The following is a 72,089-nucleotide window of genomic DNA, read 5'->3' as shown; positions in this document are numbered from 1 at the left end:
GCTCTCCTCCTTTCTACGACTTTCTCGCTAATCTCTTAGCTGTTGTTTGCACGTTACTAGCCTTGGTAGCTACATTAGCTTTAAAGTTAGCGATGGCTTCTCCCTCTGCTCTTTCTTGCTCGGTGTGCCAAATGTTCAGTTATGCCTCTGCCTCCTTTAGCGACAGTGGTAATTGTAACAAGTGTAGCTTATTTGCTGCGTTGGAGGCGAGGCTTAGTGAATTAGAAGCGCGGCTCCGCACCATGGAAAACCATTCAGTAGCTGCGGTAGTTAGCCAGCCCCCTGTAGCCGGTGCGGAGCCACATAGCATAGCCTTAGCCTCTGCTAACTGTCCTCCGGTAACCCCCGTTCAGCCGGGAGGTTGGGTTACTGTTAGCCAGAAGCACAGCTCCAAGCCGAAGCCCACGGCTCACCACCAGCCTGTTCACATTTCCAACCGCATTTCCCCACTCAGCGACACACCCGCTGAGGATAAAACTCTGGTTATTGGCAGCTCTATTCTGAGAAACGTGAAGTTAGCAACACCAGCGACCATAGTCAAATGTATCCTTGGGGCCAGAGTGGGCGACATTGAATCTAATTTAAAACTGCTGGCTCAAGCTAAACGTAGATTCAGTAAGATTGTTATTCACGTCGGCGGCAATGACACCCGGTTATGCCAATCGGAGGTCACTAAAATTAATATTGCCTCGGTGTGTGAATATACAAAAACGATGTCGGACTCCGTAGTTTTCTCTGGACCCCTCCCAAATCTGACCAGTGATGACATGTTTAGCCGCATGTCATCATTTAATCGCTGGCTGTCCAGGTGGTGTCCAGCAAACGATGTGGGTTTCGTTAATAATTGGCAAACTTTCTGGGAAAACCTGGTCTTATTAGGAGAGACGGCATTCATCCCACTTTGGATGGAGCTGCTCTCATTTCTAGGAACCTGGCAAACTTTATTAGTAATTTAAATCCCTGACAACCCAGAGTTGAGACCAGGACTCAGAGTCGCAGTCCTATACGCCTCTCTGAGCTTCTAGTTCAGTTACCCAGCCATAGTTTTCATAGTTTTATACAAACGGTGTCTGTCCCCCGACCACCTAAATTATTTAAATCTAAAATTAAACAAGAGGTTGCATAACAACCTCATAAAAATTAAGAAACCTCTTCTGACAGAAAGACAAAACAGGAGAATTAAATGCGGACTGTTAAATATCAGGTCTCTATCGTCTAAAGCAGTGTTAGTAAATGAATTAATATCAGATAATCATATTGATTTACTCAGTCTCACTGAAACCTGGCTGTGTCCAGATGAATATGTTAGTCTAAATGAGTCCACTCCTCCCAGTCATAATAATACCCACATTCCTTGAGGCAGCGGCCGAGGAGGGGGAGTTGCAGCCATTTTTAAGTCTAGCCTGTTAATCAGCCCTAAACCTAAACTAGATTATAATTCATTTGAAAGCCTTGTTCTTAGTCTTTTACATCCGACCTGGAAAACCTCGCAGCCACTTTTATTTGTTATAGTGTACCGTGCTCCTGGCCCGTATTCTGAATTTGTATCTAAATTCTCAGAGTTTTTATCCAGTTTAGTTCTTAAATCAGATAAAGTTATTATTGTAGGCGATTTTAACATTCATGTTGACGTTGATAATGACTCCCTGGCTACCGCGTTTATCTCATTATTAGACTCCATTGGCTTCAGTCAGGGTGTACATGAACCCACTCACTGTTTTAACCATACCATCGATCTAGTTCTGACGTATGGAATTGAAATTGATAATCTAAAAGTCTTTCCACAGAATCCCTTGCTATCGGATCATTATCTGATTACTTTTGATTTCTTTTTACTCGATTACACGCAACAGTTACTATACTAGATGTTTATCAGATTAACCAAACTGGAAGAATCTCGTTTAATCTGGACAGACAGTCTCAAAACTTATAAGAGGGGCCTCCGCAATGCCAGAGCAAACTATTACTCAGCATTAATAGAAGACAATAAGAACAACCCCAGGTTTCTTTTCAGCACTGTAGCCAGGCTGACTGAGAGTCAAAGCTCTATTGAGCCTTGCATTCCTTTAGCCCTTAGCAGTAATGATTTTATGAGCTTTTTTAATGACAAAATTCTAACTATTAGAGGCAAAATTCATGACCTCCTGTCCTCAGATAGTACCTATCTAACCTCAAACACAGCTGTAAAACCTAATATATATTTAGATTGCTTCTCCCCAATTTCTCTTCAAGAATTGACCGCATTGATTTCTTCATCTAAATCATCAACGTGTCTCTTAGACCCCATCCCAACTAGGCTACTTAAGGAGGTCTTTCCTTTAGTTAACAATCATATATTAGATATGATCAATATATCCTTATTAACAGGCTATGTACCACAGTCTTTTAAGGTAGCTGTAATTAAACCTCTACTAAAAAAGCCCACCCTGGATCCAGAGGTGTTAGCCAACTATAGACCAATATCTAATCTTCCCTTTATGTCAAAGATCCTTGAGAAAGTAGTCGCAGACCAGCTGTGTGATTTTCTCCATGATAATAATCTATTTGAGGAATTTCAGTCAGGATTTAGAGTGCATCATAGCACTGAGACAGCACTAGTTAAAATTACAAATGACCTTCTGATTGCTTCAGACAAAGGACTTGTCTCTGTACTTGTTTTATTAGATCTTAGTGCGGCGTTTGACACAATTGACCATCAAATTCTACTGCAGAGACTGGATCACTTAATTGGCCTAAAATGTTCTGTACTGAGCGTTTTCAGTTTGTTCACGTTCATAATGAATCGTCCTTACGTACCAAAGTTTGTTTTGGAGTTCCGCAAGGTTCTGTGCTCCAATCCTATTTACTCTATATATGCTTCCTCTAGGTAACATCATTAGAAATCACTCTATAAATTTCCATTGTTATGCGGATGATACTCAGTTGTATTTATCGATGAAGCCAGAAGAAAGTAATCAATTAACTAAACTCCATAACTGCCTTAAAGACATAAAAACTTGGATGAGCACCAATTTCCTGATGTTAAATTCAGACAAAACTGAAGTTATTGTTCTTGGCCCCAAACAACTCAGAGACTCTTTATCTGATGACATAGTTTCTCTAGATGGCATTGCTCTGGCCTCCAGCACTACCGTAAGAAACCTCGGAGTAATATTTGATCAAGATTTGTCTTTTAATTCTCATTTAAAACAAACCTCACGGACTGCATTTTTTCATCTGCGTAATATTGCGAAAATTAGGCCTATCCTGACCCGAAAAGATGCAGAAAAATTGGTCCACGCTTTTGTTACCTCAAGGCTGGATTACTGTAACTCTCTATTATCAGGTAGCTCTAGTAAGTCCTTAAAAACTCTCCAGCTAATTCAGAATGCAGCAGCACGTGTACTAACAGGAACTAAGAAACGAGATCATATTTCTCCTGTTTTAGCTTCTCTGCACTGGCTCCCTGTAAAATCCAGAATTGAATTTAAAATCCTACTGTTAACTCATAAAGCTCTAAATGGTCAAGCTCCGTCATATCTTAGAGAGCTCATAGTGCCATATTATCCCACCAGAACACTGTGCTCTGAGAACGCAGGGTTACTCGTGGTCCCTAAAGTCTCCAAAAGGAGATCAGGAGCCATTATACATTATAAAATAATCTCAAAATGCTACAATACAATTCATAAAAACAACAATAAAATTCAACACAAGTAGGCTCTTTTAAAAAGGTGGATTTTCAAGCCATGTTTAAAAGTGTCCAAAGACTGCGGTGCCCTCAGGTGCTCTGGTAGGGCATTCCACTGATGGGGAGCTGCAGAGCTGAAAGCCCGATCCCCCATGGTGTGGAGCTTGGTCCTAGGGGTTTTTAGGTGGTAGGTGCAGGAGGAGCGGAGGGAGCGTGATGATGTCTGAGGAATGAGGAGGTCTTTACAGTAGGAGGGGGCAGTTCCATGGACACATTGGTGGGTGAGAAGGGAGACCTTGTATTCAATACGGAGTGAGACAGGGAGCCAGTGGAGTGTTTTGAGGATGGGAGTGATGTGATTGAATTTTCGCACCCTCATCAGGACCCAGCAGCACTGTTCTGGATGTGTTGGAGCTTTTGAATGCTCTTGCTAGGGATCCCGATGAGAAGTGCATTGCAATAGTCCAGCCTGGAGGAGACAAAGGCGTGGACCAGCTTTTCTGTATCTGTGAGTGAGTGATGGACGGGGTTTGGTGATGTTCCTGAGGTGGTAAAATGAAGTCTTACAGAGTTGTTGGATGTGGGAGTTGAAAGTGAGGTGAGAATCCATTTTTACACCAAGATTGGTGACGACTAGAGATAGTGGAATGTCTTGACCAGAGAAGGTGATGCTGGTGATGGTGGAAGTTAGGACCAGGTGGGAGTGCCGACTAGGATGGCCTCAGTCTTGGAGCTGTTTAGCTGAAGAAAGTTGAGCTTCATCCATGCCTTTATCTCCTCCAGGCAGGTGGCGAGGGTGGCAGACGGCAGGGGTGCAGAGTGGCTTGGGTCAGCTTTCAGATAGAGCTGCGTGTCATCTGCATAGCAGTGGTATGACAGTCCATGCCTGTTGATGATGTGACCAAGTGGAAGCAGATATAGGGCCCTATTTAGATGGTCTAAAACGCAAAGCGCCAGGCGTGCAGCGCATGGGCGTGTCCCAGTCACTTGCTAGTTAGACAGCGCGTTTTCAGACTGTGCGCCATGGCGGAGAGTCTAAAAGGGTTAGACTTACTCTGTGAATTAGTCATGAGTGTGTTTTGGGTGTATCATTCAATAAGCCAATCAGTGTGTCACCTCTCATTCCCTTTAAAAGAGGCACAATTGGATTGCACAGCGGAGAGCTAGTTAGATGGTGGACCTACCAACTGGAAAGAGTGAGCGTTTTACAGCTGAGGAGACGATAAATGTATCTCTATATCGACTGTCCCGTCACATCTGATGTCAGATCAAAGGGAATTGGCACCGTTTGGCACGCGTAATGGAAACCCAACCTGATTTGATTACAGTAACACAGCTGCAAACTAATAAGTTCACATCCCTCTCAGCCAACCACAAACAGCTACAGCATCAGATAGGGAGTATATATTCAGCGTCTGTCATCTTAGAAAAGTCAAAAGAAAAGAAACAGAGTGAGACTGCGAGAGAGAAAGAGAGAGCGCGCGCATGAGAGAGAAACACTGTCAACAAATTGTAAATTATTCAATTTATTTTATTTTAACCCGGGAGGTTAGAGAGCCCAGCTCCCTCTCCAGCATCCTGAAGCCCCCCGCCTGAAGGTGCAGGAAGGGCTGGTCCCGTGGCTGCACCCGGGCCATCTGGTCTGGCTGCGTGCTGGCTGCGGAGGTGGGGTCATCCTCCTCCTCCTCCTCCTGACAAGATGATCTTCAGTTTTACGTTCTAAAAGTTTTTTTACATATACATTTGTACTTGTAGGGCTATAAGTTTACGTTTTAAGTTCACAGAAGCTGGTTATTGTTGTGTGCGAAATAAAGTTTATCAAACGTTTTCACATCTTTGATTTTGTGATTTACATGCCAAAATGGTCACAATTCAATTGGGAAAGACAAGTTAATTTTACAGGCTATGCATCATCAGCCCGTGGAGGTCTGCTCGCAGTTCCGTATATTCGGACACTGCGAGCTTGGACCTCCTGGATTATGATGATCAATATTACTGCGATTAGATCATTCTGATTAATGACTGACCATTAAGATGTGTTTCTGATAAATATTTTAATGTGCACAATAATAACCTTTCACATTGTAATCATATTTTTATTTGTTAAGTTTTGCATATGCGTGGCTGCTCCGTGTGTGTCTGAGCAGAGTGCACGCGTGTTGTGCACCCACCTAGAGACGCATATTACTAACTTGTTTAACAGCAAAATACTGCGCTGTTGACTTTAGACCAGGTTTTTGTTGGTCACTGGCGCATTTGCTTTTTACGCCATCTAACTAGCAACGCGCCATGACTGCGCCTGACCACTCCTCATTTTTAGACCAACGCACCCAGAGAAGCGCAAGTTCATTTGCTAGTTAGACGACGAGGACGCAGGGTGTGAAAATGACAACTGTGCCTGCATCTAAATAGCAATGACACTTGCGACATGGATTATGCGGCCTCCACCGTCCGCTTTAGACCATCTAAATAGGGCCCATAGTGGGAAAAGGGTTGGTCCTAGCATTGAGTCCTGGGGAACACCGCAGGTGACGATGTGGGTCTCTGATTTAGCCTTTTCCAAGGCAATGTGCTCTGTCCTCCCAGTGAGATAGGAGGAGAACAAGTTGTGGACGGAATTGGAGAGGCCGATGGTATGACGGTGCAACAGGATGTTGTGGTCGACAGTGTCAAAAGCGGCGGACAAGTCCAGGAGAGTTGGAAGGGATGGGGAGCCGTCATCAGCAGGTCGTTGGTCACCCTAACCAGTGCTGAGTAGACTCCATATATAGTCATGTCTATGTGCCTATCACTTGAAAATACCACATTTCATAAAAACAGTTAGACATATCGCATTAGATACATGTCACAATAGATAGTTGTAAATAACACATTGTCTTTAAAATGACAATTAGGATAACAGATAACTCTATATCCCGATATTAAGGGGAAGGTGAGGGAAGGTAGTGATCAGACCTTACGGATAACAGGACCAGATTAAGGAAGAAGAGAGGCAGGACACTCCCTCTTCCTAACTTCTCTCAACTTCCCCTTGATGTAGGGAAATAGAGTAACCCGTTAAGGTGACCTGTGCAATGTGTTGTATAGCAAACCTGATGTAGCCATGGGCAAAATGTTTCAAATAAGTCAGCCTTGGAGCTGACTAACAAACTTAAGAAACTCTAATGCTTTGCTCTAAGACATGAAATACATACCTCACTCATTAATCTCAAGCTTTTATGTGTCTTAGGGCAGTAGCGAACAAGTGGCTAAATGAGACTACGGAGTTTCATCATGCGGCACATAGCTTTTACAGCCTTGTTGTAGTAGGAATGTTACTCATGGTGTAGTTTCTTTAAAGCCTAAGATTTTTCCTCCTAGTGATTGCATTTACACTTCAAAATTGACAGAAGAGGTGTTCAGGTGTAAAGATCATCTTGCTGAACAAAACGTGAAAGCATCATAAATGTTTGTTAGCCACCTAGCTTATTTTCTGTAACAACTGAAAAATCCAATGGAAAATAGCCCACAGGTTTTTTGACGAGGGAACCAGTGTGAGGCTTATATTCGTATCGGCCTACAGAAAAAACATCATCCCTGGAGCACTCTATTAAGCTATCCAAAGATATCATGAAAACTGAGCAAGAAAGTAGTGGACTTGTTAAATCAGCACTCCAACACTGAAGAGCGGAAGATTCTGAACAGTTAAGAATGTTGATGATAAATACTAAGCAAATGAAAGCAAGGGATTTTCTTTTTCACTCCATAATAAGTGAAAGCAGCATTGGAGAACTAGTTGATATAAAACTGCAACCAGCATCTGGCATGGCACATGCTGTTTTTTGGATATTGCCAAACTGGAAACAACATATTAACTACGCCTGTCATACAGATGCCAAAGAAATACCACCTATCAAAACCCAACCACTATTGGCCAGTTGCACTTACCTCAATAATTATGAAATGCCTGGAAAAACTGGTGAACACCACCCTGCCAGCTGTCAGTCTATAGCTGGATCTCCACCAGTTTGCCAACAAGGCCAGAAGGGAAACTGAGGATGCTGTAGCATGTTTCCTGTCCCTTGCTACAAAGCCTAGAATCAGTGGGCAACTTTGTCAGAATTGTCTTCATCAGCTTCAGCTAAATATAATCCAGGGTCAACCCATTTCTCATACACTGGATACACAACTTCCACAGTGCAAGACCACAGACTGTAAGGGTTGGCACAGCAGCATCTCCAACCACCACTACCAACACTGGAGTCCCACAAGACAGTGTCCTCAGTCCCTTCCTCTAAACCCTGTATGCTAATAACTACACAACCTCATCATTCAACACCACATACTTTAAGTACTCTGATCACACTGCCATACTTGCAAGTGGTTATCACTGGCACCTTCAACACATGCTGCACTTCCCCAAACTGCATTTCCATCAGTTGTGGAACAGTGAAGCAGGTTGAGAGTTTAAAAAAGAAAAAATTAAATAAAAACATTGGAATCGCACTGGACAATAACCTCAGTTTTGACTCACACACCACTTGACCTCCACAAACTCTGCCAGCAAAGACTCTCAGCCATTACCAAACTCAAAGCACTCTCTGTTGCCCCCACATTCTGTTACTGCAAAATAGTCTATTGCTCCTGCTGCTTTCTCAACATGCTGTCTCCAACAAGAACAAGTTGTCCTAGGTTACACAAACTGCTTCCAAATCCTTGGTCTACCAACCCCAAACCTCTCTGATGTCATTAACAGAGGCATCACTCGTATGGCAATCACCATAACACATGATGCTGGACACCCCCTAAACCCCTTTTTACTATACTCCTGTCTGTTCACAGATACAGGACACTCAGTTGGAAAAACCAACATTTTAGCTGAAGTTATGTTCCCTTTACCATGGCAGTGCTAAATTCCTTAGCTTGCTAATCATAATACATATGTTTTGTGGGTGAATGTATTTAGAATGTATGTTATTTTACAAATATAAACTTTCATGGCAATGTTTTTCAAGCAGACTTTTCCTAGATGATGATCTCTCATACAGGAATAAGTCATGAGGTTGCTTCAGGTAAATTAGATCTGTCAAAACTGAAGTAGAAGGTGGTCCCAGGTGGTCATGAAGGATCTCACAATGTCAAATCCTTGAGACTCCTACTGGTCCAATGTCACTCCCTCCCACTCCCTGTTGTTTTGAAATGCTGGTATGGATAAGCTAATTTTTTTCAGGTCATGAGATATTAGCCATAAAGATGTCTGCCTTGTCTTCAGTATAATGGAATTAGATGGCACCTTGGAACTTTTTAAATAGGAACCTTTTACTGAACTAGATCCACCAACCCTATTACCATGCAGAAGGAAGCGTTTCTCTACTGCTATCTCATGTAGAACCACAGGGCTAGCTAAGGTTATAGCTCCTTCTGCTTGGTGATACAGTTGGTGGGTGAATAGACAGAAAATAGTTCCTACATGAAACTGCTCACAACAAAGTCTGTGGATTATCTTGAGTAACCGGGTCATGATTTCTGGAAAGAGACATTGCTGCACCCCAAGCTGAGTGCCATGTAGTTCCATTATATTGGAGACAAGGCAGCCATCTCTATGGCTGACACCTCCAACACTGGGCAACTCGCACAAAAACTAAAATGATTAATAGATTAAATGATTAAAAAAGAAATGTTCTTTTGATTTAGGGGTAACCTGTGCCTTAAAAAGAACTAGTTGAGGTAGTTTAGACATCTGATCATCCCATCCGGCCTGCCTGGGATTGTCTTTGGATCCCCAAGAAGTTGAAATAGCTTTGGAAAGAAGCATCTGGGCTATTTTGCTTTGCCTGCTACCACAGCAGCCTGGATTCACTTTAGTGGCAGAAAAGGGACGGACAGTTATGATAAGTAATTTTGATAGATATTTCTTAGGGAACGGTAACTGAGGCTCCTATTTTTGAGATCATAGGAAAAGACAAGAATATTTATTGAAAAAAGAAAACAAGTAATTTTGATTGGCATTGCCTCAAAAAAATCATCTTTTAATCCTCTCTTACATTAGATAAATGCATTTTCTGGATGAACCAATGCAGACACATGTATTATTCAGTTGTATTATTATAATTATATCACTGTTAAAAAAAATGCTTCTGGAATTTTGAGCCAGTAAAAAATGTATATACATATGTATGTATATATATATATATATATATATATATAAGTATAGCGGACATGTCCCCTGCACTTTTTCAGCAGACAGTTTTGGTCCCCTGCACTTTTTACCGTCTAAAAACAATGTTACGCGCTAATAAACTGAGACATGTTGAGCACTAGGACCACATGGAAAACGACTGCTTAAACTGAAGCCTGTTTCCATCTAGAGGGCATGATGAGAACCCCAACAAGGCTCATGCTCATTTTAACCTTTTCACACTCTCACCCGCCACACCTGGTATTTCTCATGCACAAAAAAATTATTATTATAACACCCACCAAGTTGCACGCTAGTGGAACGTGTTGCAAGACACTGTGGGTACCGCAGAGCTCAACAAGAGCTTGCCATGCTCCAGCCAACAAAAATAAGACACAGCTACCCATCAGCCAATCAAAAAATAACATACGGCTACCTATCAGCCAATCAGAAAATAGCATTGCTGTACCCAGGTAAGATACAGGTGATCTGACTGCAGCAAGAAGAGGGTGTACACACACGACGGGGGTGCCTTATCACATGTGTACAGTAAGTCATCTCATCATTTGATTTTGTAGCCTACTGAATGAAAGTACTTGTTGCACAAAAGGAAAACAATGAGAGCTTATCTCAAGGAATATCAGCTTTTACCAGCTTTTAACAGTTTGACAAGACCACATGTCAACTTTAGCCAACAGCATTCATTGTAATGGGTTGTTGGTGGCTTAGTGCATAGAGCAGGCGCGCTATAGGGCTTTTGCCGCAGTGGCCCGGGTTTAAATCCGGCCTGTAGCACCTTGCGGCATGCTACTTCCTCTGTCGCTCTCCCCCTTTCATGCTTAACTGTCCTGTCAATTAAAGGCAAAATTCCCCCCAAAATTAAAAAAGAATCCTTGCATATTTCAGCAGCTATTTTAAACACATATAATTATTTGAACTTTGAATCCTTTATAAACTATCATACCCAAGGCCTGCCACATCGGTGCAGTCAACTTAACTAATCTGGTTAAAACAAACTCAATCCAGCTGCTTGCTAACGTTAATGTTGAGCACTTCACATCAGATAACGTTAGCTAGCTATTTGACTTGCCATGAAACGTAGCTAGCTTATTTAGCTAACAATTGCTAACTAGCTAACGCAGGGCACTAACATTAGTTAGTAATATTATTAGCTAATGTAGCCTACTGTCGTTGACTCCCATTCAGACTATTAATGTTTTTGATACATTTCATGAAAGTAGACATGATGGTAGGTAGTGATTGTAGGTTGTTGTTTATTATTATGATAATGTTAGGGTTCATCTTCCAGGCTAACAGCTATCAGTCAGCCAGTTGATTTTAGATAACTGCAAGGCAGTTAGTTAGAGGCACATGAACTTCGTTTTGCTTCGAGGTGGAGGGCAGATATTCATTAATTCAAACTTTATTTTAATTACACTGAGGGACACCCCTTATTTCCAGTATCGTCAAGTAATATCAAGGCACTGTTCAAGCAAAAGGTGACCCCCCCCCCCCGGACTCAAGCCAGTTGCGCCCCCCCCCCCACCTCTGAAATCAAAGTTTCGTCCCTGAATGGATAAAAATAAAAAGTTTTGTGTTTAAACGTTTACAGATATTACCTCGAAACACATTTGACACAAATTAATGCTGTCACTTTTGATTTGCAATCACTTTTCAAACTCACCTCTCATGTGCTCTTCATGACCGGATGAAGTCAGGAGAAGGAGGGTTAGGGCGCTCCTATTCTGTTTGCCTGATATCCCGGAGATCACACCCCTCTCACTGCTCCTTTTCAAGCTCATTATCGCGGTTAAATTATTTCCTCCCACAAGAACGTTAATTAACACACACGTCCAGACCACGTCTGGCACAAATTGATTACAACATCAGAGACAGTGTGTGTGTGTGGTTGGCCTCTACAGGAACAAAAGACGATTGGCCCTCAGTGGGGCCTGCAGGCCTCTAATGGCAGCAGAAACATATTACATATGCCACACAATGTATAGCACACTACCTGCAGTCTGTGTGTGTGTGTGTGTGTGTGTGAGAGAGAGAGAGAGAGAGAGTGTGTGTATGTGTGTGTGTATGTAAAAAAGAGTTCATGTCTTTTATGCACATGCTAATGAGAGAAGGGAGGCATACATGTAGCTTTAACAAAGGGATAGTGGTAATCAAGAGGTATCAAAAGACAAGATCCGTGTGGGGGCACAAACACACACACATACACAGACACACACTTCAAACCCAGGATGTGGATTTTGTCATTACGACAGAGCAGGATGGGTAATTTCAGGCTTGGCCTCAATCACCAGTGTTAAGCATAATTTCAGTCCTGAAGGGGTTAATTAGGGGCTGTGAGGAGAGGCCTGAATTAATTGGCTTGTGCCTGAAAAGACAGAGAAAATAATAGAGGGGGAGAGAGGATGTTTGTGACGTTTGCACACATCAGAAGCAGTTGGCAGTGTTGACTTGCCATGGTTAAAGCTATATGTACAATAATTTTAATAACAGACTTAAACAGCTTACAAATGTTAAAGAATAAAGCTGGTGATATTTTTTTTATTATTCCTCTCTGTCAACATATCCCATGGAAACACCAAAACCAACACTGAATTGATCCTGCTAACAAGTGTAGTTTATTGTTGTATATATGCCTGACATATCTTATTCCTCTGTGCCACAGCGCCATTGTTTTCCAAAAACTCTAAAAACAAATGAGTGAACCATACTGTTGCAATGGTTGACATGTTCCTTATTTACTATTAGCACACACACCATAGTTTATTTTGAGTCAGTCCCATATACTACATTGTCCTGCTACCCTTAAGACTTACTAGCACGAGGTTTCCATGGTTGGGAAAACATCCAAGCCAGTCAAAGGTTTTTCCCAACCCAAAAGACAATTTTTCTTTGATCATAAGTACAGATATTGACACATTTTACTAGTATAATACTTGTATTCATGAAAATTACATTATTAGAACCAGATACTCATTTAATCCGTGTATTTGTATCAACCCTAAAATCAACAAATTGTTTTTAAGGAAAATCCTGCACAATATACCTTTAATATTTTGGGAAGATAATGAAGCACATTGCTTCACTTCCACTCGAAAGCTGAACAACATTAGTGCACCCTGCAGTCTCGTGGTCTGAAAGGTTTGCGAGACTATAAAATGCTATACTACACAATATACTGCTAGAAAAAAGTACTGGATACATTTAAGCCCCTTTTCCACCAAACACTTTCGGTATGGTACCTTTGGAACCAAAAGTAACCCTTCAGACATGGTACCTAGACCCCAGGTCCAGTAAGCATTTCCACCATCAACGCTATTCTTAAATGTGGGCGGGGTTGTTGTCATTTACTGCTGTGTCCAGCACTCACTGAATTTCCTCATCACCATCGACACAAAAGGAAGTCTGCACCACATTTATCATCCACAGAAGGGGTTGTACACTGATATTTTCAGTACAAAATAGAACAGGCTGCAGTGAGAGTCTCCCTCCATGGGATTTCTATAAAATAGCATGTTTATGCATTTAGGCCTTCTGAGGCAAGCACAGAGGTTTAGTGTTGCCGTAGCCCACAGGAATGATGCTTTGCTGCACTTTTGTTTCTCCAAGTGAGGATTAGAATATATGCAGTTCACATAATCCAGTCGATATATATGTTTAAACGCTTTAGATCCACTCATTACTGAAGGTGCATGTCATCCAAGAGAGACAATAATAACTAATAAAATAGTCAAAGTTGTCATATCGAAATTTAAGGTGCACTGATAGATTCACATTGTCAACTCATGCACTGAGTAACCTTACAAGTAAATGCTCCACCTGAAAAGTTGAACAAGATGTGACCACAAGATGTGGAGCAAGAGTGACCGTCCATTATTGACCAATCAATGGACTGCAGTGTTTTTAGCTCCATGTTTTGGTACCGGATCTGTGTGCTAGGTACGCCATCCAAGGGGTGACCAAAAATGGGGACGGGAATAAACGGCACAATTGGAACCATCCACAACTATTCACAGTGGAAATGGAAAAAATGTGTACTGAACTCGGGCTTAAGTGGTCCAAACCCAGTATGCTAATGTAAGAAAAAACTTTATATTTGTGACATGTTCTTTTTATCTTATTCACTTTTTTTAATATTCTCATCTTCAGTAAGAATCTTTGCGGCAGAGAGGTAAGACAAAGACAGTAAGACAATGCCGGATGAAATGAGAGGCTCCAAAGAGTGAGACAGACTGAACACAAGAGTGTATCTGAGACAAACAAGGAAGCTCTTTGCACCATGGGTATTTTTCTTTTTATCTCTTCTTTTATTTAAGTGGAGGCGCATTGATGGCTGCCACACCTGAGTGTCAATGATACAGAGTTGGCACAGAGCTGATGGGAGGGGAAAAAAAAGAAAGTCCTCCATCCCCTCACTCTGTCTCTCAGTCTCTCTCCCTTCCTCTCTGCAGTACTGAAAGGCTCATCAGGACTTGTCATCGCTCTAATGAATATCATTTAAATTGCTTTGTGTATGGGAGTGAGTTTGGATGTTGATTTAATTTGCGCATGTGTTTGAGCTCTTGTGCTCGGCGGGGCGGACGGACGGAGAGCGGCAGCCCTAATGAAATAGGCCTCAGTGACAGGCTGACGAGGCCCGACCCGATCAGACGGCTTTGAAAGGAAATTCTGACAGGGCGACGGAGGTAGAGAACGCAACACACACACACACACACACACACACACACACACACACACACACACAAGCATGCAGACAGAATGGAAGATGCACAGCAGCAGAAATACACAGACACAGAAACACACACATTTACACACATACACTAAGATTAAGACACAAGATACACACTTGTGCAGGAATATTAATGTGTACCTATTTGCATACAAACTCAACTAAACACATGTACAGAGACAAATATCAACACACAATCAAATCTGCATTTCAGGAAATAAACTGACTTGAAGCCAAGTTTGTGTTATCACAGCATCCCAGTGTGTTGTGCTAGCAACACTAACTGAGCACCTGTCCTAATTTGCAGATCCTATCCCCTTTTAGCGCAGCCTTGCTAATGATGGCACCTCAGTGTCCCTGAGCTGGGGGAATATGTAAAATAACACCCGCTTCACTCTGCTCAAGATGAGCCACACCAGGCTATGAGCATGGCCTTATCAAAATGAAATTACAATATATGCTGATACCGTATTCCAGCAACCTAAACCCTCCCACACCCCCACTCCAAATCCTCACATGTGCACTCCCACCGCCGCACACCCGGTGAAATATTACAACCTTTCTCAAAGCAAAAGATATAAATCCGCATTGAGGAATTGCAAAAACAGCACAAAGCATTCCCAGGCCAGCCTCTATCTAGTGAGGCGCTTATGATTTAGCATTGCAGGTGTATCAAGAGCTCGCTCCTCCCCCCTTCTCTCTCTCTTTCTCTCTCTCTGCCTGTGGCACACCGGAGAGCGTGGTCGCACCACCATCCGCTCAGCCGCAGCGCCCTGTTTCATTACTATCACCCAGAGGTTTTTTAATTGAGTCAGATCCAATTATGAGCCAGCAATTAGCTATTAATGTAATCAATTACTCCTCCACGCTTGTCACATCAGAATATGATGCAGATGTGGAATGTGTGTATGGTGCATTCAGCGCATTACCAGGTTTATCACAGAGTGGGGAAAAGGAAAAACGGTCAGGTAAAAAAAAAATAAATAAAAGCATAAATAAGACTTAATTAAAGGAAATGGGAAGACAGCACTTTTTCTCAGCTGATACAAGAGATAGGAGTGTGACTTGTCTGAAGAAAATCCCTGCATATGATCACATCCTAACTGCCTCTTGTATGTCTCTCCACCAGTTAAAAGACAAGGCTGCTCTTAGTAGTGGTAGTTATTTGCTTTTTCTCTCACATGGGAGTGGATTTTTACTCCTGTCCCATCCCACCCTCTCAAAAACACACAACAGTAAACAAAAAAAAAAAATCCTGTCTTGTCCCAGTCCTAGAAGAATGACTTCTATCCCATCCCATTCCCATTCCCATGTTGTGATTTTGAATAATGACAATAGTTTTTATTCATATTAAAACTGCATATCCATATATAGAAATCAGGCATATTCAATCAGTATAGCATAATACTGAAATAACTCCTAACACTAGTGCTAAGTCCATTAGCTTGATGCTAACACATAATGAGAATTACCATTAAGGTGCTAACGGAAATTAGCATCACGATTGGGATAATATTATCTCACCCAACAATCCATTTTACTTCATATCCTTAAAACATAAAATGACACGTGTACTGATAGTGCGGGAAGAGTCTGCATGTTCTCCCTGTGTCAGCGTGGGTTTTCTCTGGGTACTCCGGCTTCCTCCCACAGTCCAAAGACATGCAGGTTGGGGATAGGTTAATTGGTGACTCTAAATTGGTCGTAGAATGGCTGTCCGTCTCTATGTGTCAGCCCTGCGATAGTCTGCTGACCTTTCCAGGGTGTACCCCACCTCTCGCCCAATGTCAGCTGGGATAGGTACCCAGCTGACCCTCAAGAGGATAAGCGGTTGGAAAATGGATGGATGGACATTGTTAGCTCAATATTATCATTATTATTATTATTATTATTATGATTCCCGCCCGCTCCCAACTACTCTTCTTTACAGAAAGACTTGTGAAATTTACTTCCATACTGTGGGAATCCTGCAGGAATTCCAGGGCCCCCCGATTCCCGTAAAAAAAAGTCAACCTCTAATTCACATGCACACTTAAAAAATCTGATTAGAAACACTGCTACAGGCATCTTTAAGACATCCTTATCTAAAATGTTTGTTAATGCCATACATTAATATTAAATATTCTGGTGCCACTTTCTAACAAAGCATCCCTTAAAAATAGTTGTAACTAAATGGCTTTATAAATGGTCAGTAAACCATTTAATAATCCTTTAAAGCTCTGTTAAAAGCCCTTAACAGGAACATTTTCGGTTGCCCCGAAATGGGTTGCCAGTTTGTGGAAAAATCCCTGTGGCTGTCAATCACAATTAAGAACGCCTTAATAAAAAGTGTCTTATCATAAAGTAGCTCAAATTATTAAAACTCTCTGCGACTGATATTAGTATCTACTTCAAATATCCAGTGTCTCTAAGGCTTTACAAAAACTCAGATTTTGTTTTAGTGCAGCTGTAGTAATGTTTGTCATACATGATGCCATTCAAAGTAAATCCAAACAGTTTGACAAGTTGTGGCTTCAAGTTATACACAAGAGGCAACCTCCAGGGTTGAAAAATTAAGCCAACACAGAAGTGCCACAAACTGCAGTTCCTTTAATGGCCACTTGAAGTTGACTTCAAAAGTGAGTCAATCCTATCATTACTTTCCCCTGTGACCTGCCTGTGACCTCAGTGACGTAATTTCAGCACTTTTCTACTCGTACCCACAAACTTGAATTCGTGTTCACACTTCGTAGTCGTAGAAATTTGAGTTGTATTCACAAGACTTTGCACTCACAGCTTTTAGATTCATACTCACATAAAAACAATCCTAACCCGAACAATTTCACAGACTCACATATATGACAGCAGAATTTTGTGTACAACAATTTTATTGACATACAAATGTTTAACATTACGAATATTAATGGTTAAAATTATGTACACATCTTTTTTATAGTTGTCTTACACCATAACAGCCCAGTAAAAAACAGGTCTTAACCTCTATGGCTAATTTTCTCGTTCATGACAATTGCACATGTGCTGAATTTTTATATAACTCACTGGTTTACATTTTATTAATGCTGAAAGGTATGCATAATTAGGCTACCCTGAGTATTAGGCTGTCTGCAAGGTGTCACCACAATCTATGAGATTCACCCCTCACCCCTGCACAGCTCCACCCTTACGTCCAAATATGATCACCTCGGGCTCCAAATTTCAAGATAGCGATGGCCAAAATGGCTTCAGAACAGGAGTCCACAACCCAGTGGGTGACATCATGGTAGGTACGTCCATTATTTTATACTGTCTATGGTTATATATGAAGCTGCAGGCAAACTGTTAACTAACACAAACAAGAGAGATCACTTTAGCCTCTTTGTGTTGGCGTCGAGTTAATTTTAGATTTTAAGATTTTATCATCATTATATTTAGAGCACTCCATGGTGTGGCTCCAACATACTCTTGTGGGCTTTTGTGCTCAAGCTCAGATCTTGCAACAAACTCTGCTAGCAGTCTCCATCCTAGACTTGTAACTAAGAGGGATTGTGCATTTGCTGTTGGCCCCCCAAATGAGAAAGAGCTTTCCTATTGGATTTGCTACTGTGGCAGGGAGGGAGACAACCTGTCACACTACCTTAGTGACTTCCTTAAAATCTCTACTAAAAATTCATTTTTATAAATGTTCATGTGTGCCATGCCTTGTTTACCTAGTATATTACCAATCATTTTTGCTTCATTAATGTTTTTGTGTGTTTTTTGTTTGTGTCTTCCTTGTGTAGCACTTTGTAACATAGTTTTCAAATGTATACAAATAAATTACATTATTATTACTGTGGTTGTCTCACCATGAAATATGCATTATGAGGTTCCATTTCTGTCATGGAAGGCTCTTTGTACTTTGTACACATTTTTATACATTCTGTCACTTATTGAATAATATTTTCCATTTGTCAATTGAAATGACTATGACTATAGCTGCACATTTTGAGCTGGTTTACACATCATGCGCTTTTGTGTGACACATCAGCGGCTGCGGACTCAACCTTCCTAAATGACACAAATCTTACTCTGGAGGCACAACGTGTCGACTGAAAAAGCATATTTGGGCTGTTACAAACGCTCATAAGCACTGGAAAATATTGGAAAATCCCGGCGAGTGAGACACAAAGAAAGGAGAGAGAGATCCCTGACAGTCCAGGCAACCAGGCAAGTTAAACAGACACACATAATAGGATATTAAACTTTAACTACCCCATATTCATTCCAATCATCCAGGAGAGAAACGGCCAAAACTTCAGGCTCCAAATTTCATTTGTGTCTCATTGGAAAGGTTGAATTTATGAGGCCTTTTTGTTAACAGAGAGGTATGTGCCGGATTAAAAACTTCTCCAGGCCTTTTTGCTCCAGTCTCTCTCTCTCTTAGTGACATATGTCTTCATTTGTGAAGGCTCAGCTAATGCCAGGGTGGAACTTTCATTGGCAAGAGCCCGTTTCCCCCAGGAGAACTGTTAAACAGTGCACAGGAAATAAAAAGGAATGCCAAGTTACTTCCTAATGTCGTGAGTGATTTCATTACCTCAGACACTGGACTAATTTAGGGCAAGCGAAGGAATGGGATTTCAACATGCAAAACAGCCGACACTTACCCACCAGCAAACCGCATAACCCTGAATTCATACAAAACTGCATTCATAATTGAAAACAAATGGGGATGTGTTACGGCCTCAGTCGTTAGCTTGTGTTTCATTTGATGTATTTGTAAGTGATCCCGAAGGTCCAGGTCTCTCATATTCTGACTTTCGGATTCTGAACTTAAAGCCCAAGTTGTTAGTAAACCTGTGGAAATCAGAGCTGTTGTTTTGCTGACGCCTTGTGAGTCTGCTGTGCGGGAAACTGAAGAGAGTTACAGTGGAAAATACACTTAACCGCCTCAAGTCCTGAAGGCAACTTCTCTTTGGAGCAAAGCCTCCTGAAAGGGTTATGAGTTAAAAACCAAGCGATTAAGAAGGACTGTAGAGCAGGAGAGAAAGAGGAGGCGGAGAAATGAGATCTCATTGCAGGGCGGACCTGAAGCTCAGATGATCCTGTGATGAGCTGAACGCTTGTCAGGACGGCGAGGTCGCCAGCCGAGATCTCTCTCCTCTTAACTAACCTGCATCTTGACAAGGCAATCAAGTCCCTCCCCAACTGTAATTAAATGATAAGTTCATATTTGAGGGACAATTGTGAGGCGGCCAGTCGGAGAGCGCTGTCACGGCGAGCTGCTGGCGTGACGAATACCCTTATTAGCAGCCACACTGCACCCTGTCAAGAAAAGGGCTGACCGTGTGTGTGTGTGTGTGTGTGTGGGAGAGGTAGTGAAGGTCCGCTGTTGTGCATTCACACACACATTGTCTGTCACCCAAGAGCACACGCATACACATAGTTGCACTATGACAAAATAGACACACACATGCATAAACACACACGCTCGCCACAGCCGCCGGTAATCGTTTAAGATATGCCCACAAAGGGCAGATGGAGGTAAAGGGGACATGCACTCCAGCGTGTCAGCGCAACATGCATCTCCCTGTAAATCAATGAAAGATGATGTGAGCTCTGCATCCCAGCTGTTTGATATGCAAACGGCTTTTCTATGCAAATTTGTCTCGACAGCTTTAGAAACATAGAGCAGGAGAGTGGCTTCAAGGCCCAGGTGTACTGAGGGATGAGAGGATAAAAAAAGGTATAAAAATCCCCACCGAATGACAAACAGCCGATTTGGACAAGAGGTTTGTTTAAGCAACACCGCGCCTATGATGTTGCCCCCCCCCCCCCCCACCCACTTGTCCCTTTCTCCCCCCTCCTCCATTCACCCTAATGCTGGGATCATCTCTCAAAATGGCAAAAAGGTGTTCGGTATACACAATGCACCTACAGCTATTATGAAAGGGTGAGCAAACATACTATTCAAAAAATGTCTTCATCAAAGGAGCGCACCAGATAACGTTTTGTGTTCTATTTTCTCTGTTGGTGTCTGTGTGTAAGATATATCCCCTCCCTTTCCTTTCATGGGGTGGATCTTGAAGTGTGTGCTCGCTTTAATCCCGTGTGTGCGGCTCGGTGTAGTGCAGGCCTGCTCTCGGCATGACTCCCATTGTGGCGTTCGCTCATTGTGTCTGTGGAATAAAGCTGCCTGTGTTGTCTAGCCAGCTTCCTGCTTCAAACACCGCATGGCTGCTCTGTGGAGATCTCCCTCCTCCCATCCTCCCCCTTTTTCTCCGTCTCTCTTTCTCTCTCTCGTCATTCATCCTCTCATCTCAATTGTTTACCTCTGTCCTTTCGGCCTGTCTCGCTCCATCTTACTTGACTCTACAACTGCCCCTCCTTTCTTCCCGTCTTAAGAAAATAAAACTGCTCTTTTGAGCTCAAGCTGTACAGTGAGAGGGATGAGGGAGGAGGATGGGAGGGTTGCTTTAACAAGAGAGGAGTGGGTAAAGAGGTGAAGGGATAAAATGATACCAGCAGCCAAAGAAAACCAAGGACCAAAGAAGGGGAAATGAACTGACACATACGGCACACAAGCATGACTCACATTTCGTGATTGCTTTTCAATGCCTGAGTCATTTTTGAGCTGCCACTTGAGCTAATATACAAGCGCTAATGTTCATCTGGGGAATAGCTGAGACAAAACAGAAAGAGAGGCATGTAACGCATACCGATACAAACTTGGAAAGAGTGGCAAACTCTTGAAATTCTCCACAGGTGATACTCTTCTCTCTACCCATGACTTCTTGCAGCAAACCAAGTGGCACAGCATAAAGAAATGGGCTCCACTTCAGGTTTCAGGTTAATAAATCATAGAGGAGAGGCTTGTTAAATTGAACTTTATATAACTTCTGTGTAAAGGTCAGCGCTCTCTTTTTCGGAGGTAATTTAAAGATTAGAGGAGTCAGTGTTTCCATCACACTCACACACACATTCAGGTGGGCACACACGCACACACACACACACACACACACACACACACACACACGTGTGCCATTCACATGAAGCAGGAGGCCTGAGGTGAGAAGGGGCCTGAGGTGAGACTTTTTAATCATTTCTTCACCCATGCAAACTTATCTGGGCACCATTTGCACATACCTAAGCAAGGTCCAACTCTAATTCCCAAAGCAGCTAATAATAGAATTTCCATTCTTTTCTTTGAATCGAGTCCTTGTTTGACAGATTAGAATGTCATTAAAAGCTGCCCATGCTGAGGAGCTCCAGATGTTGTCACTGATTGGTGTGAGGGCCTGCTGAAAATGTCAGTCGCTGGTAGTATCACTAGCTACCTTGATGGAAGCTTTGACTTACTTAATGGTACCTGATTTGCTAAAGCATCCAATATGACCCCCCAGATACCATGAATGATGTCCAGCTCCCTTTTGATCCATCACAGTCTCAGAAATACGTACAATAGACAAGACCTCTTCACAAGGCATTACGGGTGGTGGGCATGATGAGTTTGGCTAGGTTTTAGGAGAAGAAAAACACTTGATGAGATGTAGAGAACAAAAATACTTTGTTGGTCATTGTTTCGTGACTACATACAGGGTGTAAAGCCTCAGGCCATGTATACATAAAAACGATCCGCTGAAAACGGAATCGTTTCTCATTTTCATTTTGAAAGAAGTTCCACGTTCAGACGACAATGTTTTGATAACTATCGTTGTGCACATGGATCCGTAAAAATGACCAAAAATGCTGTAGTATACATGCCAGGCCAGTAGTTGGCGGTGAGACTTTGTAATAAAACAACACGCGCCTGCACGCATGCGCTTCCTTCGACAGAGCGGTGATGTATAAACAAATAAAATTGCACCGCACAAACATTTTTCTAGACGGACGACGTGGTGGAGTTGCTACAGCAAATCAACACTTTACTGTAGAAGCGTTGATAAATTCAACAAGGTGAACAGCACAAACTAGCTCAGGAGTCCGCCATTGTTGTTGTGATGGTTGACTTTCTTGCGCATGCCGAGTGACTGCAACCGTGATGCGCATGTGCAAAAAGTCTCAGTTTTCAGAGGAACTGCATATTGCAAGTTTAAACGACAACGGAGATGGTGTCGTTTCCAAAAAATTGCACTCTGGAACCCGTTTTCAAAACGTTGCGTTTCCAGGCACCCAAAACACCGCTGTCGTGGAAATGGTTGGCCAAAACTTGACTAAAGTTTACTGTTTTTGGTTGAAATCGTCGTCGTATAAATGGGACCTCATTTCCACCAAGCAGTCCGGTTCAGTTCAGTACACTTTAGAATGGTAATTTTTTTATGTTTCCATTGTGTTGTCCCCATTTTTTATCACCTCTCTGTTGGGGCACCTAGCACACTGATCGATAACTTAAAGGTGGAGCTAGAAACACTGCAGTCCTTTAATTTGTCAATAGACAACAGTCACTCTTGCTCAGAGCTGAGTTGTGGCTGTTTTGAGGCGTATGTGACCACAGTTCATACTGCAGGAAGTTTTACATACATTACTAAACTATAACTATAAAATGAAAGAATGTTTACTGCCTCTAGCAGCAGCTAGTATGGTGGAATGTCATCTTGCATGCTGCTCAATACATGAGTTGGCAACGTAAATCCATTAACACTTCTTACAACTTTTACCATTCCATTTGTTGGTATTGTTTCCCTGGGATGGCATAGACTTTTAGTAATGAATGGATATTCAAGCATTTAAAATACATATATAAATTTCGACTGGATTTTGAGAACTGCATATATTCTAATCCTCAAAACATGGAGGAGCGTTGTTTCGCATTGCTCAGGCCACACTAAACCCCTGCTGTTGCCTGACAAGGACTTAATGCACACACCCACTATTTTTTAATATCCCATGAGAGACTCTCACTTGAGCCTATTCTATTTTGTTCTGAAAATGTGTGCGACCCTATTCTGTGGACGATAAATGAGGTGCAGACTTCCCTCTGCATTAGCGGTGAAAAAGAAATACAGCCAGGCAGAGCAGTGATAACAGCCCCACCCACATTTAAGAGTACTGTCTGCGGTGGAAACACTAAATGGACCTAGGGTCTAGGACATGGTCATATGGGTTACTTTTGGTTCTTGAAACTCAAGCTTAGTTTTAAATTGATTTAAAAGAAAATGGAAGTGAATATTAATTGAAAAAATAAAGTATACTAACTTTTTTTGTTCTAGTTTAGTTCAAATGAATTGCCGGCTTATTTCCCCCATTCTGCTGCTGTGGAATGTCCAGTGGAAATGACATTACTTGTTTGCTTGATACAGAAGTTTTTATTTACAGGGTTTTGCCTTCAGTTCTAGAAGAACTTCAGACAATTGGTGTTATTTTTATCCTGTGTATTGAATAAATATATGTACATGTTGCTGTTGTTCACAACAAACCTCATAGTATTTTTTAATACAATACAATTTAGCCATTCACAGATACACACTGACATGACAGTGACCTCTGTCTGCATGATACTTTTACTACTATTTCTAATCAAAGGATCCAACTTCCATCATTTTAATAAGGCTGCCATATTGTATTTGACTTCACACAGCTACCATTTAGCAGCTGCTACAACCTGATTGGGTGCTGTTTCACTCATTTAAGAAAACTAAATGAAAAATTGGGAGGCTATGGCCACAATAATAAATAAATGTCAATAATTTGACAAAGAAAATTGATAGACATCGATAACGGGGGTCACATAAGGGTCCAGGCTTCTTGCTACAGGGGCACTGTATATATTACAGGCACATTCCTTTTTTCACTCTACTACCAGACTGGTCTGTTATTCATTCTGTAAATTGATTTATCTTTCTTTATCTCTATATATCTACATATCTTTGTACATCTCTATATATATCTCAGTATTACTGCATGGGTGACTCCGAATAGCCAATGATTCCATCTAAGGAGCCTAATTTGACTGCCAAGCATACAGTCGGACTGTTGCAGTTGGGGAAAATGTGGTTATAAAACAAATTTAATTTCATTCAGGCAATAGGGGGGTTGAATGTCTGATTTTACATATTTTTACATTGCTTGGTTTTTCCACCAAAAAAAAATCGTGATATAGGCTAAATAACAGCAACAAAAGGCTACTGTTTCAGAAACAATCATTGTGTTTAATAATCAGCACACTCAGATAAGAATATAGCACCAGCACAGCGCTAAACAGGCTATTTTTTGAACCTATGAACGTTTCTCTGTCAAAAGCAGCAGGAGGGGGTGTAAACAGCCATCTCTCTCTCTCTCAAAGGGGTTTCATGGTTGTGCGTTGACCCTACGCATATAGCCGACGCACGTCACCTATGCCGTTGTGTGTATTTCTACTTCTGCTGTGGTGTTTCTGTGTCACTCTGCAGTTACACCTCCAAAACACTAGTTGGCAGCAGAGGTTTCTGTGAAATGCTGTAAAGTTTAGTTGATTCAAAACACACCCAAAACACACATTAAACATGGCTTAATAGAGACAATTTGAAAAACAAGTACAAGCACTTGTGTTAATCCGGACACATTTTCCCCACAAATACAACATGCTAACGTTATTAGCACAAGCCTATGGCATTTTACTTTGTACAAATTAGCCTGGCAACTAGCAATCTTTTCCCTCTTCTCATATAAAACCAGGGACAATAACAAAGGTAACAGTACACAGTTTGGCTCCATTACAACTCACAAGGTTCACCGACAAAACAACTGTCCAGTACTAAACACGTTTTTCAAACAAATACAACATGCTAACGTTATTAGCACAAGCCTATGGTATTTACATTGTATTGATTAGCCTAGCGGCCGGCGATCTTTCCCTCTTCTCCTATGAAACCTGGATAAATCCCTGAAGTATAAATCCTTGAAGGATAGATCACACACAAGACTTAAAATGCTATTTTAGTGGAGGCTTTACTGTCTTCACAATTGTTTCTTATCTGTGAACTAAAACTAAATAGCCTACAAGCTCCGTTTCCCTAAGGGAAATAGTGTCAGTATACAGCGACAGACCGGAGGTCTGCATCACCATGACGCGTAGTTACAATTCTGGGGAGGTGCACATCAGGCTAGGGCGTAGGTTACAGCGTAGGCTCCACGTTTATTTGGAGCCTACGCCATAACCTACACGATGATTCAACACAGAACCATAAATTCAATTCAATTTCAATTTTATTTATAAAGCCCAATATCACAAATCACAATTTGCCTCACGGGGCTTTACAGCATACGACATCCCTCTGTCCTTATGACCCTCACAGCGGATAAGGAAAAACTCCCCAAAAAAAACCTTTAACGGGGAAAAAATTGTGTGTCAGTCAGTCAACAATATGCGAAGCTTGACCAGTGAGATTCCACTATGTAAATTCTTAGTTGGGGACACTGCTAATTGCTATAGTGGTTAGCATCTAACCAGTGCTAGAGTTTGCACTGCACTGTAAACCCAATATTCTATAATTCTATGTCATATGAGCATAAAAACATTGTGTACACATTTTACAACAATTTTTTTTCAGTGTCATTGAACTATAAAAGTTAATTGTGGCAACCTTAGGTTGCTTGATTGCTAGAATAAGGCAAAGAGAGGAATTCTGAACAGGAGGTGCTCTTTATTTCACCTGAGCACAACTTTTTGTTAGACACCCTACTATTCACACAGGCAGCAGGTCACTGTTGTATTCGACTTAACTCATTGTGCAAAATGTCTTTTATCGCCACATTAACTGTAACCCAATAGAACCATTAAGAAATACATAAACACAAATCACTGTGTAATGGGTAACGTGAGTAATTTAGAGCACATTTAAAGACAGTTTTCTTCGGCTTATGGTCTTAAACACATTGTCTCAAGGCATGCTGGGAAATTCCACCCATTTAGCCCCAACACGCCACAATATGTTAAGTGCACAATGATGGTGGTGTTTGTTGGCCTTAAACTAATTAGGCAAAATTAGCTTTATAAATTTTAGTCAAATTAACTCAAAACTGAAAACTGGTTGACTTAACACAAACATTATGTTACGCTCACAAAGTAGGAGTTTTTGTGTCAAGTGGACATAAAGTTTTTATGTCATTTTGACAATCTGGGGCATTTGTATAGACTTTACATCAAAATTTTGTGTCATGGATGAATTGGGGCTTACAGTGTGCTTAGATGCTAAAACATTTGTTTTTGTAGTTATACTTACTGTGTGCAATAACAGTAAAGTTGAATGTAATCTAATCTTAAAAGCATGAGGGTTTTGGCCCTTTCCTGATGACAGATTTGGGTACACTGGGTAATGTTTGAGTGAATGCAAAAAGAAAGAATTAAATTAATATGGAACTTGTATTATGTAATAATCATAAAGTCTGTGCAATAACAAACAAATTTGTGTTATTGCACAGGATAACCATGAGTTTGCACCACTATGGCATATGTGATAGGTCAAAGTTGAACCACGAAGTCTGGCTATATGTTATGTGGGACATTTACAATGGACATTGTGTGTTGTAATGTTACTGTTCTTGTTTGTTTTCTCTTTCTCTCAAATACATATCACTCGGGGTTTGTATGGTCATCTGGCCAATCGTGCTTGTTGCCATATTCTGGGATTTTAGTTGTAGCTTTGGTGAGTACTATGTATTACTAACTGCATGAATGGCCAGAGTTGCAAAAATAAAATTCCAAAGTTGTAATAAGACATTTTCTTTGAGCGGACCCTCCTTAAAAAACAATAAAGAAAGATAGTCAAGACCATACTTTGAGGCATCTTTAAGCTGTCAACTGGTTAACTATGTAATAGAGTTGAGTGAACTTAACTTAAAAGTACTTACAGTTGACTTTTGGTTTCGAACTAAACAGTTATTTAGGTAGTTCCTCAATATTGAGAGTACTTGTAGTTTTTTATCCTGTAAACTAGTTAAGTACATTATTCTGGCATACCAGGTGTGAATGACTCCCTGATGGCTGGATGGCTTCTAGATGACTGGAAAGAAAGACAGCGAGTAGAGCAAGAGACAAAGAGTTTGAGCTCAGATGTCAATCAGAGTAATACTTTAAAAAAGCACCTCCCTCCTCCTCTCCCCCTCTCTCCTCTTCCTCCTCTTAGAGAGGCCTGTCACATGCACTTTGCTCTGATGGCTGACGGATCGGGCCAAGACACTCGTCTCAGGGCACTCCTCTATATATCGTTAATTTAATGCATGATGACGTGGCCAATTACAGCGGGCCTGCACGCTCAAATAGCATGTCAAAACCTGTGTATCAATCTATTAGATCCCGTCTCCTTGCACATTACAAGGCACCTTAAAGCTCATCCCTGGCGCTGGAGGAAAGTGCTGACCTCATGGGAAACAGGCCTCTGATCCTCTCTCCAGCCTTTTAAAGTCTATAAAAAACATAACACGACTTAAACTGGCATGAAAGTGAGATCAGGGGTAGGAGTAAGAAATATATGGCTGTATGGATATGTATGCATATATTCAAAGAGCAATGTTACTGTCACGCAAGAGGCTTTTTACCTCTTAGTGTTTGAAGACCACTAAGTTGGCATGGTCCGTGGTAATGGGAAGCGCTTGGCTGGTGCATTGCAATGATGGGCTGAGCTGTGAAAACTTGTCCTTTGTCTCTATCTCTCTCCTTCCCTCTCTCTCTCTCCTTGCCTCCCTCCCTCCCTCCTCGTGGGATTTTCTTGCTGACAGGAGGGGCTGTGAAGTTTGACTGGCTCAGCTCAGGCTTTGATGCTGTCACTTCCCATCCATTCAGAGAGTTCAAGGCCATCAAGCTCTTGCAAATGAGCAGACACTGGCGCAAGGAGATGTACTGAGTGGTGAGGCTAGGGGCATCTTGTCCGTCCCCATGCCCAATGTTACACTTTCTCAGCTGCAGGGTGATGGAATGCTGCGACCAGTCATGTGCCTTCTAGAAAAGTATGAATCAAAATGAAATGAAAGTATACTCAAAACTGCATCCTCATGTTGTCTTCAACAGCAAAAGATAACAAGTCAGAGAAAACATGTAAGAGAGATTCAAGTCACCTATTGACTTATGTTGACTTTTCAGAAGTGAAAACAATGAAGTTGTAGCACTGAGCCAAAAGCTGTTTATGCACTAGAGATTTGTAAATATCAGGCATTTTCGGACCAAAAAGTTCTAGGGACACCTTGAACTGCCCACTGAGGAGCTCCCCCAAGAACTACACACCTTTGAGAAATGTAGGGCATTGTATTGAATAACCAAAAGGTAGCTACACCCCAAGTATTCAGGAGTGTTCCAGCTAACTGCAAAATGAAAAGGCAAATGCATAATAGTAAATGAAAAGATGCAGACAATTGAATCAAATACAAATTGAGTCCAAGACTTGTAAGCACAAAATAAAAATGCTTCATCTTTAGCAGAATGTTCTTAATTTTTTGCAAGTTCTACGATCAGTTGTATGTTCTGTATGTTGCAAGCTAGCTACAAGTAGCAGCGGCACAGTTGTAACATAGGCTATTTTTGGTGAAAACTCGGAGTGCAAAATCACTTAAGCGGTTGCACAAATTAAGTGAGCCACACTGTTTCATCTGAACACACCTTCAAATATTTTAGAGTGAATTTCTAAATTATTCAAATGCAGTCCTGTTGCTGAACAATATGACTGACATTGGACATTTGCAAAACTCCAAGCTCAGTATTTGCACAGGGGGCTTCAAGTGTCAGCCAATCACTTGAGCTAGTTGAATAATGAATAGGAATATTGTGATCATAGTACATAGTACAAGTAAGGCTGTAAACTTTTACAAACCAATGCTTGTCTCAAAATGACCTAACTACAAAAACTAACTGTGATGGAAACAGAGGGAAGCGTGATGGAGGGCAGGGTGACGCAGAGCAGCGTGACTCATTTCTGTTTGCTGCTCCGTCGGTCTCTGGTCCAGTGCTTAATGTTAGTACTGTTCGGTATGATTGGCTCTTCAGCTGACAGCACTGTCAGCAGCCAGGCGGGAAAGATGCTCCGTGGTGCGCTTGGATTTTATAATTGAACTATGACCAGGACGTGCGTTCTTACTCTGACTGAGTGGAAACCTCATGTTCTCAGATGATGAACAAAGTACACATGGGACTTGATGTGTAGGCTGTTAAATGGCAATGTCTTGCTAAATAATACGTACGTGTATGCTGCTTCAATGTAAACTTGATTTCAACTTAATCTCAACAAGAAAGACCTTGTCACATCCTAACTTTGCAGTTGTACTTGGTTCTGCTGTGGTTATAAAAGACAGGAAGCAAGCTTGTAAACTTGGGGTGGCTGCACTAATATGAAGGGAAGGCGTGTTTTTGGAGAAAAGTCGAAGGAGATCAAATGTTGAATCTACAGAATTGGATGGATGAGAGGGATGGAGAAAATGGAAGATAATTTTTCTGGGCAACGGTGTCTCTCTGGAAAACTTTAAGTTAGCTTCAGTCAGGTCAGTGTGATAAAAGCGGGTGGAATGTCTAACCCTGTTTTACACCCCTGTGCCCAATGTGACTGTTGATGAGCAGCTTATGCCATTCAGGGACCACTGTCCTTTCAGTCGCCATCTTAAACTGCAGATATGGAATTAAGACCTGGGATGCCTGTGATGCTGCTTCATCAAATGCATGGAACTTGCAAGTCACCCAGGAGAAGAATTACGGGATGTGGGTTGTGTTGGACATGATGTAGGGACTCCATGGTCACAACAACTTAATTCTCACAAGCTGGTACAGAAGCTCTTGAAGCAGAAGCTGCTAGATACTGCTGGAAACACTTTGAAATACAAGACAAAGCTTCAAGCTCAGCTGTTAAGTACAGGGAACAGGCCCATCAATTCCAAATATTCAATTTGTAATATTGATGATACATCCCTAATGTCCCAAAAATGTCTAAAACTTTGTCCTTGATGTCAGTTGTAGACCAACATGAGTTTGTTGTCAATAATTTGCATGCATGCTTTATGTTTATTCTTTCAGTTTGAAGCAAAAAAACATTATTATTGATGGAAACTTTGTTTTATTTGTTTGCTCAAGATAAACATGATTTATTTCACCATGTCTTGATTATAATTGAACTTTGTTTTACCAAAATGACATTTTATCACAAAAACAGAACAGCATTTTTATTGCTCAGTCTGATCAAGCAATGGTAAATGGCAAATATTAACAATATATGCTGTCTATTTTGCTTTATTGAGATTAAAGCAGGTGTGCGGAACTTTTCGTTTTCGTTGATTATAGCGCCCCTTTGGTCGAAGAGGTATGACACCCACAGCCTGGTGTCGTAAAATCTCGACTGCAACCGGCAATTACTGCATGCATTTGTTTTGGAGAGCGAGAGGATTATCTAACGTCAGGTCAGTCCAAGTAATTAGTGGAAACAGCAAAATTACTCAGTAATTCTCCTGTCGTCTTTCTGTTCTGATCTAATCTGTTGTGTATTTTGAGCTACTAAGGCTACCGTAGTAGTGTGAGCCTCAAGTTATTCTGGGTAATGTAGTAACGGTTGTTGTGCAGCCGTGTACTTTCGGAAGTCATCTGCTGAGTCCGCATTATTATGTGAAAAGAATACTCTGACGATTTGGGAGTTATGTGCTTTCTCTATCATTTTCATATTGAGACAACATGATGGATATCTTTTTTGTGTCTGTACATCCAGTGGCTGGGTCTCAGCGGTTAGCATGGCACTTGTAGGGGGTCAGTACATCTTGCGCGGAGGGATACACCGGTGAGCACCTAGCACCTAGCGGTCACTCGGTAAAGGCTAACAAAGAGACGACACGGATGGTATTACTCACCCGACTGAAAGCTGTCCATCAGCTCCTGCAGGCCTGGATGTTTTTTCCAGTTCATCTTAGGAACATGAAAAAAGTTTCAATCACGCCAGGATTAGTGATTGCTGCAAAGTTTTCACTCCTTGTGATGCACTCTCTGCGGTGCTTTTCCTCCTGATGTTATATCTCCACAACGATGGTAGCACCGAATGAGGACAACTGCCTGCTGTATATTTGTGTTCATGGTCACAGTCACAGATAATTTTAGATGATGCTCCTTTGTTATCCGCCATGACATCAAAAGTACAACCAAGTCCTCATAGATACATCTCTGGTAAAACTGTGTTATGTGTTCAGCAATGCTCATTGCGTACTGCTTACTCGAAGAACACTGTAAACACGGCTCCTTCTTCTTCTGTGGTTTAATCGCTGCGGGCCGGGTGCTGTATTCTGGTTTGCTGACTTCCACTGTGTGTCCGACCCGAGTGAGGCTACGCTAAATAGCCATATAGAGAAAGGCTTTTTTGTCGCTGTTGGGTTCAAATAAATATGCGGATCTTTAAGGAGGGGTGATACGAACTAGGGACAGTTTTATTAATGGTAAAAAGTTCCGCACAGCTGCTTTAAGTCAGTATCTGTTAAAAGTGCTCTGGAGAAAGATGGTTGGCTGATGAGTTTCATTTCAGGGTTGTTAGATACCGATGCTCTAGCTTGGAGGTTCTGCCAACCCAAAGCATGACCTGGGAATGAGATTCAACAATCAACTCTTTCTCCAGAATAACATATGGCACCTCTAAGTATTTTTTTTTATATAAACTGTTATGACTGTTGTGTCAAACCCACAATAATGTTTGGGATCCATGAAAAACATTGGCTGAGTGACAAAAACGCAAACACCACACAAGTTAAGATTTCTTACACCCTTTTTCCACCAAAATTAGCACATGTATGCATTTTTTAAAAGGGGCAAAACCTGTCAAAATATATAAAAGACTGCTCTCCCATCGCCAGTAAACCAAGACGAGGATGCCTTTCTGTTTTGTTTGTTTGTTTTCTGGTGTGTCACGTTTGATGTCACTGACAGGCCAGACAACAGGTTAGTAAACAGTACAAAGCAGTGTAGAGGTCACTGAAAATGTTAGGGTGGTTACGTCTTAACATTTTACATTTACGTCCTGTAAATGTAACTTTTTCAGTCTCTCTCTCTCAAACTTGGAACAATGTTCAAGTTCTGCTTGGATGTAGATGGATGGTATGTAGTGGTGGCCTGTCATCACATCGCACTGGCACTGGGGCTAAAATTAGTGTGACCATCTAGGTGTCATATTTACATCATTGCCATTTGAAGTCAATAGGAGCTGGGGCCGATAAATACCTGTGACTGCTGCAGATGCCCAAGAGTCAATGCCAATTGTGTCTTTTTACTATTACATTCAAGAGCCAGATGTTAGTGGTTGTTTGTGGGGGTTTTGTCCAGTGGAAAAGGGGCTTTACAGTAAAATAAAATTCTCACAGCCAAGGACCAACCCTTTTTTTCTCCATGCAACATAAAAACTTTAAACACCCCTGCCGTAAACAGTTTTTGGGTTGCATTTCTGGCCAAGTTTTATCAGAAGAGTGAGAAAGCCCGACCACTTTGTAAACAGCAGCTTCCATCAAAATGCCCTTTAGCAGAGCAGTGTTATGAGAATGCACTGTGAGTACACCTGCAGGGTTAAAGAAAGCATTAAAATGTGTTCATGTGGACTCTTGCTATAAACAAACTACTCTTAAAAGATAAGCATTCCCTGAATATGTATGACAATGTCAGCAGAGCTACACTCCACTCACTTACCCAGTATCATCTACATAGGCCACAGTAAAAGACAGTGGTGTGTGTTTTTGTGTGCGTGACTCTTCTGCAGTTTGCAGTGGTGTTATGTAAAAGATCCACTGTGCTCTACCTTGTTGTCTGCACTACACAGCTGACAGATACAGTGATAAGAAGAGAAGGTGTGTGTTTGTGCAAGTGTGCGGAGAGAGTGAAAGTGTGGTTGTACGGACTTCATATCATTATATTTGTGTGGTTTTTACAAGCATGTACAAGAAAGTAAAAACCATAAGTGCGACTAATGACAATTTCACGTGTGCCACTGTATGTTTGTGTGTGTGTGTGTGTGTGTGTGTGTGTGTGTGTTGAGAGAAATCAAGAATGTTAAGTGTGTGTGTGTGTGTGTGTGTGTGTCCCTGTGTGTGTGAGCAACAGTGATGGGCACTGATCTCTGGAGTGACAGGGCTAATCTCCCCAGTTACTGTCCCGCTCTCCTCGTCCTGTCGTGCTCCAAGTGGCTCTCTGATCAGCTCGCATTAAAGCTAAACACTTTGACTGATTTGGAGGAAAATCAAAATCAATTTGTACCAGGGCCCTCTATTTGGAGCCGTCCCCCCCGGGCCCTGGAGCTTGTCACATCCCCTCGGTGTGGAATTGACGTTTTGACACGCAAAGTTAGATTAAAAAAGAGACAGAGAGAGAGAGTGAGAGAGAGAGAATAAGAGAGAGAAAGAGAATGAAGTTGAGTTTTCCTCCCACCCACTTCCATCATTCCCCAAACCAGCCATGAGATCAAGGTAGCCTGGGACATGTCACCGCTGAACAGGTTCAATCAGGGGATGTCAGTCAGTTATGTAAGTGTTAGCGTATGGTTGTTTTCAAGTGGGTCCCATGATACTGAGAGGAAACCAGCGAAAGGACTCATGAACTGATGAACAAATTAAATTGGCGTTTGACGGACGGGGAGACCAAAAGATGGCTCGGGGACAAGCTGACTGACAGGCTTGATTGAAAGCGGGGCCGCAGAGTAGTGACAGGCTAACAGACAGATGGAGTGTGACAAGCTAAAGCTGGTGTGTGACACCGAACACCATCAGACATAAGGCGACAGCAACACAACAATTGTGGCATTTGACGGACAGAAGGTTGTCACAGCGAGTAAAAGTAGCGAAGGGCGATCGGCGCAGGGAGTCTTATCTAAGAGTTTTTAACATTTGCATGCGTGTGTGTGTGACAGGAGTGGCGGTGTAGAGTGGGGAGGAAGGAGGGCATATTGGATTAAAGTGACAAAAAGTGGGGATGTAGGATGAGGGGGAAAGAGAGATCAGGTCATATGGAGGTGAGTGGCCTTATCACACACACACACAGAGGATGTGGTCCATTTGCAGTGACACGTGTAGTGATATCTCAGCTGGCGTCAGCGAGGAGACGAGCTGTTTGTCGGCCTTGACAGTTTTGGGTGGGCTCAGTGCATCACACCAGCTCCTCCACTGTGAACTCTGCTGAACAAACGTCAATCTCCCGCTGTCTTATGGGGATTTTCAAACTTGAACAAAACAGGGAGGGCAGAGAAATAAAGGAAGATGGAAAAATATCTGGGATTGATATGCACGCACAGTACTCTCCAACCTAGGAACGCATGATTTAGGTTTGCTCCATGATCCTCATCTGTTGTTTTTCATTGTGTAATCTCCTGCACTTGTAATGAATTGAGATACTGCTGTGACTTGTTTGTAAAACTAGCTGTTTTATGTGTTCATGCATAAACACATGGATCAACTTCACTTGATTTTCAGGCATCATCGGTTCTTGATAACTGCAGGGTTTCAGACCACCCCCATTTAATTAGCTTGATTATATTGTAAGGTTTTTTTTACTTGCCGACATAACCGTAGCCGCTCTTTTAATTAGAATTAATTGCGCTCTAAGTGGAGGTCTTTCAATGAACATTAATATAAATTGTTAACTAATTAATCATCTTGTTGCTGACTCTTTCCCCGTTTGTTAAAGCTTACCGTGACCTCTCCGTGTCTCTGGTTTCTGCAGAGGTGGTAAAATTTTCACCAGCAATTTCAAAAACCAGGCAATTGACACCAAACCATGTGCCACTCAATGTCTCCTATCCTATTGGTATTCATTAGGGTCACTCCTCCTTGACCTCTCGGCTAATATGATATCATGGTCAGTGTGTAAGCGAGTGAATCAGGCGTGTCATGGTGCTGACATTACAGGCAAGTCATGCTCGCTAATGGGCAACGGCTCTGACGTCCAGTGCTGTCACGTGGTTCGACCCTGCCATGGCACAGCGCTGACAGGCCTATTAGCAGTTGGGGTGGGGGGGTGGGGGGTTTGACACAGATAGCCCCTGACAGAGGGAGATGTAGGAGAGAGTAGGGTCTGTTGACACAGATAGCACCTGATAGGAACAGAATGGTAGGGGGGGAATCTATGTAGGAGAAGCCACATACTGTAAGCCTGTTTGGAAATCAACAGATAGTTGACTGTAAGTCAACTGGCAGAGACACCCCCTCCAGTGAACTCACAAGATACTAATGCTGATCTAATATGGAATGGTTACAAAGCTGGCTTGGTAGCAAAATCTTAATTCTGAACCTGTCGTGGTCAAGCACAATGAATCCCAGTTAGGATCCAAAAATGGAAACCTTATTTATGACTACAGTTAGGGAGTTTGCAGTGTGACCGTTATATTAATAGCACCGCTATGTTAACATAAATGGATTCATACAACTTTTTTCAAGCATTTGCATTATTATCTTACATAAAAGAACTTAGTGTTTGCTGAACATGTTGGTTTCTAAACTGCTAAGTGAGCATGGCCAGGCATTAAATTAGTGCTGCGGAGACCGACAGCAACTGTAGATATTAGCAGTAACAGAGTACCACTGAGAGGAAGAATTAAAACCTAAGCATCAGTACTCTTCTGTAAGTAAATATGGCTATGTTTAGTGTTAGAGGGGTGGGCTTAGGATAATAGAACAAAAAAGGATATTCTGTTAGGAAAGATTTCAGGAGAAAAAGCCAGCTCAGAGTTCGTGTAGCTTTATGTTTTGGTTTATCTGCTTGTTTTTTGGTTTTGGATTCTAGCAAAGATATTCATCCTCTGTCATGTATTTCTATCTCGAATGTGATTCTTAAACAGCAAATACTTGATATGGTCTTTTATTTTCTGGAGGAATAATACATACACATTTATAATGTTTATTAACTCCAATGATGGGCCAATGAAACGTGATCCCATCAACTCCTTTAACTTGTGCACTGCAATTTCGCCCTTTTTCATGTCCTAATACATTGTTGGCTGCTGCTTTATAACTGAATGATTTATCTGTTCACACATCCCGACCTCAACAAGACAGCCGCATGGTTGCTCCTCCCGAACACTGGCAGCACCACACTGCAGCCACCTCTGAACAGATTCAGTAATCCACAGCAGGACTGGGACAACACCTCTCATTTCCACCGTCACACCAGCCCTCATTCACCGTAAAGCACTCGGCTCCTCTCCTTTTCTCAGCAGAGTCCTCTGCTCTGTCAGTTCGACACAGAAAAAGAGCCACCTGGTTGACTGGCACGACCCAGGATTTTGCCAAGTTTCAGTGAATCAAAGTATATTACAGTTCCTGATATTCCAGACAGAGAGAATATCAGGTCGCCCAGTTTATTTCCAATGTTCAATGGCCGTGTACAATGGCTAGCAGGACACTGGTTTAGCTGGTGCCCCATCTTCTTCATATTTTCCTCAATGTTTACTGATTTTTACATTTGAAAATATTGACCTGGCTAGCTGGCAGAAGTTGGCAGGAGGAGAGTTTACAGACTGGTGGGTTGATTTTCTCATCTCAATGAGTAACTGGCAGCCACACAGCACCATGGTCCAAAAGCACCAGTAAAACTTAGCAAAATTAGACAAAATTTAGCAGAGCTAAAAGAGAGGCGACCAGATTTGTATGTGCCTCAAATGGGAAGTTTCAGCAAGTGACTTATAGTTTTTTTTGTCTTATTAGTCTTAGAAAATAGAGATTTATGTGCTTCTCCATCCACCACTGTTGTGCAATATTGGTAGTTTGCTCATCGAGAAATGTAGCGGATGGCGCCGATTCTTCAGACAGGTGCCACTGCAGAAGAGGACACAATGAAATGGCATAATTAAATTAAAGGAGCACCAGTCATACTTCAGACAATATAAAATAATAAATAATGGATGTACCATGCCCAACTTTACAGCATAAATAAACATTTTTACAGCCTGGTACGAAAAAATGGTTTTGGTCTCTATAGTTAATTTTACCCTTCATGCCAACGTACGGTTGGTGAATTTTCATATAACTCATCCATTTCCATTTTGTTAAGGCTTAAAGTTACACATAATTGAGTGACAGGCTGTCTGCTGATAGTGTCCTCAGCTTCTCAGTCAGATCCACCCCTCACTCCTCCACAGCACCAGACTCTTGTCCAAATATTGTCACTTCTGTCACCAAAAAGTGAAGATAGCGATGGCTGTGTGTAATGCAAAACTTGAAGCTTCACAACGGGAGTCCACAAACCAATGGGTAATGTCATGGTAGCTAAGTCCATTTGTATAAAATCCATGTTATCATGAGCCACTGATTCGTATATAACCCACATAATCAGGAAGGCTACAATCACTTGACCAACGCACTGATGGGAGTGAAGAAGAAAGTAGTATAAAAAGCAAAACTCTACGTATGGAGACAGGTTTGGATGGTGGATGGATTACACAAAAAATTCCCCCAGGTGACAGCTGATCATGTCCTGTGTGAAACCAAGTGAACTTTCAGTTGTTTTAAGGTGTGTTGTCAGCATGGTTCTTTTCCTAATGTACCTTTACTTGCCTTAACCTAACTTACGTAACTTTGCATCAAGTAGCCTAGATAACTTAATATTACTTTTGTGAGACACAAATTAATTAGATATCATACATACTGTTATATGAGGATACACTGTGCCCATGTAATGACAATCATGTTACCTCATCATCATCATCATCATCATCTGTTTCCATTTCCATTGCACCTAGTCTTATTTACCTTGCACTGATACACCAACGTTTTCACATCCCCCAAAAGTTTCTTTTTTGCACTATTTAAAACTTTTGTTTTTGTTTCCACTCAGGTTTTTTATGCACAAATTAAAAATGTGCTTAAAAAGAGTTGGATGGAAACATACCTTTTGAAAGCTCAAGTCTAGTTTTGTTAGGTCAGTTTGCCGTTGTGATTGTTGTTTGCTAAGTCAACAAAACTTTAATTTAAGCACGGCATCAGTTCCCTGCCTCTATCTGCACATTGGTCCTTATATGACTACTGTTCACAATGAATCATGTCATGACATGGACTTTGTTAGATGGAAATTATCACCAGACCTTCTCTGGTAACAGAGAAGGGCAGCTATGGAACAGTGCCAACTGGGGTCTAAGCACCTAATCTAGGATCAGTTTCCAGGAAAAAAAAGGGATATCTGATAGCACCCGACCTGTGAGTGATCAGGATCAGTCAAAATGCATCCACCAGAGAGAAAGTACATTTCCCAGACCAATTTATTGTGGGCCTGGATATGACGTTAACTAAAGGTGGATATTTTGAAAGGTTAATGTGAAAAAGTCAAAATAATACAGATACAGAATATACAGAAATATTATCTTGTCTGTTGTTACCCATTACCAGCATAATAAATACTGCACTGTGATAAACATGTTACCAATGAACAGTGATGAGAGATGAGTAATCTATACGATGTAGTATTGTATACACTGACTACAAGGGGCTAGAGGATCTAAGGGATCAGAACTGCAGCCATAAGCTAGAGACTGGTGATTTAAGGAAGAGAGGAGTATGTTGAAACAGAGAGCTCTCAAGCGATAACATATGAACTATTCAGTCTAGGAGTGGGAGGGAGAGAGAAATGGAAAGAAGCCAGTGTTCCTTTTCAGATATGCCAAATGTCTAGGATAATGGTGTGACATACACATAATGCACTTTGGGCTCCAGGCTAGGCGGGATGACACTATCTCAATCATGCTCCACCGACACAAACACTCTGATGTTCCCCAGCTGGCCCAGGAAGACAGCAAGGTTAGAGTATACACATACACACACATATCCACACACAAGCACAGAGTTGATGGTTATAGCACACACTCTGTCCCCTCCTCTTCTCATTCATTGGGATATGTTGCACTGCAGGTAATGGTGATGATCGAAAACGACCAGGACCTAATAAGAGCAGCAGCTAAATGACACACTTCATCTCTGCTGCTCATCACAACATTGCTATGTGGAGCAGTTCTATTGCAACATTGTCTGAGCACTGGGCTTTGTATGTTGGATAGTTCTCAGAAAGTGGTTTATTTCGTATGCCTTTGGAGGCTTATTTGTCAGTATCTCTGTTTGAGGCATTTTTGCAAGCAGACAGAGTGGATGATAAACGCATCAAAAGCCAACTAAGTGTTGCTAAGCACTCCAGCAGTATACATCAGCAATGATGACAGATCTAGTACTCAAAATCTTTAGTCATTTTTGGATCCTTGATTTTAGACACAGATGGACAAAAGCAGGCATCTGTCATGCTAGCAACCACTGAATCTGACAACTAAAATGATAGCTGTCACAGGCAGATTTTATTAGCTTTAGCTAGTTAGCTAATAAGGCTGATGTTAGCTCAGTTAGTTGAAAACACTATTTCTCAGCCTTTTTAATGTTTCAAGCTCGTGATCTGACCTTATACATTTCAACAAGGACGTGTTCAGACTCCGGATTCTACTGCTTGTGATCACCACACGTCCAAGTGTCAACCTCCAGGGCTGATAAATGTAGCCAACACAGAAGTGACAAAAATTGCAGTTCCTCTAATGGCCTGTTGAGGCCGGCTCCAAAAGCAGGTCAATCCTCAAAGACCCCCATGTTAAAATGCTTAACTTTACAGCATCAATAAACATGCTGACAGCCTGGTACAAAAAAAATTAAAAACTCCCTGTTCATGACAACTGTAAGTAACCTAATGGGTAACACTGATGCTTAAAGCTATACATAGTTACAGGCATGCCTTCTTTGATTGACAGGCTGTGTGCGACACAGACATATATACGTAGATGCCGCATCGAGTGGGTTTGCCCGCTGCTGCGATACGTCAATGTCGCTGCCATATTGGATGTGGCAAGGCTGCGCTGTAAACTAATACAAGTGAATGGACATAATTTCATAAAGCGCCTTTCTACAAAGAAATTTACGTTAATGCCTCTCGTTTATTCATTCACACATGCACTAATATACTTGGGAAACAGTTAGGCACCAAAAACAATGTATTTGATCTTCTCAGATGGCTAAGATAAGAACTTTAATGAACACACACAGGAGCAATTCACCTTACATCAGCTATAGAGAACAAATATATATGTGTATATATATATATATATATATATATACACATATATATATATATATATGTATGTATGTGTATATATATATATAGATATATATGTGTGTGTGTGTGTGTGTGTGTGTGTGTGTGTGTGTGTGTGTGTATAGTACAGGAGGCCTACAATAAAAATACAAGACACAGTAAAAGAACAGACAGATGCAAAAATAGCAAATATTTGTATATAAACTAAAACACCAATGGTTCCAAAGCCTTGAGGTGAACCTAACCGTACTAATGGCAGGATTTGCAAGCGCTGAAATTAAGCTGTTTGGTGACTCAGATATCCTACACAATTACACTTTTTTGGGGCTTCTGAGGCTTGCGCTTCCCTTCCTTCAGAACGGTACTCCATGCTGGGGAGAGGAGTTGGGGGCACGCCGTCACCCCCAGTGACTGCCGAGCAGGCTCCGACGACCCTGGCACTTCCCTCTCCTGCGATCCCGATGCAGCAGCACCACGGGCCTGGCCGGGCGATCCATGGCAATGGCACCTCTCCAAGTCCGTCATCCGGCGATCCAGAGCCGCAGCCATTCCCTGGTCTTCGATCACGCTTGCCTGTGTTTCCAATCTCTCTCTCAGAGTGGAAACTTCCTGGCTATATATACAGTACAGGCCAAAAGTTTGGACACACCTTCTCATTCAATGCGTTTTCTTTATTTTCACGACTATTTACATTGTAGATTCTCACTGAAGGCATCAAAACTATGAATGAACACATGTGGAGTTATGTACTTAACAAAAAAAGGTGAAATAACTGAAAACATGTTTTATATTCTAGTTTCTTCAAAATAGCCACCCTTTGCTCTGATTACTGCTTGGACAACTGTTAAAATTCCAATAGGGCTGTCGGCTGTGTATTAACCTGACTTCTGCACAACACAACTGATGGTCCCAACCCCATTGATAAAGCAAGAAATTCCACTAATTAACCCTGATAAGGCACACCTGTGAAGTGGAAACCATTTCAGGTGACTACCTCTTGAAGCTCATGGAGAGAATGCCAAGAGTGTGCAAAGCAGTAATCAGAGCAAAGGGTGGCTATTTTGAAGAAACTAGAATATAAAACATGTTTTCAGTTATTTCACCTTTTTTTGTTAAGTACGTAACTCCACATGTGTTCATTCATAGTTTTGATGCCTTCAGTGAGAATCTACAATGTAAATAGTCATGAAAATAAAGAAAACGCATTGAATGAGAAGGTGTGTCCAAACTTTTGGCCATATATATATATATATATATATATGTATATACACGTATAGGCTACTGTGCATTGTTTTTTGGCACTACCTTGCTCTCTATAGCTGATGTAAGGTGAATTGCTCCTGTGTGTGTTCATTAAAGTTCTTATCTTAGCCATCTGAGAAGATCAAATACATTATTTTTGGTGCCTAACTGTTTCCCAAGTATATTAGTGTGTGTGTGAATGAATAAACGAGAGGCATTAACGTACTTTTCTTTGAGGAAAGGCGCTTTATGAAATTAAGTCCATTCACTTGTATTAGTTTACAGCGCAGCCTTGCCACATCCAATATGGCTCAGCGCTCGATGCGGTGTCTATGTATATATGTCTATGGTGTGCGAGGCATGACCACAGTCTAGATCAGATCCTTCCCTCACTCCTCCACAGCTGCTTCCTCTCACCCAATTATGCTCACTAATGGCTCCAAAAATGGGGGTGATGGTGAAGGTGGCGATGGCCAACATGCCAAATTCAATGATTCAAAACGGGAGTCCATAAATCAAGGGGTGACGTCTCAGTGGTTGTGTCTATTATTTTGGTCTGTACTTGCTTTTTCCCCCAAAAAGCAAAGCATTTTTTAGGTGTCTGCTGCCACCACAGTCCACAGCTGGGATGACAGGCAGGTGTTTCGGTGAACATTGGCAATATTGCAAGCTAGCTTTTAGCTGCATACTGTAGCAAGACAACAGAAATACAGATCATAGTCATTTTAAGTTTGGTGAAATTTTTATCCCAGGCCCAGTTTCAATTCTGGTTGCTAGCGCTGTCATTTTGGGGTATTCAGACACCAGCAACATCAGCTGCTCCATCTTTTCGGCTTTCTACTTGCGCAGTGCCCACCATTTGGTTGGTCAAAGCCAAGTGGAAACCGACAGCACTGTACTCTACACGACAGCGCAAAATCTGTTTGCATTTACGTGGGCAGTATCTGCTTCATATCCTTGTAGCTGTGTTTGAAAGTGCTTGCCCTGTGTTGCCTTCCCCTAACTGAATGACTAGAGGTGGTGAGTTACCGTGCGGCAGCGTGAAAGCTCCGTTAGTTTGTGATTATTTGGCGGAAGATTTCTTAATCTACTGTTTATGTATCTTTAGGTGATCTCTCTCTCACCGTAACTGACACAACCACACCGTTTTCTGCAAATAAAAGAGCATATGTATTGAGTCTGTTTATATTTTTGGTCAGTGGTGAACTGATCATACCCATTTACAACTAATGAACATGAGCATGGTTAATGGGGAAACAGACTTTCACATGACACTGGCATAGCTAGTGCAACTGTCAGTTCACACAACACAGCTACCAGCACTGCTGAAGCCAGTTCATATAAATATTTGCAGAAGATTTATGAGCAAATCATTACAGACTGCAATAGACAATAAACAAGTCTGAACATCAGCCACATCGGCTTGAACTAGTTCTTTTTTTGGGACTATGAATTAGGGGTGTGGGTGCTTTGTCAATTATAGGGTTTGTGTTTGTCTTATATATGCAGGTCTAAACGCATATATGCAGGTTTAAATGCAGCAAAAACTAAAATTGTGCAAAATAACACACAATATACATATTCAACTTCAAATACGATCCAAATGTTAGCAGCCATTAGGTGCTAGTCCAATTATATCCGCTAAAAGGAGTCAGGAAAGGTTGAGGTTTGTGTGCATTTTGGGTATTTTTAACCATTATCCTCTATATTTGGCATCTCAGTGAGTGTTTGTCTTCCTGCTATCTCCCTCCCTTTCCCTCTCTCTCTCTCTCTCTCTTTCTCTCTCTCTCTCTCTCTCCCTCTTCCTCTCTGTCTCTTTTTTTTCCTGCTGCAACCACCCATCGTCAGTTTCTCCCCTCAATGCTGGGAGCACACAGGCAGACTCCTTCCACTCACCAGGGTGTAATCTCTCTTTGTTTACACTGCCAAGGGGTTATTTGGCTGTCTGTTAGAGTGTGACACAGACAGCGCTACACTGTCAAAGACAGCCTCAGCACACTGCAGACAAGCCGATTCTGTATTCAGTGTATCTAACACGTCAGCCCGCACTGACAGTATGTGATAGCCTACAATCACACAATACGCTCTGAAAGACAGGATCCATCCATATGTCAGAAAAAAAAGATTGGAGAATAGCCATTGGCTGTGGTGACACTTGTCATTTCACCCTGAGTTCTAAGACCTGATGTTAAAGATAGGATTTCGTAAGATTGCATTGCTCCATACACACACTTGGCCTGGAAATGGGATGTCATGTGATTCCTGTTGCTGGATTTATTGAAATCTGAGTCTGCATTATTTTCCAATGCTCCCTGTCTGCCATGTGTTCACATAGTAATATGTATCTGGATTGCAGTCACATGTAGAATACACATAAAATAACAAGCCTGACTTCTTTTGTATCTGGTTTTGAAGATCTCAAAGCAATGCAGAAAAATCAAATGCATGTATTTATATTCATACCTGTTTACTGTAAGCAAGGCCACAGATTACCGATATTTTACTCATATTAGGTAAGACCCACCCCCTTGAGGCTGTCAACCAATCAAAAATGACAACATGCAACTGTGACTGTCAAAACTCCAGCGTAGACGTTCCTTCTGTTGTAATGCTGTTACTGTCATGTCATTTCATATCCAGCCACTCTCTCCTGTCCTGCAGCAACCCCTCTCTTGGCATTTACACCACCTGACTTTATCCACCCTCCTACTCACCTGCTCTCAATTTTCCCTAATCAGCCCAGTAGTATATACAGTACTTATACTGGTTAACTTCAACTTGTTTACTCCAGATTGTCAGCCGAATCTGCCCTAGCTTGTCAGCATCATTTATTCTGCCTGCATGAACCTGCCTGTTTCTCTGTTTGATCATTCCCTGCTTGCCCCCTGCCTTGATAAGTTTGCCTTTACTGATTGGTTTCCTGGTTTTGCTACTGGATAAAAGTTGACAAGAAGTTTTACTCTGGGCTCAAGTCTATCTATCTATCTATGTAGATCTAGATAGATAGATGGATAGACAGACCTATATATATATATATATATATATATATATACACAACTCCTCTGTTATCCCCTAACTGAGAGAGTGACTCCAGCAGATTCCAGGTGCAACAACTGAGGTCTCTGTCCAAAAGAGTGCAGTCCAAGGAACAGCTAAGAGACTGTGTAGAACCCTCAAACCCCCAGGCCTCTGGTAGAGAACCCAAGCTTGAGGAAGACACACAGCACCCCCCACCAAGTTGGGGTGAGAGGGTTATTTTTATTTTTAATTTATTAATATAATAGAGGCGGCACGGTGGTGCGGTAGGTAGCACCGTCGCCTCACAGCAAGAGGGTTCCTAGTTCGATCCCGGGTGTGGGAGCCCTTCTGTGCGAAATTTGTATGTTCTCCCTGTGTCAGCATGGGTTTTCTCCAGGTACTCCGGCTTCCTCCCACAGTCCAAAGACATGCAGAATGGGGACTAGGTTAATTGATAACTCTAAACTGTCCGTAGGTGTGAATGTGAGTGTGAAATGTTGTCTGTCTCTATGTGTCAGCCCTGCGATAGTATGGCGACCTGTCCAGGGTGTACCCTGCCTCTCGCCCGATGTTAGCTGGGATAGGCTCCAGCTCCCCCGCGACCTTCAAGACGATAAGTAGTTAGAAAATGGATGGATGTATTAATCAGAATCACACAATGCCACAGCTGTCGCAAGTTTTGACAGAACGTGCCACTGACATGCTGACTGCAGGATTGTCCACCAGAGCTGTTGCCCGTCAAGTGAATGTTTATTTCACTACTTTAAGCCATCTTCAGTGTTGTTTACGTGGCTTACGTGGTTTTTACTGTTCAGGTGGCTGGTCTGAGACAGCTGATGCAACAATTGGTTTGCACAACTGACGACTTTCTGTACAAACCGTCAAAAACAGACTCAGTGAAGCTCATCTACATGCTTACATTTCTCACCGGGGTCTTGATGTGACAGCAGTTAATCATCGCAACCGACTGGTGGCGTTTTGAGGCTGGTTGGATGTACTGCCTAATTCATGGCAGTGAAATGACATTGGAGATGTCTTATGGTGGTTAAATGAGAATTCAGTTCAAGGGCAACAGCTGTGGTGGACTTTTCCTGCAGTCAGCATGCTAATGGCATGCTCCCTCAAAACTTGATCACACTGCAACACTCAACACTGCTCAAGCGTGAGTTTGTCAATGGATGTTTTACTATAGTTTTGCTGTTGTTAAACCTTGACACCTATGACGAGTTCATCGAGAATTTTCTGTTTGTAGATTCACCCTTTATGGAGGGCATGCGAGAAAAAAGTGTTCCTCACAAATAATACAGTGAGTGACTGATTTACAAATGGTCATTAGGGGGTGAAGTAACTGATGTTTGTGTAGACCAAAATATTGTAAATGAATATACGAAGATAAGATAAGATAAACTTTATTGTCACAAGCGGGGAATTTGTTTTGGGCACATAGTGTGACATAGCTGTATAGCACTAAGAGTCAGTGACAATGGAAATGTGTATATATATATATATATATATATATATATATCTTCTCCACACTGCCCTAAATATATCAGCCCATTCTCATTTTGAAGTCATCAAAAACTGCTGCTTTGACAGTGATTTCGGTGTCAGACATCTGACGCCCTAAGCTACCTTTTGCAGTGGTATTATACGCCACTGGCCGGTATCAGTTTGTAATGCAGCGGAACGTAATGATATGCAGTCAGTCCGCCAGACAGCACCTGTCCCAGCAGAATGATATGCATTTGGGCGGCATCAGTTCATAATGTGGCTGAATGGCACCTGTTGCGGCAGTATGACATACTACTGGATGGGGTCAGGCTGAAATGCTGCCAGTAACTACGTAATATAAGGAGCTGGAAAGTCCCTATAGGGTGGGTGGGAGGGTGGTGGATGGGCCAAACAAATCCCAGACTTTCACCAAATCCCAGCAGATCTGGTGTTCGCTTTCCTTATGAACTTAGAGCCAAACCATGATGTTAACCTAAACTTAAACCAAACCTCAACTCCTGCTTTTGTTGCCTAAACCCAACCAAGTGTTTTTGTTGATGTCCAGGTGTTGGTTGCAGTGCTCGGGAATGTCAACAGCAGACGCAGAAGGATACTTAGCATGTAATTTGTAAATGTAAAAGTCCATTGACAAAGCAACGATATGTGACGACATGGGATGAGGACATGTTAAATATATATTTTATGCTTATATCATTTTAATTTATACATTCATTTAGTAATAATTTAGTTTAATTGTGTGTGCATGTGTTTGTCGAAAACAATAGTCAATCTAAATTGGTGACCCTGGTGTTCTCAGTGGTAACTGCAGTCCTGACTGTATGTACACACCAATAACTGCATACATACTGTACAATTCTGCCACTGCATTATGTCCACCTCAGACTGCCTTTACACCTACAGCTTTATAAACTAATGTACCTATGTGATTCAGTGCAATGCCTAAATTATGCAACAAAATAAAGAATAACAGTAATCATAGTCACTAAATGAGTCTTGATGTATGAGTTGAGCAATCACACAATGGCGCTATTACTGGAAATGTAGGTGTTTTTCAACAACAGAATGACCCCTCCCCCTGACAGCTCAATGGACAGGCACAAATAGATGTGGATGTCATGTGTGTAATGGTCATTCACCAAAAACAATGAGGCTTGTTTTCACTGAGGGAGGAAGGTGAACAACTTAGGAAAATGCAAGTTCATGCTCAGTGCACAACAGTAATGACTCACTCTTAAAAAGAAGTGGCAAGTGTTATTTTTCCTCAGAAGACTCACTTGTGGGGAATAAACTCCCAATGGGGACGCTGCAGAGAGGAAATGAAGAGTGATGTCCCCTCTTACCCGGACACTCTGAAAGTCAACTAATACAATATGATCAGATTTTAATGAATAAAGTTTCAATGTCAAGCCAACTTTATTCCTCTGATTTAGCAGCCTAATAGGCATATGACGCACTGTATGTGTGTGTTTGTTCGGCACATGTCTACTCAAGCTTTTGTTGTGCGTGCATACACGTATGTGTGTTAACTGACTGAGAGATCTGCTATTCATTAAGGATTCTGGTACATGGTGTGTATTTTCATCATTCACACAAAGGTGCGCGCCAGCTAATCAGACTCAAATCACCAAGTCTGTATGAGTGTGTGTCTGTGTGTGTCTTAAAAAGCTCAGAGACAGATTTCATCCATTACGTCAATTATGAATTAGCACCTCTCTGCCATCTCTCAGCTCGCTCTCTCTCTCTCCCTGTCGACTGCTGTCTTAATTAGCCAAACACAGGGCATCAACTCATTCTTCCTGCTGCAGGAGCTCTCCTCACACACACACACACACACACACACACACACATAGACAAAAAAGTGTGTACAGATTCATTCAAGCACATGCTGTACATGTGCACACATATGCAAGATGCAAATTTGCAAAAGCAAATACACTAACAACACACAGACACACACACACACACACACAGACACACACACACACACACACACAGTGGAAGCTAGTGGTTTTAAATGGAGTGTGGGGACATATAATGAGACAGTCCGTCACATAGTGTCATGGTGTGACGATCTGTTACCAGTCTCCTATCTGGCCCGTTTCAAGTGTAATATGAATCAGGGCCCCAACAGGCCCTTAGCACATAGATCTGTCACTTCTCAAAATGCAGTCTACTAAAAAGGAAGTCGAGTTGAAACATGGCCTTCTCAGCTGAATAAAGGTTTAATGTGACTGACAAACCACACAGAGCCTATTAAAAGCTTTCGTTTGTGTGTAAATGAAGATTTAAAGATTGGAATTCACATCATTTGAAGAGCAAGAGTGTGACCACAAAGGATTGTGACAGGTGACTGTAATTACCCTACTGAGCATTTTATCGTCTTTCAGCTCATTGTTTTGGTTCTATGGCCATTATCTGCATTTCAGTTTCGTTTGGTCTCACCACTCTCATCATCTTCAATGAGCCATTTCAGCCTCAGCATGCAACAGGTATTTTATTTATTTAATTTTATTTAGTTTAGAGGGAAAACAATCTCCATACACGAGTGTTTTAACACAGTTTCAGAAATAATACCCGTCCATACTAACCTGCCTGAAAACGCATATCACATGACCATTCACGTACAAATGGTCTATTCTGCAGTTGGTTGCTCAGTTACAGAAAGTACTACGGAGCTGGCGAAAAGTAAGACCAGAGTTTTCTTTGCTGGGACAGACAATGCGGTGGAACTGGCACAGAAAGTAACATGAATATGAGGCGGTCAAGGCTGCAGGAAGCAAATACGGCAACATATCGGAGCAGTACCTGGAGGATTATTCATTAGACTTTATGGCGATGGGACAGGAGTACCCACACAAGGATGAAATCATAAAAGGTATGTAGACCTGGCTATAATATTTTGGCTCAACTGGTCCCGATAAGATGATCAGGGTGTCTGCTACATAGTTTTCAAAACACTCCAAACTAAAATGGGGTCGGCAGTGTTAAAACAGACATATTCAAGATGCTCATTGACTCACTTGATTGTCATTGTACCTAACAAACACTCAGTCAGAGACAGAGGAAGCAGGGAAGACTGTTTTTGAATCAATGCAGGCACCTTGTATGTGCTCCAGTATGTTTTTTCTTAGTTTTGATTAGCGTTATGTAGTTTTTAATAATATCCCTGATTCATTGCCAACACTAAAAACAGATAAAGAATTTGACAAACACAACAACCCTCTGATGGCCTGTGAGTAAAATCGACCAGCAGGAAGGTAGGCATGACTTGAATGTGTCAAAGTCCATATCTGGCTGGTGAGCCTCAGTTATTTTCATTGTGTTCAGAAGCAGGAAAAAAGGAACACAGCTTGCCTTGTATGACTGTTTTCATATGCTGATATGAAAGTCTATTTATTCAGAACTTGAGGGTAACCTGCTGAACAGCAGTGTGTTTAAGAACTTTATTTAAAAAAAAATAATAACAATAATAATAAAAAAAACATCACGGACATCATTCTACATGGAGAAAAAATTATTTCATTGCCATATATTTTTGCCGTACATTTGAGTGCAGACCACTCTTTGTATTTTGATTGACAAATGGATAAATTATCAGACAGACTAAGCTAGCCAGAGTGTGCAAGGGGGCTGCTGCCTCTAGTACGGTGTGTGTTGAGTAGCAGGCAGTCTGACAAGCAGTCAGGCCACTGAGCAGAGCCTCCTGCACACTGGGCTAAGTGAGTTAGCATGAGGCTGCTGGCTCTGTAATAAAGCGTTTAATGGACACACAGCTTCTCCCAGCCTTCCTGGGGCTAACACTAAATCCCTCTTTACTGTCGCTTGCCCAGATGTTAGTGAGTTATTCATTTCTCCCATCACTCCGGAGGCTGGTGCATCCATCTTCACACTGAAATACGCATATAAAGATGTTTTAAGTTAGACGTGTTTCCTAAACTACACACGTGCAGTCACAAACTGAGATGCACTATGTTCAGCATGCATGTGCTGCTGTGCTGTTACACTTTTGTTGTTTTAGTGTGTTATACCTTCAATGAAATACAAAACTGAACTTTGACCTTCAAAATTGCACTGCCATGGCTAATTTGTGAGATGTGTAATTTAATAGATCGGTGACGGCAAAACTAAAGCAGATCAAAATCTGCTCATTTCTTTATGTAGTTTCTTAAATGTTTTGTCTTCTTCAGCCTGCAAACATTGCAGCGTCCTTCCCCTTAATGACAACCAGCCTCTACACTGGGAGCATTTTGTGAATGTGAAAAATGATTTGGTCGCATCAGTGATTGACTCTGTTGTGACACCCATGTTGGAAAACATGCAGATTCAGTAAGCTATGATGCTAATAAACGTGTTATTCCCTTTCTCTTTGTTGTAAGCAAACAGGAGTGTACAAAACTTCCAGTTTCCAGTTGCAGCGTCTTGCAGTTTTTTTTCTTTTTTAACACAGGGCCGTTTTCAGTCTCAACACCCACTTAGGCCATGTTCAGACAGACAACAGTGTGAGGTGACAAAGTGCAGCCTTTTTTTCATTTCAGTGAGACAGGAATGCAAAATGCAGGGTCACTTGGCAAATAGGTTAAACCTGCTTCAACTGTTGTTATAACGCAACACAACACGGCGTAACGTCATCCAGCAGGAAGCTGTGCTGGCCAATCAAATACGTACATGCACACATTCCTGGTAGATTACTTTGTAATGTAAACAGCATATTTGTATTCTTTACTGGGTACACTGAAGGATTCGTTTTTTGTCAAAAGGTAAATTTCCAGAGCCCCTTGCATTTTTTGAACACAGAGCTTTTTTGGGGTGGATGCCTGGTAAGAGATTTTGTAACACTAATACCGAATTCTTGATAGACAAGACTCATCACCCACACAGCACTTAAGATCAGTAGGCAAATCGTATCTGTAAATTCTTCCCTTTTGAGGGAGGTCAAATTCAAAGTTTGTGCCCCAAGCTGGGGACAAGCTGCGAAACAGCAAACTGCTTCATTGGTCTATCCACCATGGTCGATATTGCCTGGAATTTCCCAAGATGTAACATAGAGCTGATACAGGTGGAAGCTCTAAATGTAATTATTCACCTGCAAGATTCATTTAATAGCAGTGCTTTGCTTGTTTTGTGGTGTGCAAGCCTCAGTTGTGATATTATTGAGTCTCACAGACACACACACACACAGCCCTCAGATCCTCATCACAGTAACAAGATTTCTCCTGTGGGGCACACACTCATCATGTCACTGTATTTCTGCTGAACCTTTTAGGAAACACAGAAGACACGAGATAAAACAACTGAGCTGCCGGGACAGAGCAAAAAGTGCAACACTGCCCAGTAAGTATGAATTACTCTGATGTGTCCAGACCAGGGCTAATGCACTGGGACTGGACAGACAAGGAGTAATCTGTTATGGAAAGAGAGGACACCTGAGTTAAATAAATCCAGGAAAAAGGGAGCTGCTGATTTCTGTTGTATTCAGAGAGGCTTGAAAGGTTTAGCTCCAATACAAGCCTTGGAGTATGTACACGGCAGACAGGATCTCAAGGGCACTGTTTTGTTTTTACATCCTTTCTCTCTTCTGTTTCTTTCTTTTTTTCTTTTTTTTGTTTGGGTCTGTATTTCCTCCCACACCAGTACAAAGTGCAGTCTGGACAGCTCTGATGAGCCGGGGCGTCTCCGGTATTAAACATGTAAGCAGGACAAAGAGATAGAGGGAATGAGGCTGGGTGGGAGGGAAGAGAAACAGCGAGACCGAGTCGGCATTCAGCAAAATGCAGACGCGTCGAATCTGGAAGCGTGACAAAAATGTGTCCGGCCTAATGATGTCAACTAGTGTTCTCACCGCCCCTCTGCAGGGTACGTGTGCATGTGTGTGTGTGTGTAGCTCGTCGAATTCAGCTTTTTGTGTGTTTCCTCTTTGCTGTCTGACAATCTGGTTGTCAGGGAGAGGCTGCACTGCTGTAGGGATGAGATGTAACCCCCCCCCTCACCACACAGACATATATAAACAAAGAACTGGTGATACAACTGAACTCATCCTCTTCTGCTTTATTCACCTAACAAAGTCTTCAATCTAACACATTTTACGTGGAAAAAAAACAAAACAAATGGCGGCAGTGGCCAGACACTAACAGTTTTGTATCTGCGACTTTAAGGCTAACTAGGTGCTAAGGAGTGGAAGTTGGTGAGGAGGCTCTGAAAAGGTCACACAGAGTTCAGAGCCTGCCGGGGATGAGTGATGGCCATGGAGAGGGGGCTCTGTTGCCGGGCCTTGTTCTTTTCTGTGCTGCCTGTCGGCCCGCACAGCGGTAGACTGAGCCTTGATGGATTGGCAGCCAGTGAAAGGAAACGTAACCCCCTCCGCCACAACCACCACCTCCACCAATCTCCCATTCCCTCTTCGCCGACTCCCCCCTCTCTCTTGCTACAGTGCTGCTGAGATTATGCAAATGCATGTGATAGCACAAACAAACTGAAAGACAGACAGATGACAACAAGGATGTATAGCACAATTTTCACAACAGATGCCTTCAGTGGAAATTTGGAAGCAATGTCCAACTCCCAGCTGAAAAATAAATAAATACAGACATGCACACAGACACAAATCTGAGACAAAAGTCAAAAACAGTGGGATTGTAACAGTATCATCTGTGTATAAACAGGGTGAAAGTCACTGTGGAGTCCATGGCAAGAGGATAGGTCACTGTGTGATGAAGAAGATCAAGTAAAAACAGGCATACAGCTCATGAGAGAGGAAAGACTGGAGTCGGAGTAAGGGGTGTCGGCGGGTTAAGGGTTTAAGTACAGGACATCCCCTGACCCGGGGTCAAGCGCAGAAGACGCCCCAGGAGGCTTGTTTTCTGGCGGGGGGGGGGGTTTGTGGTGGAGAGTTTGTTGTACCTGGACGGACACAAAAGACGGCTAACCAGCAGGGGGGACCGCCTGCTAAAATAAACATCAAAGCCTGCTGGCCATGTCCCTCTTTTGTTGCCTGGAAATGGCGGGCTCCCCCTCAGGGGTGGACGAGGTGAGAGGGAAAAGGAGGATAAGAGGGGAGGGGGGGAAGCAAAATGAAACGTGCTCCCTGTTAAGCCTGCCAAACTTCCTCTGGAATTTGTTTTTTTTCTTTTGATAAATCATATGGCCTTTTGTAACCATTTATGTACTTCTTTTTCCTTTAACTACCACTCATTTTTCAAGCTATTTTGGTCTTGCTGGCATGAAAAACAATGGGAAGAATCAATTCCAGACACCAGCATTCTTGCAAGTCATTAGCTAAAATATAGCAAAAGTCACTAAATAAGAGGAAATAACTCAAAGTAAAGGGGGGGGGGGGGGGGGGGGTTAGGGTCATTTTGCTGCTGGCTTAGTTAGCATGGCACATTTAAAGCTATGATTAACTGTGATAATGCTAACGCTAATTTTCGACAGCAAAAAATAGAAGTAAAATTATTAAAACAAAATGTACTCACTGGAAAAACTGAACACGTACGTACTTAGAGTGTCTTTTAGTACAACCAAACGCTGAACAAGACTTTTTTGGGTAACCAAAATGTTACAATTAACTTTAATGGACTGAAAAAACACTGTAACAGTTTCAGCAACACCCATACACTCTGAGTCTGGGGTTACGCCATGGTTACCACATCCTTATTACGTTTAGAATATAAAATGTACCCCCTGTTCAGTTGTCATGAAGGTTGAAATAAAAGAAGAGTAGACAAGAATATATGTATTCATTTTGCCCCAGTTCAGCCAATCGTTCCAGAGCTTTGACCTTCAATAAAAAGGTGTGGGCCTTTGAGCAATGAGCATGAGAACCCCTGCTTTAAACCAATCATAATCGTCTTGGGCAGTGCTAAGCCCAGAATGCAGCAACGGGGTTCCTGCAAAATAGTGTCAGCAGATAACACAATAGGAGGAGAATAACGTCTGAAGTAGGCGACCAATGGAAGGTTTATATGCTCAGTCCACATCCTCTGAGTCAGACTAAAGGTGCCATTAACTAACTCCTAAGCCTCCACAGTCTATGTTACCTTTTTGTTTTTAACACCAGTAGAAACAGGAGACATTGCGGTTTTCCAAGTGGCCAGCATGCAGTTTGAAGGTAATAAGTGACTATCCACAGCTAGCTTAAAAACCTGTTAAACCCGAAAGCCCCCCAGTTGGGGGACTTTGAGATAGAGGGCTGCATTGGGACTCAAATATTGCGGGAGTGGGCGGTTTGGACTTTGTTGCGGGCGGGAACGGGCAGCAAAAAAAAAAAAAAAAAATGTGGGATGGGATCTTGGTGCACATGCATAAGTGTTTCCACTCTATATTTATTCATAAATGGACGAATATGCCCTGAACCAGCTTTCATACCAATTTGCCGCTTGCTTCACTTCTCTGTCTGTCTGTCTGTCTGTAAGCTCCATCTGTCATGAAAGAAGACGTGCAGTTTATTGTGTTTCACCGGCGACGAGCTGTCATTTCACGCAACAATTACGCACGGCTGCGCGCTCTTTATAACTCACTGTGTGAACCTTTGTTGCATAATGAAGATTTGCCCCCTCGTAATTTTTAACCACCCCCTCAGTAACTTCATCCTGGTGCCGGGCTTGCCTTAACCTCAAACACTGCATGATTATATAAAGGTAGAAAAATAAATAAAATACAGAGGAGGAGAATAGAATATGAAACAGCCTTTATTTCATTAAAAACTAAATGAAAACAAAGAAATAGGAGCGCTATTCCTGACCAGTGCGTCAAAAGACATGCAGGCCAGGGAAATGAAACAAACAACCCCATGAATCTCTTTATTAATAGCCTATAAAATGACATGTTTTCTCCTGTGGGATGGGAGAAGACACAAAATCAATGCATCTCTATTATTGTGCGGGCATAAATTCTCAGAGTTTTGCGGTTGTGGGCGGTAATGGTCAGAAATTCAGCGGGAGCGGGATGAAGAAAACAGTCCCGTGCAGGGTTCTACTAAGAGAGCAGCTTTGCACTGTGTGAAACAATACACTGGTCACGAAGAATATAGTGATGTTGCACATCAAATTAAACAGCAGAACCTGGGCTACATGGCTGTAAAAACCCTTTTCACATGCCCCAAACACAGCTCAACAACAACTAAATAAACAACAACAACAACTAACTCCAACAACTCCATACAGCACCGATATCCCGACCCACTTGGTATATTTCGGGCTCTAACTCGACCACACGTTATGCAAAACACACGCCGTTCATCTCAAATGAAAGCTGAGACTCCACTGTTTCCACACATATGTGCCAAAGCACTCTACCACAAAGCATCAGAGAGCTAGAGGCCAAAGAACAACAGAAATCTTTTCGCCAGAATATATTTGTAATATTTCTCTTACCTTGTTTTTGCCATGAAAAGCACATTCTGTCATTGAATCACGCTTCATTCCCGTTTTACCGGGTGTGGTCCGTCATCCAAATGAGTCGGGGCGGAAAAACTTGTTCCGGGGGAACCAAAACAATGACCATTTTGCAGCCGACATCGCCCCCCACAACGCGTTCTGCTGACTCTGATTAGCTTACAGTGCTGTCAATCTCGTTTTGGTGGGTATAGCGTCATTCTATTGGCTCTAACGAATCAAACGAGCTGTCAATCACTCAAATCGGCCAAGCCGTTGCAGAGATACGGGCCTCCAAAGCTCAGAATAGAAACTCAGTTTCAAATGTAGGTGTGTATTGGTCAGTTTGGAGTGGGAAATAGAGGAAAAAAACTAAACGGACAGTTGTATGTGTATATCCTAAACATCAGTAGGGATTTACAGAAACAAAAAAATGAAAGATGTAGGATTGTACATGACAAAAATCACATGCAAACATGGTGCACTTTTGGAGAGCTCGTCTGAATTTTCTGTACTAAAACCTCTCTAATATTGTTCTGCTTCACATCATCAGAATCAACCTTTGCAGAGTTAATGTTCACATATTGTACTATGATTTGATGGAGGTTTAGAGCTGCAGCTGCATCGTTCCAAAGGGATACTCATCCTGAAAATGCTTTTTTTTTTTAAGGCCACCTCAAAATGTTTAATTTGTGCTGTGTGCCATCTTCATTTACTCATCACATGTAACACATATACTGATATTTACACATCTTAACAAATCTCACAAGTGTTCCCTTTACCATGACACTAAAAGTATTCAAATAGACTTTGTGGTTGCAGAGATAATTCATTTCATTATGGATATGCAATTTTCAAGCAGAGGCCTATAAAATAGGCTTAGGGTTTAACATTAGCACTAGCTACTGCATACAGCACCTGCTGGTCCTGTCCACACAATAAAGCTGTGCAGTTGCAAATGCATCATATCACTACTTAATCCACATCATACCTGTATCATTGCTGGAGAGTTACTTGTCTCACTTTGTTTGGATAGAGAAATCAGTAAAACCACTGAAAAACAAAACTCTTCCAAAAATTAGTTAAAATTAGTTAACTTAGCAGAGACACATTTTTCATTGATAACAGCCAGGAATTTTATTTGGATGACAAACAAACATTACACAAGAGTTTCTGACTCTAATAGATGGTAATTGCTTTTGTCAGCTGGACCAATTCAGGCAATCTAACTCTGGCATGACTGGTGCTGGAATCAGGGTGCAGTATGAGTTGACTCATTTAACAATGTGTGTGTGTGTGTGTGTGTGTGTGTGTGTGTGTGTGTGTGTGTGTGAATACCTCAGCATGGATGATGGGGACAAGAGAGGGGCGTGTGTGGAGTGATGGGGGGTTGGGTAGGGGTAGAAAAGGAGATGATTATGCCCATCCCTGGCAGATGCCAGGTGTGCAACCCTCCTCCCCATCTCTCTCTCTGCTCCTTCATGATGACCCCTTCCCCCAACATCCAAATTGCTCTCTCTCTCTCTCTCTCTCTCTCTCTCTCTCTCTCACGCACGCACTCACGCACACACGCACGCACGCACACACGCACACACACACACACACACAAACAAATTGAAAATGCACACACATGTACTTGCATACAATCGCACTCCATCAGCACTTTCCAGCTGGCAGGAAAGGCAACCGCCACAGCCATTGTCCCTTTTAACTGGTATGTAGGGGCGGCCATGTGTGAGTGTGCACATACAGAATGTGTGTGTGTGTGTAAATACATGTTTTTTTGTGCATAACCCTACACATGTCACTGTATACAGTGTGTCTGCATGTCTGTGCCATTTTAACTGGTCTGTGCTGACACTGTGTTTGATGACACTGGACCAGTCTGGCTGATCACATAAACTGTTTGTACCTATGAAAAGTAATGACCCAGTAATTCATGCATAACCAGTGTATTTTGGAAGAACTGTGTGAACTTTGAGTCATTTATAGTACATTCTCATCATGGTATTTTCCTAAACCTAACCACAGTAACTTTATTTGCCTGAGCCTAACCTCCCTAACTTTATATTATTACATAACTTTACAATAAGAACATAATGTCATTTGTGGGGCGCTAATTCTTAGGATATCTTATAATATCAATACATTGGACCAGTAAATGTGCTTAAGTGTTCTTTACCATTCAGTAGCATTATATTTCAGTCTCCTCTATACCACACACAATTTTAATCATAGTTTATTACAATGGATGAATTTGCCTGAATGGAACATTTCGATAAAGGAAGCAGGTTAGCCTGCTCTAAATTCATATTTTCCAGACAGACATAAGCGCTATCTCATTTAACATTTTCCCAAAATGTCGACCTATTCCTTAAAAAACAAAACAAAACAAAAAATAAAACAAAATGGGACTAGAATTAGAGTTACAGTAGACTAGCTTGAGTAACCTAATGCCTTGATAACTACAATTAAAACTCGAAGCCTGACATACTTGCACAGACAAAGTGGCACAAAACAGTTATAATACTTTGGCTTTTGATTTTTTTCCCCCGATAACTGAAATAACATATTCTGCATCTTTGAAAACATTTGGATCTTCAGTAAAGTCTGTTGGCAATGAGGAGTGTGCATGGTGTATCACAGGTTTATATGACTAAGCTTTGCTAAAAGTCCCATGTACGCACAGGATTATTTTCCCTGCTGTTCAATTGTTTGGTAATAGTCCAACAAATGTGGTTACTTTGAAGAAGAATCCAAATTTCTCTATACAATCTTTTAAAACCTGTTGTGAACTGTCTGAAATATTATTGCTTATGTCATTGCTGACAAGAAAACTATGAGCAGTGTCATGGCTACAAGCCCTCATGCCTTGACCTATCAAGAGACACATTTCATTCAAGCCATTTTCTTGTATGAATGTTGGACAGTGTCCAAAGAATCAGGTTTGGACACTGTCCCAGATAATGCTTGGAGTTGCCTCTTCACACATTTAGCACACAACAGGAGATTTTCTGTGTTAGATGCATTCTCACCTACTGGAAATACTTTGTGTTAGGCAAGGGATGCTGGAGGCAGGACATGAACTATACTGTGGAAATCAGTCTGTTTACATGCAGCTTGGAAAATGGACTATCCGTAGCTCGACTAACACACCTAGATAATTTGATTGAAAATCGAAACCATTGCTGCATGTATCCATTTTGTCTGACTGGAGTCAGACTTGGCGTTCTGCACATGCGTCACTTTTTCTTTTGCGGACTTTCACCCGGAAGAAGAAGGAGATGATGTAGCAGCAGTGCAGTAACTCCCGGAAAAACAAACAAACAAAAACCATGGCGACCGAGAAGCAGAAGATGCACTTCTGGATGGATGAGGAAACCACACAGCTAAGGGAGCTAAACATTCTAAAGTTTATGGATGGTAGGAAAACGCGAAACGCGGATTTATTTAAAAAAGTTTCTGAACAAGAACTGGAACTAGTTCAATATGCACTATATTATAAAGGACACAGCACTGCCTATCGAGGCGGAGTCAGACATACTGTGAGACATACTCAGACATATAATTTAATTTTCTCTTCTGCATGTATACTTAGACAAGACGAGAAGTCCGACTTGACTGATTAGCCGAGCTATGAGCTTAGCTCAACTACTGCGTGCATGTAAACATACTGATTGTTTTTATCATGTAGCTGGCTTGTTATTTGGTCATAGATAACAGAGTCTATTGCATTTTTTTGAATTTGTCAGACAATGCCGGTGTCAGTCCTTACCGTCCTAAATTCCCAAATCTTGTCATCTCTCCAGGCAAAATGCAAACCTACACTACTGAGGCTTTGATTTTGCAGTGATGCCATTAGTCGAATGTTTCAACCCAGCCACAATGGAAATTTCAATGTCTGTATAATATTTATTGTGGCATGTGTTACATTCTCATGGATACCTCAATCTATTTCTTAGGGCCATGAATCACCCAACCTAACTGCTACCAATTCTTCATTTTGTTACCAGCATTCTTTTTCATTAAACAAAGAAAAAACAGAAATAATTGTTTATAGACCCAAAGAAGCAAGGCTTAAAGTTGGTGCTTAGCTTTAGTAGCTAACATAAAAGACCACAAACCTGGCCAGATAGTGTGGCCATTGACCTCAGACCTAAATTTACTACAATATAATAGCCACATTTAGACAATTTCAAAATCAGCCAACTATCAGCTTTAGTATATAAGAATTTAGGGACTTAAGTCTTTGCAGGATTAAAAAAAATCCATCACATCACTCCAGTTCTCAGATCTTTACACTGGCTTGCTGTGCGTCAAAGAATTGATTTTAAATACTACTGCTGGTTTAAATAACACTGGATGGTTTAGGGCTTAAACACATTTTCTGATCTACTGCTCCCTTACGAACCATCCAGACCACCTAGAGGGACAGGTCTGCTTACTGTCCCCAGAGTCAAAACTAAACACAGCTACAACATCTCTCAGATCTTTGAAATTGAGGCCTGAGATATTTTTATTTGCCACTGCCTTTTATTAACAACAAAAACGACCAAAAAAAAGTCCTCATAGGGGGATATTGGGTTTATTTTTAATCGTCACAAGTGTGCAACAATGGATAATATATTTCATGTTTTGTAAATATCTGTGTTAGATGTCACTGTTCAAATCTGAAACTGTTCAAAACTGTTCATTTCAATTTCTGAACATGGCTGTGCAAAAACAAAATTGAAAATAATGCAACATATCTAAAAGTCCTGTGATTAGTTCATTTTGAAACCCTGTATGAATTATCTATGCTCCATACTCCAAACAAGCAATGTCGTTTCTGTCTGTAGGAACTGTCTGTCTCACCTGATTGGCCTGTATAAAATGCTGGGATGATACAATAATAAAGTCCCAGTGTCCTCAAATTCCTAATAGCAGCAGCATCTTTGTCATTGTTGCTATTGCTTAAATTTGTCAAATTTGTATGCAATATCAAACTACAATCGTTATCAAGCATAAACAAAAGAAATTTCAACCACAAAAATTTCATTAGGTTTTGTACCTTGTCCACTGTGTGCTGTGATCAGCTGTAGACTGACTTGGCAGAGATGGCTGCGATACTGTTTCAACACTGATAAGTGTATTGTGGTCTTGCTGTCACTAGACACCAAAAAAGTGTCCACAAACAAGGATCACAGGTCAAAGACAGAATGAAGCATAAGGTATAGCTAACCCAAAATGTCCTCATATGAGGACGCAGGGATGCAGGAGGATAAATCTGATACAATTTATTTATATTTCTTACTGCACAGTTAATGCGCTGTAATTTGTTTCCTGTTGTTCCACCCTTTTTTAGCCTGTGTTCAATTAACTTAAAGTCTACTTATGTCTTGAGGAAAGCATTTTGAATTGACTTGTTGTTGAAAGGCACCAAACAAAAAACAGTCCCTTGCCATATGTTACTTCAGATCGACTCAAGATGAATCATGTGTACAGTTTGCATAGCAACTGAAATGTCCTTTTATGTAATATGACCTTTGGTATGCACAGTTTTAAGCATTGGGAAAGTACATTTTGTGTAAGGACCTTAAACAGCACTGATGGTTAACAATAATGTCATATAGGCATGAAAACAGATTTAGCTTTAAATTGGGTAAACTGACATGACTGAATGTAGGCCTACAGTATGTTGCATCATTTATCTGTCTAGTGTATGGAGCTACATTAGGGTCAAAAGTTTTGTACTTAAAAAAATAAAATTTGAAACTGAAAATTCATGTGTTGATCTTGAATTTTGAAAAATACAACAATGTATTCAAAATAAAAATAAGTATATGAAACATTTTTTTCAGATTAAATATAATTTTGATTCACTTTCGTAATTCTTTTGAATAAATAATTTATTTTCACTTTTCACTTCCATATATATTTTGAGATTTGAGGTCTTATTTTTTCAGTTGCATGTTTTATCTTTTCAGATTCAGATCTTATTTTTTACAGTTTCAAATCTTATTTTCAGTTTCAGTTGCTTGCGATGATAGCGTCCAGTCGGACGTCCAGTTTCAAATCTTATTTTTTTTCAGTTTCAGACTTTTGACCCTGATGTGGCGTGGGGGGTGTGGCATCAACTGAGAGGGGTGCAATATTTTTTTTCGTAGGATGGTAGGGGAAGGTACTGCCTTTTACACCTCTGATTGGTTAGAAGGGCTCTCCTCTGATTGGTTATTTGATTTGGCCGTGAAAAGTCATCTCACGTTCATGGCATGCTGTCGGCTAGTCTGTTTTGATTGTCTTTACCACCAACAGAAGTAAACAAAGTCAATCCAGCAGTGTGATAAGTGCGTGCCGTCAGATTTATATTAATGGAAAGCACATCGCCGAATTTAAGGTTGACACCTAAAGTGTATGTCCACATCTTAACATATGTTCTCATAGGCACGAAAAGTATCCAAGGGACGAGGAAACAGTAAACTAAGCGATTTCTCAAGGCACTTTGCATGCTCTGAAGGACAATTATGCCAGATTTTGTAGTTCAACAGCCATATTTTGTGTCCACTTTGCTTGCCATGATGGCGTCCAGTCGGTCGGGTCAATCTGCTGGAGCCCATACATCCAGTACACAGGTGAGAAATGTTAACTAAGTTTTGGGAAATCATAACAAACATCCAGACGTGTCCAGGGGACACGTCTGGATGTGGAAGCATCAACGGGGCCGTGATGATGGAGCTGTGAAAATGTATGTTGTCACAAAAACGACCCCTTAATGTTTGTTATGATTTCCCAAAACTTAGTTAACATTTCTCACCTGTGTGCTGGATGTATGGGTTCCAGCAGATTGACCGGACCGACTGGACGCTATCATCGCAAGCAACTGAAACTGAAAATAAGATTTGAAACTGTAAAAAATAAGATCTGAATCTGAAAAGATAAAACATGCAACTGAAAAAAATAAGACCTCAAATGTTAAAATATATATGGAAGTGAAAAGTGAAAATAAATTATTTATTCAAAAGAATTACCAAAGTGAATCAAAATTATATTTAACCTGAAAAAATGTTTCATATACTTATTTTTATTTTGAATACATTGTTGTATTTTTCAAAATTCAAGATCAACACATGAATTTTCAGTTTCAAATTTTATTTTTTCAAGTACAAAACTTTTGACCCTAATGTAGCTCCATACTAATGCTGTTTGATCTGTGTAGTATAACTCAAAGCTAACTCATCTATTCAAAGTACTCGTCTATTCATAGTGCATTTTACATCAGTCTGTGAGTGGTCCCTGTTTTCCTCCACTGAACTTAAACAATTTTGTTTTCATCAGATCAACATTGTTCTCCTTGTAATTCCTCCAAGCTAATGCAGTAACTTAGCAACACCATGCACCCACATGTTGTTCTTGTATTTTTTAAAACACATGAATCATTTTCAAGTTGAATTATTTGATAACTGCTTTCTGTTGTTTTCTCTGCATGACAAACAGTTGTTTTTTCGTACGTTCATTTAATTTTGAGCATACTGTACATACTGTTTAAGCAGGAGGGTGCATTTTGTCACCATTCATCATAGAAAGAAAAAAATGTGAATAATGTGAAATGGGTGACTAATCTTAAATGCTCCTCATGGAGAGAGACTGAGAACAGAAGAGTCAGAGGGAAGAACACAAAAGGCAGAGGCTACAGAGATGTTTTGTTTGAACATGACAAAACTGTAGCAGGGATGGAGAGAGTACATGAATATTTTATTCGAGTAAAAGTACTGTTACTTTAAAGATCTGGGCCCGTATTCGCCATGCTGGTAATTTTACTACTTAATCTATTTGATATTAATGGTGGACGCAGACTCAGCTGTCAGCAATTACTGTGATTGCTGGCCTCCTTGTAAGAAGCGGTTTGATTTGGCAGAATGACCAAAACAATGAATGAAATGGAGAAAAAAAGAACGAGAAAGCCAAAATGGACAGAAGAGTAGTGCCTGCTGTTTGCACAGCTCGTGGAGGAGAACAAAGGATTTTTAAGAGGCAAATTCAGTCCCGGGATCACGGCACAAGGGAAGAGGTGGACTTGGGAGCGCATTGTCCGACAAATCAATGCGTTGTTCCCTCTTCTTTTATACACAAGCGATGAGTGTGAGAAGCACTGGTACGTGCTGCAATCCAAAGCGAGCGTTATTGCGTTACTATGCTGGGTGGGAAAAGTAAGCTCATCCCTGATGAGGTCAACCACAAACATTATCCCTGCACGATCACGTCTTATTAAATCACTGTCGTTCATTATACGGAGAATATCTCTCCTTCTTCTCTGTCTTTCCGCCATTTTCTCTGTTTAAGACACTCTTAGGTTTCTTAAAAGTCCTCCTCCCTCCTAGGGTAAGGAACTCTCTTAAGGCCTAAGATGCTTTGTGAATAACTTTTATCTTACCAAGGGAAAATTCTAAGAAAAATCTTTTGATTTTTCTTAGAATGATGTCACTAAGAGCTACTTTTAGTCTTAGGATTCTTTGTGAATACGGGCCCTGGTGTGTAGGACTTAGGGGATCTATTGGCGGAAATATAATATAACTAGTCCATACCCATTGGTAGCTTTGTCACCTTCTACCTATGCCAATCCTCAATGCCTGTGTGCAGTTTCACATAGATTGACCACGTCAGTGAGTAGAAAAACGTGGAACAGACAGAATGGCTGACTGACAGAATGACACACTGACAGTTTCAGTGATTATGTACAACATACCATACCATGACTTAGTCATACCAAAAATTAGTCCAAAAAAAAAAAAAAAAAATACCCAAAACATTCAGCCACAGGGGGAGCCACAACAATCGGTCGCATTTTAGCCATTTTTAAGCATTTTTCTGTTGTTATAGCGCCACCCAGTTGCCAGTTAGAGTTAAATTTCTCCAGTCACCTTGAGGCATCCTGTTCTACATATCTACCAAGTTTAGTAAAAATAGATATGGCGATTAGGCCTAGATTAGAAATTAGCTCTCTAGCGCCCCCATTTTGTTTGATGGGGTCAATAATGGAGGGGTCCCCTCAGATTATGTGTGGTCATATGCCTACAAAGTTGCGTGGTGATCGGTGAAACCCTTGAGATGTTATACACCTTTATGTGATGAGCTGCGCCCTCCACAATATTCACTGCCTTATAGAAGCTCAGTTTTAGTAAGTTTTCCAACTTTTGCCAAGAGGGAACTTTAGATATTGGTCCCTAGATTATGTTCACCCAGTTTCATGCAGATCGGTCAAACTTCCTAGGAAGAGATCGATTTTAAGTGTTTTTCAAAAAATTCAAAATGGCGGAAAATCGTCATTATATAGTAAGATAAGTATGTTTTCTTTAATGTATCATCACCTGAAAATGAGAATTGTTGTGTTTTTGTCTTTGTTTTTTTGTTGTTGTTACATCAGAATGAGCCGTTTATATCTGTGTAGGAAGCGTGTCCTCATCTATGGAGATTACCAAGCTGCACTGCCATGTTTCTGAAGTAACCTAGAATGGACAAACCAGAAACTGGCTCTAGATAGGGCCATTCAAGTTTACCCCTTGGCCACCATAGTTAGAAGCCACTCTGCAATGAAATTGTTGGAAAACAGAATTTCTTTAGCATGAAACTACTGTATTCAGTTTTTTTTACTGGTTTGAATTGCTAGGTCTATTTCTACTGGAGAGGAACGGACCTTGAAAAGATGAACACTGAAGGAATTCTGACCAAGTTTCAGCTGGTTGCAATCTGCAGTTCACCACTAGATGCCACTAAATCCTGCTAAATATTACACAATTTTCCTTTAAATAAATTTTATTGTGTCATGTGTTGATGTTAATGTTATATGTTCAAAAATATTACATTTCAGGGTTGGGCGGCATGGAAGAAATCAAATAGAGTGTGCCAGTAAACCCGGAACTCCATTAGTGCTTTTAGCACTTCCGGTTCTCTCGTCTAAAAGTCAATACGTTTTTTGAATGGGATTTTGGTAAAATGCCTCAAATAAGGTCTGTGGTTAACAAAAGCTTAAGCGAGTTTCAGGTTTTGTTCTACGACATGTCAGTAAATACCCTACTTGTGAATTTTGAAGCTTTTCCGTGTCGTAAAAAAGGCGGTTGCTAACAAGTTGCTCAACACGACTACAAACCCTGTCGGGGACATTAAACGTCATCACCCCCGAACAGGCGAGAGTGCTGGCAGTCTGCCATTACAGCTTCCTATTTAGCTTAAACAGTCCGATTTCGCCATTATACAATGTTTTTAAAATAAAGCAGCCGAAATCAGTTGAAAGCTTAGTGGCGGTGACGTCAGGAGTCATGTGACCGTGGAGTAGTCATGTAGTCCGTTAAAGCCTAACGTTAGCTTTTTACTTCTGGCGATCACATTTAAGCTTCAAATGCGGTATGAAAAGTGAGTTTTTTTGGGGGAGTTTTTCCTTATCCACTGCAAGGGTCCTAAGGACAGAGAGATGTTGTATGCTGTAAAGCCCTGTGAGGCAAATTGTGATTTGTGATATTGGGCTTTATAAATAAAATTGATTGATTGATTCATATGTGAAGATTATCTCACGGAACAAAACCTGTAAGTATCGTAAACTTGTGTTAGCCACAGAGCTTATTTTCTGACATAATCCAAAACGCAATGCAAAAATCACATTCACTTTCTCTTCCGGGAACCAGCGTGATGCTAACTTGCGGGTTTCAGCCCTGGCACACTCTATAGCATGATATTTTTGATCAAATATCTTGATATCGATATTGTTACAATATTGCAGGGTTGAGTATTGGGGCTGCTTTGTATTTTTGTTTTAATTAAATAATCATCAGTAATGTGGATGTAATGACCAAGAGGGTAAACACAAATAATAAAACATCCAGAACATTCTGCTAAAATTGAGATAAAAACATCACTTTACTGTAATGCAGACCTTAAAACCTGGAAAAGACAACACTTATATCATGATATCAATATAATTTAGTTATTGATATAGATATTTTCCGATCCTATTTAATTAATTAATGCCCTTGTGCTAATAAGCATGTCAACATATACACTGGGGAAACATGACACTGTGCTGGCGTGAGAGGTCCAAACCAGCAATAAATTCCTTTTCTGAAGATGATGATCATGTTATATTCATAACTATGTGTTTATTTGTGTATAACCACCTGAAAATAGAACTAGCTGTGTTACTGTGACCTTAGAATGAGCCGTTTCTAATACGGAGCAAGTCCTTTCCCAAGAGGTCTTCCATGTTGTGCTACAGTAGCACAGGACAGACAACACTGCCTCTCAACAGGGCTTCCACCCTATTTAGAGGACTGCTGCTCACAAACAACTATAATAAAGTAAAAAGGGAGCTGCATAGTTTGTTCATGTTTCACAGTACAAACAATGAAATGTCGCTAGACAGCACAGTGGTTATTGATGTTCTCTGGAAAGTAAGTTTCAACCATCAGTGAGTCAATGATTTTGTTGTTTTACTCACCTGTCTTGAAGACTTGTGCACTGCAATCTGCTCTGGGTATACCTTCTGGGTATACCTCTACTCAACCTCTCTGGTCCCACTGCACCCCCTGAATGATTTTCAAAAGTTTTGAGTTCAATGGATGGTCTACAGTGACAGCTGTGCTAGGGATTACCAGTCCTAAACAGCAGAAAGGCCTCACACACCTCACTGGAGTTCCTTAGTGAGTCTAGAAGCCGCTGCTGGGGGATCCACCATGAGCATTTTTGGCAGACGCAGCACACATCTGTTGGCCATGCAACAGTGTGGGTTTGTTTGACTGACAGTAATGCCACCCCTAACCCATAGTGACATTCTCCGTAATTTTGTTGCATTGCCGTGCCTTTTTTGTACTATTCATACTATTCAGGCCCAGCTCAGGTGTGAGTGCACCCTTTGCAACACCTGATACATGTATGAATGCATATAAATCTACATATATAGAACAATTCTTTTACAGAATGTCAGTGCAGAGTGGCACTTTGTTGGAGACCAAACATGACTTTTAATGTGACTTTTATTTTTACTCTGTGACAGATGCAAAAGTATTTGAGAGACAGAAGTAAAGGCATTGATTTTTAAATAAAACATTCAAAGAAAAGTCCACAATAAAACACCTTTGCTATGAGAGTCAAGTATTTCTTATTTCACTTCAGCCCTTGATGTCATAGGCCTATACTGCATGGCAGATCACAGGAATCACTTGTCTCAATTTATTTGTAAGAATCCGAGGCTTTCATCTTCAGTGCTTAACCTGAATTACCTCAATGTAATATATCCAATTCTGTAATTGAATTATAAACCGTCCACTAAGTCCCTCAGATAAGGGAAGCAGCTAACCAAATGGAAAAAGGATTTTCCCAGGTTTTCTCTAAATTATGATATGCAGATCGTCTTTGGTGGACAGTACACTTCAGACTGCAGACAGGGACTGTGAGAGAGATGTTATTATCCCTTGTGCTTGGGGAGAATACAGAGGGACATTCACAGTGTGTCTGTAAAATAGTGGGATTATTTAACCTGATATTAACCCTTTGCAAACTTTTTCATTACACCAAAGTTAAAACACAATATATTTGTTAATCTATCCAACCATGAATCTATCCATCTGTATCTCTCCCTGTCGATCTCTCTATCTCATGGACACAAGCACAGACACACATATTGCGGGCCCACAAGCAGAGAGGCTGCAGCTCGTAAAGCAAGCGGTGACGGGCTGATTGATCCCCTGGTGAAAATGGGCGATATTTCGCCAACATCGATATCAATAAAGCCTCTTAGGCTCGAGGCTTCTCAGGGCCTGCTTTTGTTTCTCTTCCGAGGAGAGCTAAGAAAAATCTATAGACAATTGATGGTGTCTGGGAGAAAGGCTCTATTGGAGTATATCAAATCAACGTATTGGAGAAGGGAAAGTTTTCCCTGTGAATTAGACTGTTTTTGCTCCAAGTTCAGTGGTAGAGAGAGAAGGATGGACATGGCCATGTTTTGAAGGAAAAAGGTGGACAATAGGCAAAAAGAAAGAAAAGAGTTTGGAGTTTAATGGGTCGATATGAGTCTAAGGAAATCTATCCTCATTGGCTCACAGCCAGTTGTAGAGTAGTATTGGTTAGAAAAGAAATGTGATGTAGAGCAGCTGGTATAAGTAAGTGTGAGTATTTTAGATCTTGATGACACTGCAATGCTGCTCATTAGGTATGTGAAAATGAATCTTCAGCTTATAGAAGGTATTTAAATCCTAAACAATAAAAATTAAGCTTGTTGGACAGTTAACCTCACAGACCAGGACAGTCCCAGGTATTTCTTTTTTACAAGAATTACCTGCAAAATTACACTCATGTCAAAGATTTCAAAAATATTTTCAAGCTGTTTTGTTTGTTTGAATGGAAGTTTCAAACAAACTGTCGAATAGTGACCCACAGCTTTATTTACTAAGTAAAAGTCTTAAATGGTAAATGGCTACATTTATATAGCACTTGAAATTTACCTGTCATTCACCTTTTCACACACCAAGGCCACTCAGACATAGTTAACATAGTTGAAGTGTCCTTGAAGAAGACTTTGTGTTATAGTATATATTATTTGTGCTGTTACTCTTTTTTCCCCCTGGCCTACAGCCTTTATCAGATCATACAGAACATGCTCCACACTGTTTCACCTGATATTTATTCCCTATCTTATTTTATGTAGGAGTAAAGTAGGCTATTTAGAATGCAGAATGTTTTGGTATCTAAAAAAATACAGGTTATGAGTTTTGAATCCTGGCCACCGCTAGCAATACCCAAAGAAAACTTCTTGGGGACATTTACACAACACCATGCATGCTAAATACTCCATGTAGTTCTACAGTGTAGCAACATTTCCTCCGAAAATTTATTTTACACCTGTAGTACAAAAATCTATTTTACACATAATGTCTCAGACAAAATTACGTCTGTATGAACCCTGGATAGAACCTTGCTAGAGTCAATTGATGTTGTTAGTCAAAGATCTACTATCGTCATCTTGTCCAGTCTAGCCAAGACTATCACAAAACCAGGGCAACCTAACCAAACTATTTATGGCAATGTTTATATAGCTTTACAGCAGGGGAAACAACTGCTAGAAACTGGGGAAACAAAGAGGAACTGAAAAAAGCTAAACAAAGCCCCAATACATACTCAAGTACATTTTATTTATGTAGCACCAACTCAGGGCAGAAGTTATTGCATAAACACTTTTGATACAGGTCAAGACCATGCTCTTTAATTTATAGATTCCCCCATGAGCAGAAAGATGGAGGAGGACAACCCGTTTGGTTGAAAGAGGGGGAGAGACAGAAAGACAGGGATGCACAACAACATTAATCACAGAAACAACTATAACAATCATAACTGAAATATGACTAATAAAGATGACAATAGAAGCAGCGGGCGGCGAGCTGGAACATGGCAGCAAGCACAGCCATGATCCAGGTGAAACACGATCAATGGAAAACCTGTGAGAAGAAGAGCACAAACACGGCTGGGTAGATGCCAGCTTAGTAACATGCTTTAATGGAACATGATCATTATCAACCCATAAACCATCTCAAGGTCCAGAACTGAGAAGAGTCCTGTGGGGACCAGCTGTGAAGTGTGGCGGCCGGTGGCTGCTTGCTCTGCTGCTGTTCAGCAGCTAGGGAAACACCCTGGTGCTGACTATTTACCGGAGTTTGCCAGCCTGTTGCTGATGCAGCATTTGAAGATAGTTACAAGCACAGCCATTCTCGGCTTTCAGTGTCTGATAGTCCACCACTAACATTTTTGTCACGTCTGGTCTCGTCAATGAAAATTTGCTCGTCATCATCTCATTTTCGTCATGGGAAAAAGGTTGGTGATGAAAGTTTTCATTATAGTTTTCGTCAACAAAAATGAACTCTGCCTGGCGCTTAGAATAAAATGTCTGACTGCCAGCTTTCAGTGCAGAATTCATGCCAGCACCTTGCTTACACTGCTGGCATTTGTAGTGCAGCATAAATACGCAGCACTCCGATTGCAAAGCATAAAAAAAAAAAATGCATTGGCCTCAGAAAAAAAAAAAACGCTTTGATGGACATGGCCCTGAACTGCTAAAGGCTTTGGTTCCCATTCTACTTTTGGAGACTTTAGGAACCACAAGTAACCCTGCATTCTGAAAGCGTGGTGTTCTAGTCAGGCAAAAGGGTCAGTACAGTGAGCTCTTTAAGATGTAATAGTGCCTGACTATTAAAGGCTTTGTAGGTGAGGAGAAGGATTTTAAAGCCAATTTTGGATTCTACAGGGAGCCGCTGTAGAGATGCTAAAACGGGAGAAATATGATCTCTTTAAATGCATGTCAGCTCATGTTGTACTTCATTCTGGATCAACTAGAGGTTTTAAGGACTTATTGGGGCAGCCTAATAGTAAATAATTGATATAGCCTAGTAGTAACAAATGTATGGACTAATTTTTTTTTGGCACCTTTTTAAGACAGGATGTACCTGAACTTTGTTGTGTTACAATGGGGAAAAGCCACCCTTTAAGTTTGATTTATGTTGGTGTTAAAGGACATATCCTCAAATATATAGCAACAGCAAGTGCTTTGGTGGGTCTAATACCAGCCACAACATAATAATTGATAATTATGTTCAGTTATATCCCTGCTGGTCAAAATAATATGCTTTTATAATTGTATTTATTTATTTATTTTTGTTATCTGCATCACCCCTTTTTTCTCTTCACTTTCACTGAGGGCTGAGTGGTTGGAGAGGCCCTAAGCAGGCCAGCCTCTGAATAATTATTCCTTCCCAATCACTGTGACTGTCTAATTGCAGTCCTAGCCACTAATTTATGCACGCCTTTGTTTTCTTCAAGGAACGCATTTCAAAAAACATCAAACGATTTCTGATATGTAAAGAATATAGCAAAGGAACGCAGGCTGCAGCCGCTTAAAAATAAATTCCTTATTATTTTCATATGATAATAAGTCAGAGAAAATGAGGAAATCAAAAGGGAAGTCATATAATGATATATGGGCACGAATATGGCACTTATTGTATTTTTTTTCCTCAACTTGAATACATTACCATATTTTCCGTGTTTTTATTTGCCTTAAGCTGGAGTTATGTAGGACAGCTTGCTGACCATCATTCACAAGCTGTGGCATTTCTGCAAATAGTCTGTCAAGCACAGATCTCACGCACATAACTGGCATTGTTTTTAATGTAAATGATGTCGCTGTGATGAGGAGCCATTAAATACACACATATAAACACGTGCACATAAACATAAATACACATAGATGCACAGTTATCCAGGCTCACCACCCCCTCACACACACACACACACACACACATTCTGACACCAGTGCACATGGGAATGGCGGTATTTACTTTATGCATGAGGACAGGTAAAAAACACACAAATCCACAGTGGACACCGACTGTAAT

This window comes from Epinephelus fuscoguttatus, linkage group LG2, assembly GCF_011397635.1.
Source record: "Epinephelus fuscoguttatus linkage group LG2, E.fuscoguttatus.final_Chr_v1".
NCBI classification, from domain to species: domain Eukaryota; kingdom Metazoa; phylum Chordata; class Actinopteri; order Perciformes; family Serranidae; genus Epinephelus; species Epinephelus fuscoguttatus.
Note: the sequence above shows the minus strand (reverse complement) of the source record.